Raw genomic sequence first — 72089 nt, forward strand, 5'->3', positions numbered from 1 at the left:
TCCACTTGGGGATGTTGCTGGCTCCAGTGTTCAGGCTGTGAGGTTGATACAGTGGGTAGAGGAATGGTCTCAGAGTCAAGGTGGACCTGGGTTCAATTTCTGCCTCTGACCCATGTTGGCTATGTGAGCTGGGGCTGGTTGCTTACCTCTACACGCTCTGGGCAGCATTCTAAGACCATAAATTACAGAACAGTTTCTGACTGGCATCGGTTCCTAGTCTAAGAATCCCCTTCTACTAATGAAATCACAGGTCTCAAACAAAAGAGCAGTCATAGTTAGCCTTGATATGGTGCTTTAAGATTTGCAAAGCAGTTCACCAATATTATCTCAGTTGATCTTTTCACCAATCCTCTGAGATAGGTGCTACTGCTATCCCCACTTTACAGATAATCTAAATGACTTGACTGGGGCCTCAGTGTTCGAATTCAAGTGTTTGTGTCTGAGAGTCTAGCACTTTACCCGCCTAGGTGCCAGGTACTATTACTGCCAGAAACAATGACCACTTATTGTCCTGGTTCTTGTCATTGTATGGAAGCGCTTCTCAGAGGGCACAGCTTCACACTAGTTGGCATATTTTGGTCACTGGAGAAGCCTTTTGCACAGACTAGCTTTTTCTGTCTTTTCACTATGTCCTGAATAGCAATATTGTATGGTAGAGAGGACAATGGACTAGAGAAAGAAGGCCCAGATTTGAGTCATGGTCCTGCCATGGGCTTGCTACGAACCTCAGACAAATCACATAAACCAGGCCACAGCTTCTTCATCTGTAAAATGAGAGGGTTGGCCTAGACGATTTCTATGGGGGAGCCATTTTGGGAACATGGTAAAGCTTCTGGATTCTGGGAAAGGGATGTCCTTGACTTGGGGATGAAATTTGGTTTGCATCGAATCTTTGGAATGGCCTGAGTCACACTTTTACTCACCAGAGATGCAAAAAACATACAGAGCTCTATGTCTAATGAGCTCTTAAAGAAAATCAGATGAAAGACAGAGAAACAGAGACGGAATAGAGATTCAGACAGAGAGATGGAGTCAGAAACAGATAGAGAGAGACAGAGAAAGAGAAAGACAGAGACGCACAGAGAAGCTAGCAGAGAAGCGAAAAGGCTGAAAATTGGTTTATTCAATAGACAACAGAGCTGGCTCACTGTTTTTTGGCTTCAGGTCTGTAGTCACAGTGGCCGTAGATATTCAATAGATACTAAACAGACTGTTCATTTTGGATTGGGCTTCCAAGATCACATAGTCCTCAGAGAGGGGAGGTGAATTGTTTATGCAAGTTAGTAGCAGGTATGGCGATAGAACCCAGGTCTCCTGACTCTCAACTCTGAGCTCATCTCACTGCACCAGATTTCTAGACTTATCGGCTAGGATCTCAGAGAGCAAAGAACAATTTATGGCATTTTTAGTGCCAAAGGTTGGACCTTCCAATGAAGTTTGAAGATGGATGCTTCTAAAGAAAGATTAGAAAAGGTTTTTAAGGGACCTCCAAGGTCACAGGTATTGACCACTAGCTAGACCCCTGCCAGGATATTTTTTTGGGGGAAGGATAGTCCATGTACCCTGTCATTCACATATTGCTTCCTCTATAAGAATGTAAACTTCCTGAGGGCAGGGGATGTTTTTTGTCTTTCTTTGTATTTTCAGTGCTTAGCACAGTGACAGGAACATAGTGAGCACCTAATAAATGTATTGACTAACTGAAAATGAGGATTTTCCTAGTGATAATTCCATCTCTTGTGCCCAGCAGAATGCAGGGTTGTGGGCATCGGACCAAGCACACCGGTGATCTCTGGAACCAGCTAATTTCTAAGAGCAGTCCTTTCTTATCAAGTTCCCCTCCTATCTCTTCATTGGTATGTTTGTAAATATTCTCTGGGACCCAAAAGGGGAAAATGCAAAGGAGTATAAAATATTGACCCAGAGAAGATTATAGCTAGAGTGGACATCAGAGATGATCTCATACTCTTCATTTTTCATAAGAGGAAACTGAGGACCAGCGTAAACGCCAAGAAGAGGCGTTCAATAGGTAACCTCATTTCAAGCATGGTAAAGTGGTTGAAATGCTAGGCTGGCAACCAGGAGACCCATGTTCTGACCCTGATTTATCTAAAAACTAACTGTGCTATCTTAAGGGGAAAAAAGTACAACAAATATTTACTAAACACATTCTGTCTGGGCATTGGGCTAGGTATTAAGGGAAATATGAAGTTATATGAGACTGTCCCTGTCTTCAAAGAACTTACAGGCTAGCAGCAAGATAAAATACTAGATAACTATATAGTAAGCCTTATGTGACAAATGCCTCCAAGAGTCAGAACAAGGTGTCATTTGGAGTTTGAGGGAGAAGATCCTTAAAGGCCAAGGCAGGGGCAGAAGGATCAGATACGTTTTCCTGAGACAAAGTAACATTTGATTAGGAATTTAAAGGATGGGCAAAAATTCAACAAATGGGAGAGAAGAGGAATGGCATTCCAGATGGAAGGAACAGCCAGCGTAAGAACGTGGAAGTGGGAAAGCAGAGGATACGTCTTGGGGCCTGAGAGGTCATTTGATGGTCTTATAAGCATTTAGAACTTACCTACTATGTCTGAGGAACTGTGTTAGGTGCTAGAAATAAGACCAAAAGGAAACAATTCCTGTTCTCAAGGAACTTGTATTCTATTGCTGGGAAATAATATACAACCAAAGAAGTATTTTCAAAATATATAAATATATAGGTGATATATGCATATATATTCATCTTTGTCCTTAGTGTATATATATAATATATATTCATCCTTAGTCCTTTTAAATATGTGTATATATACATATATCTATGTGTGTATATGTATATATACATATATACATATACATATATATATATAATTTTTTTCATATGGACTATGTGTGCCTGATCTTTCTGAACCTTTATGAACTCATATTTGTCTGATAAGCCACAGTCTGACACACTGTACCTTGACTCCAACATAGTTATGTCATTTTAGTCCTCTTTGAGAAAGAAGGGACAACAACCAATCAAGCATATGTGTGTAAACACATATACATATACACATACATACATATACATATATGCATATATGTGTGTATGTGTACATATATATGTAATATGAAATACAAAGTAATTTTTGTGGGGAAGGTAGGGAAGGCATTAACAAATGGAGAGACCAGGATAGACCTCTTGTATGATATGGCATCTGAACTGAACCTTGAAGGAAGCTAGGCATCCTGCCAGCTAGAGTCAAAGAAAAGAACACGGTCAAGGCAAAGGAGGCAACCTGTACTAAGACATGGGACTGAGACACAGAATGTTTTGTAAGGGGAACATCAAGGAAGTCAGCTTGGCTGAAACATGCATTGCCTGAAAGGGAATGATGTGCAATAATCCTGGGAGGGTAGGTTGGAGCCAGATTTTTTATACCAAACAAGAAGCTCATATTTTATCTCAGAGCAAGAGGGAATCATTGGAACTTTTCTGAGTATGGGAGTGACATGGGTGGGCTTGTGCTTTAGGAATATGCATTTGGCATTGGAGAGAGAGAGAGGCTGGAAACAAAAAGATGACAAGAGTTGGAAACCTTGGCCAGACTGTAGAGCATTTGGAGGGGACCAATGTGAGAAAAAGCTGGATAAGGGCATTAGGTTGTGAAAGTAGAGAAATTGTAAGTTTACTTGGTAAGTAACAGGGAGTCTCAGAAAGCTTTTGAGTGCAGTGACATCACCAGATTAGTGCAACAGAAAGATTTTAAAGATCCCTTTCAATTCCGATATTCTTGGTTTATTTCCTGAGGTCCCTTCCAGTACTAACATTTGCTAGCTCCAGGCCAACAAGAGAGGGAGGAGCTTGGTGTGGCTAGAGGTTGGAAGGAGGAATTTGGTGGCCATTTAGCTCTCCCCTAAGTCTACACCAGGATAGGCTATAGAATTTGCCCTCAGTTTCTTCAGTCTGGATCTCAATCCTGTGGTTTAGGTCTATCTGCTGCCTTGCTCCAAACTCCTATCTCTGGAAAAAGAGGGAGACGTTTTCCCCAGCTCATTAGTGATTAGTTCATGGACATGTTTTTAGAGTGCCTGTAATCAAGGAATTTACAGTCATGTTGAGTAAATTGGTGAGACTTTCCTCCCTCTCCTGGCTCTAATTCTGACTCTCTGGACTTAGCTACTATGCTTCAGCTACTTTCTCACCCTGGAAGTTCCCTCTTTCCCAATGGCTTTCTCACTCTGGAAGGTCCTACCACCTCTGCAACTCCCTCTCCCCATTAATGAGTTCATTTCAGAACCTCCATTTTGAGGAAGGGCCCAGGCTAGCAGCCAACCTCCATTCCTCTCCCGTCTCTGCCTCTGCCTTGGTGGACTTTGCCATCATGCCTTCGTGGGGGTACCTTTCCCCCTTCCCACCTTTTAGCTCTCTATTATGTGCTGTCTTCCCCCATCTCAGTTCCTTGAGAGGAGGTGCCCGTCATTTTTTGTTCTTGTACTTGTAGCCCCACTTGTCACTGAAGTGATTAATAACTTTGTTGATTTTTTGAGATAATTAGAGACCAGTGCATGATCAAATGAGATAATGTATGCAAAGTACTTTGCAAACCTTAAAGTGCCAAATAAGAGGGAACTTTTATTATTAATACAATGCTTGAGTGGTACAGATTACATATATAGTTGCATAAAATATATAAACAGATACTAATCTAGGCTGGCATCACCTAGAGCAAGAATAGCTCGCATTTCCATAAAAAGTGCCCATTAAACTTGCCAGAGTTCTTGCCTTATAACACTCCACTGAGGCAGGTGGGATAAACATTATTATCTCATTTTACTGCTGAGTGAACTGAGGCTTCAAGAGTTCTAATGACTTGACTAAGGATTGTAGGATCGTTGATTTAGAGATGGAAGGGACCCTAGAGGGTATTTATTCCTACCCCATAATTTTATAGATGAGAAAATTAAGGCCTAAGGAGATTAAGTGATTTGCCCTCACTTTGTAGAGGTAAAGTAACCACCAGAGACAGAATTTGAACTCAGGTCCTCTGAGAGCTGATGCCATTTTGACTGTATCATGATACAGCTAATAAAGTGGGATTTGAATTCAGCTCTCTCCTGACTGAAAATTCAGTTTTCTTTTAATCACATCAAGAGGGTAGCGGCTTCTTTGATCAACTTTTTTCAGTTGTGCCTTATTCTTTATGACTCCATTTGGGGTTTTCTTGGCAAAGATACTAGCGTGGTCTGCCATTTCCTTCTCCAGCTCATTTTACAGCTGAGGCAACTGAGGCAAAGTTAAGTGACTTGCCCAGGGTCACACAGCTAGTAAGTGTCTAAGGTCATATTTGAATTCAGAAAGATGAGTTTTCCTGACTCTGGGGCCAGGCCTTCTATCCACTGCACCACCTAGCTTCCCCAAGCTGCTTCTAGGAATAGGTAGAAACCTATTGGTGTGATTTAAGGGTCATGGGAAAGGCCCCTCTTCTCTTAAATATCTCTTCTACATAGCTAAACATTCTCAATTTTCTTTTGTGGTAGGCCTGATTCCCACCAATTAGGGATTCATCTAGTTTAGCTTGCTTTTAAAGTGAAGATTCCTCTGGGAGGACAATCAGTAATTCACACCTCATTGTGAATTAGTGTAATCATTGCTTTCCTGCTAATAGCTGAGGGAAGACCCGGCAGAACCCAGAGAGGACTAAACAAGTCTCTTGGGAGAATGGAAGTTTTGATGGGGAGCAGGTTGGGCAGAGAATGAAGAAAGAGAACCCAAGGGGCAGGTACTTTTGAAGCATGGGACAGTGAGGAAAGTGCTTGCTGCATTGGAGGACTTTGGGGTGGTGACATTTGAGGAGGTGATAAGGAAGGAAAGGGGGCACCAGGAGGTAGAAAGACTATCAAAGCCACCTTATCCTACCGTGCCATTTTGTATGGGGCTTTTCTTGGTGCTAAGTGTGTCAAAGAAGGAGGGGTACCCTGTGGACCGGAGTAGTGAAGGCAGCTACATGAAGGGACTTGGGATGGAGGCTGAAAGATGAAGAGGGGATTTCTAGTCTCTCAAGAATGCGGAAGGAAATCTTAAAAAATGAGCACAAGGAATAGCATCTTGTGGAAAAGAATATTAATTAGTTCTATTACCCAGGGCAAGGACCTTTCCTTATCAGAACCTTAATTTTCTCATCTTTAAAGTTGAGAGCATTGGAATGGGTAATCCATTAGATTCTTTCCAGGGCTGACATTGCATGGTTGATTCTATCATCGGCACTTCTGGGAAGGAGGAATGAATACTCCACTGGGGACAGATGTATGACTACCATCATCGGTACCAACAATGAACAATGACTACCTGCTGTTAGGAGGAGTGTCATGGCCCAAGGCCACCAATAGCCTCCTATCACCTATGTTTGAAACTATTGCTATGCTGGGGGCTGGAAGATTTGTCATTTTCTGTGTAATATGGTGAGAATGAAGACATTGAAGGAGCTTACTCTTCCTAATGACCTTCCACGGGGAACCCAAGTTAGCTTTCAAAGCTGCCATGTCCCTCACCCACCCTGGTAATGATTCGAGTCTGTAACTCTGGGAGCCGAACTGCCTCCACCCCCACCCCTACCCAATAGTGATGTTGAACAAGAATTCTGAAAAGAGGTTGATGAGTAATTGTTGGCAGAGAAGGCCCAGTCTTAGGGTGAACATGTGGTTGAAGGACAGCTCTTGTGTGTTTTTAATCACTTCAGGAACTGTTCTTGCCAAGGATGTAATGCCAGGAATGCCCTCCAGAGACTGTCAGACCCTGGAGGATAAATGCTGATGACATCCTGAAGACAGGACATTTTCCTGATCATTATTCCCCTAGGGGATAGCCTGAAGTAATACCAATTATCTCACTCTTCTAATAACCTGAGAGGGTCCTCGAGTTAACTCCTTCCTGGCTTGTCTCCCACTAATCTGCTTGCGAATTCTGGACTCAGTTGTAGGCCTTTTCCATTACATGGAGGGCCTTGGGTAGGAACCCTCTAAGACAGTTGGGTACTGGGTGTCTGAACAGGGTTCTCTCAAGGCCTCTCTGGGCATTGTTTTCTGCCTTCCAGTAGCACAGAGGAGACCTTGGATAATCAGGGACTGATGTGAACTCTGGTAAGGCGGTCTCAGAGGAGAAAACCTATTTTGAGTCAGTGACACTAATCAGAAATGCACAGCTCAGACACTCTCATGTCCTACTTACAATCTGTTCCTTGGGTATCCCGGGCCCCCACGTGCTCAAGCTCGCTTTTCTCTCTGTCTCTCTCTGTCCTTCTGTCTTTAGCTGTATGTCTCCCTCCCCCTCTAACTTCCCCTATCTCTTTCTGTCCCTCTCTTTCTCTTCCTCTTCCTCTCTCTCTGTGTCTCTCTTTTTCTCTCTTACTCATCCCATCCTCCACCTATACTTACAAGAATTTGTTTCTTGCAGGCTCTGTCTGAACCCCCATGTGCTCAGGCTCTCTCTCTGTCTCTGTCTCCCCCCTTCCCTAATGCCCCTTGCTCAAGTCCCATCAACATTAAAATCTTTTTTAGGGAGCACATGGAAATCCCATAATCCTTACCTCTCCTCAAAGTTCTGGATTAGGGTTTATACTTCAAGTCCATAACTGTATGGAGAAGAGAAGGAACCCTTAAATTATTGTTGCTACTGTTTAGCTGGCAATGGGAGACTCAGAATATCTCAGGTACTGGATTTATTTTTTGGAGGGTTGGAAGGTTATGAATCACGAACACCACAATCCATGAAGAATCTCTGGTGAAACAAAGGATTTATATTATATAGAAAGTGTAATTAAGAATCTTATAGAATAAGTAGTGAATCTACACTGGTTGAGGAGGCACCCATATAACTGAGAGCGCAGATCCCTTCAGAGGTCCAAGCATCCATTCATGGGAGAAGAGAAAAAGAAGGCTACGTGCCCTTGGATCAGGGCTAGGAGGTGCCAGGGAACAGATGGAGGTTTTCCTAGCATCTGGGGATGCTTTTGGTACTATTAGTGGGAATGGGAGAAGGAAGAATGGCAGTCTGGTGCCCTGGACCCTGTATCTTGTGCCCTGTCATCCTAGGACTTTGGCCAGTGTGCTCAGTGGAGGCTGTTCTCTCTTGGCTGGCTGCCTAAGATGCTGGCAGTCAGAGTATTGTAAAGGCCCAGAATGGCTGGTGAGGCTATTCCCAGGAAGGCATTTTCCAGATGGCCCTGAGTCATCTCTCCAGTTGGCTCTTTGTTTGCATCTTGCTTGGCTTCCCTCTGGTATCCTTGCTGTCCTCATACTTGGCTTCCCCCCCCATAGCCCCAGAAGGCATTTTGAATAGGCCTTTTATCTCCTCTGGCTCTCTTGTTTGCCTGTGGAGATCTCCTTTTTGGGTCTGCTTGGACCTGGCTGACCTAAATTGGAGCTAGAATTCCATGCTTCCCGAGAGGGTCTGGACTAATCTCTTGCCAGTGGGGACAAGTATATTGGATCTCGAATCAATCCTTGCTTTTTCCTTTGGTTGGGAAGCTCAACAAAGGAGAGCCCATATGTACGTGTGCATGCATGTACACATACAGACACAGTATAATTGGCACAGAAACAACTAAATCAATGACCCAACGACGAGTCTCAGTGAATTGCTGAGCCTTGAACAATTTCTAGCCCGACTGATGAAGACCCCAAATAATTTCCATTCTAATCTATGTTGCTTGACTTCTAAGAAGGTAATTGCTCCTGTGGTGACGGGCGTTCTTTCTGCATGCAATTTATGACTGTGGTTAGGCTTCCTGAAAAGTATGAAATAAAAAAAGCCCTTGAATTATTGCTCATCAATTTTCCCTTGAGGTCCTGTGCAACTGGTATCCATCTCCAGAAAGAGCATGGGTGGCTTCTGTTGTTCTGGGGAGCTGGCTTGGGGGGAGGTTGGAAGGAGACAGCCAAGGAGACTTGAGTCAGGGCTTCTGCCTTATGAGGTAATCTCTGAGCAATACTGATCCCAGCAAAGAATGGCAAGGGCTACAGCCCCTTGCATCTGGAAAGCAAGGGGCACAGATCTGAACTTAGAGGTCCTGGGTTCAAATTTTGGCTCTGCTACTTAAGAGAAAGACCTTGGAACAAATCACTTAACTGACTTCCTTGGCATCTTCATTGATGAAATGGGAGGATTAGACTAAATGCTACTGGGGGTCTCTTCTAGCTTTAATGCTATGATCCTGAGTGAGGAAGAGGTTTGTCAGCTAACAGTTGGTTAAGTCTAGACTTGTAAACTCAGTAGGCTAGAATTCAGGCTCAAGGAGGTATCTTTGATGCTTAAATTGAAACAAAAACAAAAACAAAGCTCTGTTCTAACAGATGTGGATCCCCTTTCCCATCAGGGTCATAGGATCATAACATCAGATAATTAGGGTATAATTATCAGAAAATTAGACCTGGAAGGACATAGATTCAACTCCCTTTATTTTATAGATGAGGAAACAGTTTCAGAGAGGTAAAAAAAACTTTCTCAGAATCATAACTAGTAAATATCTGTGGCAGCATTTGAACCCAGTTATTCTTACTTGCAGACCAGTGACCTAATCCTTACAGCACACTGCCAGTCCCATCATGTTCTAGATACACAGGCTGTACTCTGATCCACGGAATCACGGAACTTCAGATACCCTTTCTTTCAACCTATAGTTGATCAAAGTCTCCTTTATGTTATAGTGGCTCATTCTATCTATCTATCTTGCCTATCTATCTACCTATCATCTATCTATCATCTATCATCTATCTATCATCTACCTACAGATATTTCTATATCTATATAAAGATATATCATGTATTATATATAATGGCATATATAATTTTGTCATATATATGTATATATACGTACACACATATAATTTAAAGGTTTGCAAAATGCATTCTTTAACTTGATACAATAACCTTGTGGGGTAGAGCTATAATTTGTTCCCTTTTGCAAAGGAGGAAACCAAGGCTGAGAGAGATTGAGTAATGTAACTAGGGCCTCACACCTGAGGCAGAATTCAAATACAGTTAGTTTAGTAAACATGCATTTATTAAGTACAACTATGTGTCAGGCGCTGTTCCAGGCTCTGGGAATATGAAGAAAGGCATTCTGAAATCCTGCTTTCAAGAAGCACACAGCCTAATCAGGGAGGACAACATGAAAACAGCTATATACAAAGAAGAGATGTACAGGATATATTGGAGACAGTCAACAGAGGAAAGCACTAGGATTGAGGGGTGGGGGGAGGATCTGAAGAGACTTCTTGTAGAAGGTGGGATTTTAGCTGGGACTTGAAGGAAGCCAGGGAAGCCAGGTGGTAGAGATGAGGAGGGGGAGCACTCCAGGCATGGTGGACGGTCATGAAAATGCCTAGAGCCAAGAGATGGAGTGTCTTGTTTGAGGAACACAAAGGAGGCCAGTGTCACTGGATTGATCACAGAGTATTTTGGGGGTAGGGTGGGCGGTGGAGTAAGATGTAAGACAATTTAAAAGGTAGGAGGGGACAAGGTTCTGAAGGGTTTTGAAAACCAAACAGAAGATTTTGTATTTAATCTTCGAGGTAATAAGGAGTCACTGGATTCTACTGAATGGAGGTATGTGTATGTGTGTGTGTGTGTGTGTGTGTGTGTGTGTGTATGTGTGTATGTGTGACATGTATGTGACATGGTCAGACCTGTGCTTTAGGAAGGTCCCTTTGACAGCTAAATGGAGAATGGACTTGAATAAGGAGAGGCTTGAGGCAGAGACCCACCAGCACGCTATTGCAATATCCAAGCATTAGTGGATAATAGGGTATGGTGACAGATTGGATATGGGGGTGAGAAAGAGTGAGGAGTTGAGGATGACCCCTGGGTTTGGAGCCTAGATAACTGGGAGGATGGTGGTGCCTTCAACAGTTATAAGGAAGTTAGGAAGAAAGGAAGGTTTCGGGGGAAAGATAATAAGTTCAGTTTTGTACAAGCTGAGTTTAAGATGTCTCCTGGACATCTACGTTGTGATGTCCAATAGAGATGCAAGTCTAGAGGTTAAGAGAGAGGTTGTGTTTGGACAAATAGATCTGAGAGGCATCAGCATAGAGAAGATAATTCAATCCATGGGAGTTAATGAGATCACCCAGGGAAATAGCACAGAGGGAGAAGAGAAAGCAGCCCTGTACAAAGCTCTGGGGAACACACATCATTATCAGGTGTGACTTGAATGAAGATTGAGGAAAGGAGACTTGTAAGGGCTTCCTTACTCCGTGTGCAGCACAGAAGCCAACAAGGGGTCATCTAGCTTTTAATCGCAGACCTCTAGTGAGGAGGCAGCTATGCTGTACAGTGGATAGAGCACCAGCCCCGGAGTCAGAAGGACCTCAGTTCAATTCTACCCTCAGATACCAGCTGTGTGACCCTGGACAAGTCACTTAACTCTATTAGCTCTCACTTCTCATCTGCAAAAAATGAGCTGGAGAAGAAAATAGCAAATTACTCCAGTGTCTTTTCCAAGAAAACCCCAAATGGGGTCATAGAAAGTCAGACATGACTAAAATGACTGAACGATAAGTGAGGGGGTACTGACTACCTTTAAATCTTCCTTCATGACATCCAGGTCTTGCTTCTGGTTCTGTCCTCCAGGGTCAGATCTAATCCCTCTATCACATAATTATAGATTATTTTCAGTGTGATTGTCTCATCCGTGTTTGGAGAAGTCTGAAGTAACCTGTAAGGTACTCTTGGAAATAAGCCTTTTCCCTTATTCATGGCCACTCATGAGGAGTTGTTGCTTCTAGTCAGATTAGGGGAGACCACATGGCAGGACAGGCCTCAGGACTAGACCTTAAGGAACCCCAGGGAAGTACTGCACCATAGCTATTTATATTGAAGAAAGAGAGAAATATTTATGCGCAATAACGCAGCTTACAACAGCTAATCTACTTTATTAATCATGATTAAACAAATCCAATAATACCCAACTACTCTTGACTCCCTTTGAGTTGCTTCCAAGAGTTGGTCTCTTCTTTGGGTCTTTCTTGGACCATATACTTTAGAATTTCCATTCACATTGAAGCTAATGAAAGACTTGAGAGTCTTTTTTTTTGCTACCAAACTAAAACATTTTTGTACAAAATGAAAAGTTTGTCAAGCATGAGCAAAATCATTTTTCCCCTTATAAGACTAAGGGAAGATGTTTTAGGGTTAAGATCAGCAAGGACAAATACACTTTTAGGATTGGGTCACGAGTAGCAATAGGACAAGAGGAGTCAAGACATTGGGGTATCTAATTGGGGTGGGGCAGATAGGTATTTTTGTAAGATTTCACAGACAAACATCAGTTGATATGGGGGACTTATGGGTCCTATGAGTCCAGTGGGTGAAATAGAAAACAGTCTAGTCCAGAGATTATAGTAATATACAGGTTGAAGTAGGTGAACTGGGATTGGTGTCCAGAAATCCAGAATGGTCAGTAGGGCATTGGCAGTACCAGAAGCCAAACGTATAGGCAGGAGTGAAGTACAAAGACAAGAACTGGAAGAAACCTTGGAGATAATTTAGATCATGAAATTTTAGACTATTTGGTATTGTGGATCCCTTTGGCAGTCTGGTTAGGCACCCTTCTCAGAAGAATATTTTTAAATGCCTAAAATAAAATCCATAAAATTATAAAGGAATCCAATTATATTGAATTATTTTAAAAATCAAGTTCAGGGACCACTTGAAGTCTATCCATGAAACTCTTGGGATCTCTAGACCCTAGTTTACATACCCTCATTTTATAGATGAGGAAACCAAGATTGAAAGAAGTAAAGTAAAAAGTCCACGGTTATACAGATGGTAAATAGCAGAGCTGAGATTTGAACTCAGATCTCCTCAACTTCAAATACAGTGTTTTCCTTTATGCTACCCTGAATCATACTGCATTCAGTATTTAGAAATCTAAACTGAGCCAAAATCAAAGGCTTAGTACGTAGATGGGGGTCTAGGTTCAGTATTCAAATCAGACATAAGGGTCCAGGAAAAGAGACTAGGGGCAGAGAGGGCCTGGTGCAGTGGGAAGGTCCACATGGCAGCACCATCAAGTAATGACCATCAATCTGGGGACAGGAGCCACCTTTCCTCTGCTCTGGTTTTAAGCAGCTTTCTCACCAAGGGTGGATATAAGCTAGCTTATATTTACTGTTTTCCATTGTGGGACATGATCCATAGGTGCCGGTGGCTTCTTACAGGACAGGAAGAGGGTCAGGGTCTTCTGGAAAAGACTCACAGTTCTAAGTCAGGTCCTTCCACATCACCTCCCTTGGTGCTGCTGTCAGGAACAGAACACTGGATCATGGGTCAGACACAATGTAGCAAAGCCTAGGTTCTTATGCTCTTAGGAAGAAAGCTTGACTGTAAGAAGTGGAACTTTGAGAAAAGACAATCAATCTGTCATCCTTAATCACATTCTTCAGGCATCACATCAAGCAACTGAGTTGCTTCTGGAATGCTAAAGTTTATCCACGGGCCAGGGGAGCAGCAAACCCTCCACATGTATATTTCAGTATCTTTCCTTGAACACTAAAAGAGACATCTCTCTTCTTTCCAGGTGACTTGGTTTCATAGATTATATGGAAATCTATTATCATCATTTCTGTTTTCCTGTGGGAGTTTCAAGGGATGTTTCCAATAAGAATAGTCATTCTTCTTTGCTGTTTACAGAAATGGATGTGTCGAGTGATGAAGTAGCTGGCCTAAGGTCATACTGTTAAGCCAGTACTAGGGCAGAGAACAGAACCCAAGAGCATTTTCTGTTTCTTGCTAGAGACTGGACTGCATCCCTCCATTTCCCTTCCTGTGAAAAGAATCTTCCAGATTCCAGTGCAAAGCCTGGAATTACCTATAGACAGAATTGTTTATAGGGTATGTTTTAGGGGCTTTGGGAAACCTAGCAAAAAATAGAACCTCAAACGTCCCCCCCTGCAACTCAATAATGTTAATGAACTCGGCCAGTGATGCCATGGGTGCAGAGGCACTCTTTTCTTTGTCTCTGCACATTTTCCTTAGCTTACCTTCATTCTTGAAACATTCCCCGCATCTCTGACTCCTGGCTTCCTTAGACTCCTTCAAGTCTCAGCTTGAGTCTTACCTTCTCCAAGAATCCTTTCCCAGTCCTCCTTAATCTGAGAGACTTCCCCCCAAGGCTAAATCTCTGAGTTATCCTCTATATAAATTGTTTCACCTAGTTGTTTGCATTTTATTTCTCCCATTAGACTGTGGCTTTTTTTTGAGAGCAGGGACTGGGTTTTTTTTTTTTTTGCCTTTCTTTGTATCCTCATCATTTAACACAGTGCCTAGCTCATAGTGGGTTGTTGTTGTTTGTCTTTTGATCTCAAGAGGACCAATGACATCAGGAGGGTGATGTCCAGACTTGCAAGTGAATTGGATTTAAATGAGGCAGGGCTGTGCCAAGTCATCAGCCTCAATCTCTCCTCTAGGGTCATCTGAGTCCAGCGGCAAGATGTAGGTCAGAGGACTGGAGATGACCCTGGATGCAATGGGAGACCTTGGCCTTTTTAAGCTAAGCTGTTTCCCAGGTCTCAGTTTATCTGAGGCAACACCTATTCAGCGGCTTAAGGTAAGAAATAAGGTGAAATATGGTCTAGTTTGCCTACTCAAAAAAAAAAAATCAAACTGGGAGGGAAAGACCCTCAGGGTTTCTGGCCAGAACAGAAACAATTGCTATTTACACTCACTCTGACCCTCAAAACCCAAACAATGACCAAGTGAGGCTTGGGCTGGGACCTATTATTGGCCAATCAGAGAGAGCCAGAGTGATGGTCAAGGAACTCCATTTGAATCCTAGGGGGCTTCACCAAAGCCTGGTTTTCCAGAACTCTATTTCAAAAAGTCATAAATAAAACTTTGTGAGACAGAAGAGTTAATTGTCCCATTTTTTTTAAAGATTGAGCAAATAAGTAAGGAAGAGAAAAAGAATTTAGCCCCTAAACCCCAAGATATCTTGTGAGGTTTCAACAATCAAAATTTATATTCCTTTGTGCAGAGCACTAACATATAAGGGCATGATTCCCCATGTGGACAGAGAAGAAGGAAGAAAGGAAGGAAAGAAGGAGGGAAGGAAGGAAGGAAGGAAAGAAAGAAGGAGCATTGACCAACTGGAACTGACCAGTTGGGTCGCCAGTGGAGCACTACTACTAGTCACAGGTTATTGTTTGTTTTCTGTTCTTGAAGTAGGTGGTTAATAAGTGTTTATTGACTTATTGATCGATTGATTATTAATGGGAATTGGAAGCAAGCTTAGCTGATAAGCAATACTAGGCTGGATCTACTTTCACAACAACATGGTCACTTGTTCTCTGAATCTCTAGATTTATATATGTAAATGCCTCTATCTCTATCTCTATCTAACACAGCTAGGTGGTGCAGTGGATAGAATATCAGGACACCAGGAAGACCTTCGTTCAAATTATACTTGACAAGTCACTTAACCTTGGTCTGCCTTACTTTACTTATTTGTAAAATGGGGATGATAATAGCATTTGCCTCCTAGGGTTGTTTGTGAGGATCAAATGAAATAATTTTTATAAAGCAGTTTGTAAACCTTAAAATGCTACAGAAATGCTAACTATTCTTATATGTGTGTATAAAGCCTCCTTCTAACTATTAATGCCCTAACTTCCTATCTAGGTTGTGTTAATTTCTATTTATTTTGTATTCCTATATTTATGTATGTACTTGCTGTTTCCTCCAATGGAATATAAGTTCTTTGAGATTAGGGATTGTTTCATTCTTTGTATTTGTATCTTCAGTGTCTAGAACACAGTAGGCACTTAATGTTTGTTGACTGATCAATATGTGAAGCCTCTTGGACATTCTCCCTGGAGAATTCTGGCCGGCTTTCTCCCAACCCTATCTATTCTCTGGGTATCTTGTAGTACCTTCTCTCAGGTGTCTCTAAACTTCAATTCCAGTCAAAATTGTGAAATCTTGGGAGAGGGTCTTAGGACCCCTTACTCCATCTGAACTGCTTGGTGGAAGGTACTTTGACTAAATCACCCAGTGAAGTAACCTCCCCTCCCTTCCAAGGTAAAATGGAGTTCAGAGTCCTTCTCAAGATTGGTGTAGCCATGGGGGATTGAGGTCACCATTTCAATCAATAAATCAATAAATATTTTTTGAGCACCTACTATGTGTCAGGCATGTGCTGAGCACTGGGGATATGAAAAGAGGCAAAAACCTAAAAGAGCTTATAAGCTAATAGTTGCCTAGTGTCTGGTTTCCTTCCCTTCTTCTGACCCCTGGGACCATTGACACTCCCTGGGAATTTGCACTTGAAAAACAGGCCCCGGAATTGTGGGCATTGCAACCCTTGTGAAGCCTGTGGTTGCTGGCTGACCTTCAGCTGCATAGCTCAGGACTTTCACGGCTCTCTATTGCCATGTCTCGCTGCCCTTGGCCCCAAGTTCAGTCATGTCTCTGGAGTTCTGGTGTTAAGCATGTCTATTAATTCTATTAGCTGGTTGTTACAGAGGGGGCAGGGGGAGTACTAAGTGGTCTTAAAACTCCTTAATTAAACACTGTCTCCCAGCCCAATATGGCTTTTAACCTGTGGAATTCATCCATATATTCAAGTAGGGGTTTCATGCTCCACCTAGTACTTAACATTGGTGCTGGCACACCTGTGGTTTATGTAGTTAACTAAATACTGAATGGGCTTTTTCCTCAAAGTTTTGGTGGGTCTCTGATAATAGGCTTCTCTCCTATACTAAGGGCACTGACCAGGCAAGGCAAACTCTCCCAACCTTCCAAAGGCTATTTGTGTCTGATTAGTTGAAAATGTGCAGGGGTACATACTAAACACCAGCAGCCACCACCCCAGGAGGAGGACATGGTCCAGTGAAAAGAGTGCTGGATTTTGGAGTCCAAAGACCTGCATTCAAATCTTGCCTCTATCATAGATAAGCTGTGTGATCTTGATCAAGTCACTTCATTTATCTAACCCTTATTTTTTTTATCTGTAAATGAGAGTGTTAAATTAGATGACCTCTAATATCCCTTCTCACTCTAAATCCGTGACCCTGTAATCATTCCAGGGGCAGCCGGTGGCTCAGTGGACAGAGTTGGACCTTGAGTCAGGAAGACCTGAGTTCAAATCCAGCCTCAGACACTTCCTAGCTGTGTGACCCTAGGCAAGTCACTTAACCTCTGATTGCTTTATAAAATGGATCCATTGGAGAAGGAAATGGCAAACCACTCCAGTATCTTTGCCAAGAAAATCCCAAATGGGGTCTGGAAGGGTTGTACATGACTGAAATGACCAAACAACAGCAATGATCATTCCAATATCACTGAAAAAAATGACTTGGAGCAACTAGTATGGGTGAGTCAATTAGCCTCACTGTCACTGAGCAGCCTTGCTGACCGATAGATAATTCTTATGTGAGTGTTAGGGGCTCTGACTGCTCCTGTGAACTCTGCACCTCCTCCACTTCCCCATTCAAGGTGACATGGGAAAGACAGCCACCTTCATGGCTTTGCTAATGTAACTGTTTGGTTGCCCAGTCACATCGCCCGTATAAAGCTGCCCTTCTCTGTGAAAAGGCATTAGGAGTAAGTTTAATTAATGCCAAGAAGTACGATGGAATGATGAGCATTGTATTTGAACTCAAAGCACCTTGTTTAAATTGTGAAGCCCAGCTGTCCTATGTATTACCTGTGGATTCCTGGGCAAGTCACTTCACAATCTCGGGACTTCGGATATCTGTATTTAAGGTGAGTGGGGTGGATGGGCAATTTTTAAAGTTCTTGGCAGCTCTAAATCCTATGATCCCTCCATATGATTCAGGTAATAGTGTTGGACTGGAATTGCTGATACAGTATCATCATCATCCTTGCAATGCAGCCTTGCATTTCTCATTGCATGAGGGTGTAATAAAGGTTTACTCCTCTCCTTCCTCTTCCTCCTTCTCTTCCTCTTCCTCTTCCTCCTTCTTCTTTTTCTCATTCTTGTTCTTCTCCTCCTCCTCCTCTTCCTCCTCCTTCCTCTCCTCCTCCTCCTCTTCTTCTTCTTCTTCTCTTCCTCCTCCTCTTCTTTCTTCTCCTTCTTCTTCTTCTCCTCTTCTTCCTCCTTCTTCTAATTTTTCTCTCCCTTCTCTTTCTTCTTCCTCTTGCTCCTCCTCCTCTTCTTCTCCTCCTCCTCTTTCTACCTTTTCTCTCCCCTCTCTTTCTCCTCTTCCTCCTCCTCCTCCTCCTCCTCCTCTTCTTCTTCTTCTCTTCCTCCTCCTCCTCTTCTTCCTCCTCCCCTTCCTCCTTCTCCTTCCTCTTATCTTTCTCCTCCTTTTCCTCTTTCTCCTACTTTTTCTCTCTTTTCTCTTTCTCCTCCTCCTCCTTCTTCTTTTTCTCCTCCTCCTCCTCTTCTTCCTCCTCTTCTTTCTCCTGCTCCTTTTCCTCTTCCTTCTCCTCTTTCTCCTCTTACTCTTCCTCCTCTTTCTTCTTTTCCTCATCCCTCACCCCTTCCCTGTCCTCCTTCCTCTCCTCACTTTTCTCCTTCTCCTCCTCCTATAGTGGAGGAACGAGGAAGGCCAAAGAAGAAATAGGACCACTACTTGGAATAGGTAAATCTTTATGACATGATAGAAAGAAGGCAGAGCTGGTCAACCTCTCACATGCTTCTATTTTCTTTGTTGAGGGGAATTATTTTTGGACTAGAAAAGAGAGAATAAAAAAAGCAGTAAATTGGGAGCTGAAACCCTAGGTGGCACAGTGGAGTCAGGAAGACTCGTATTAGAATCTAGCTTCACACAGATACTAGTTTTGTGACCCTGGGCAAGTCATTTGACCTCTGCCTCTCTCATTCTCCTCCTTTATAAAATGTCCCCTATAATATAAACGTGCCATCTGGCAACCTACCAATGGAACAGCTAGCTACCCTTGAGAAGTTTGAGTCACCTGGCCCATATAAAGTAGGTCTAGTAGTGTAGTATGATGGAAGTGCTCTGAACTTAGAGTCCCAGGACCTGAGTTCATATCCTGGCTCTCAGTCTTGCTACTTCGATGATCCTGGACATGGCACAACCTCCCTGTTTTCTCATCTATAAAATGAGGTGGGGGAGACCAGACTAGATCACTTTCTAAGGCCCCCTTCAGCTCTAAAGCTATGTACCTCCTTCTGGGCTGACAGAATCAACATTTCTGAGCCCCTGTCAGTTACCTTTGAAATGGAGCAGGTACTACGGGATTGGAGGAGGGCAAATGTTCCAGTTTTCAAGAGAAGGAAAAGAATGGGTTTTGTAGATGAGAGATCAGTGCACTTGACTTCAAACCCTGTCAAAATTATGGAACATGTTATTAAAATGATGGCTCATGAACATCTAGAAGAGGAAGCGGTGATCATAATGCCAGCATGGCTTCAACAAAACAGGCAGTGTTATCCTCACCTTATTTCCTATTTTGACAGATTTACTTAAATGCACAGATCAGGGTAATGCTGTGGATAAAATGTTCCCAGATTTTTAACAGAGCATTTAATCAAGTTGCTCATTCTTTCCTTTAGATGAAATGGAGAGATGTGGGACTGGCTGATTGGACAGACCCAAAGAATAGTCACTAATGGCTCAATGAAGCTAGGTTGCACAGTGGATAGAATGCTAGACTGGGTGTCTAGAAGGCCTGAGTTCAAATTCCAGATCAGAAACTGGCTGTGTGACCCTAGACAAGTCGCTTAACCTTTTTTGGCCTCAGTGTTCTTATCTGTAAGATGGAGATAATAACAGAACATACCTCCAGGGTTGTTGTGAGGATAAAATAAAGCAGTATTTATAAAGCAGTTTACAAATTTTAAAACACTAGCTACAGGCTAGCTCTTAATGTCAACTTGGAAGGGGGTCTTCAGAGGAGTGCCCTGGGGAATCTGCGCTTGCTCCTAATTCCATTGAATATTCTTAGCAATCATTCAGATTAACCAGAACCCAAATATAGAGACAGAAGTTTTAGTTAATAGGATAAAAACTGGAAGAAACTCCAGAGACTATCTAGCCCAGTGCTTTGTTTTATAAATGAGGAAACTGAAGCCCAGAAAAATGAAATGACCTTGTCCAAGGTCACCCACATAGTAAGCAGCAGAACTAAGCTTCATACTCAGGTTCTCTCACTCCAAATCTAGTGCTATTTCTATTACATAACGTTTCCATTAGCATGCCCCCTTGCAAATCATGTGCTTGGCAAATCTGCAGATGATGGAAAGTTGAGAAAAACTAGCATATTGCATGTCAGAGTCAAGATGTCAAAAGATCTTACCAGGCTAGAATGTTGGAGTTCTGGGCCAGGCCTAACTCAGTCCACTCCAATTACTCAGGCTTGGGATTCAAACACAATGAAAAACTTGTGGAACATAAAATGTAATTTAAAAAACCCCCAACAACTTTAAAAGGATATGATTTCTCATTAATAATCAGAATAAAGCTACTTTTCCATGTCTCTGCATGACAAAAGCAACAGCAGTAGGATCAGAAGCACAGCTCAGAAAGTTACGACTGTAGAACTGTGTGAATTCTGAGAAGCCCCCAGAGCACCAACTTCCCACAGCCTGCACTTTTTTGCTTCAAATAACAAGAAAATCAAAACAACAATTAATGTCTTTACCCACAATCCAGCCAAAACCAAAGGATGGCTTCTCTGCCACCTTAAAGGAAAACCAGCCTAGCCTACATAAAACAGGTGCTGCTCACCACATCTAGGCTTCATCAGATAGGACGAAATGTAATATACGTAATTGTAAAGACTTACACTTGAGTTTAAAAACTCAATGTCATATGTGAGATTTGAAGGGCTTTGTGACCCCCAAACTCAACATGAATCAACAGTGTAATATGGTGAGCAAGACAGCTAAGGTATCCTTTTTGCTGTTGTTCTGTCTTTTAGCTGTGTCTGACTCTTCATAACCCCTTGCCATTTCCTCCTCTAGTAGAATAAGGCAAACAGAGATTAAGTGACTTTCAGGGTCCCACAGCTAGAAAGTACATGAGGCTGGATTTGAACTCACATCCTCCTGACTCCAGGCCCAGGGCCCTATTCACTACTAAACTATCTAGCTGCCTCAGGGTATCTTTAGGCTGTATTTAAAAAAGGGTGATCGAATGCAAAGTCCTTCTCTACTCTGTCCTGGTCAAAATATATGTGAGAGAGAGAGAATTGTGTTCAGTGTGGGGCACCCAATCTTAGGAATGATGTTAAGAAGGCAGAGAATACACAGAGAAGCCAGACCATGATGATGAAGGACCTTGAGTTTGCGCCAGATGATGATCAGTTAAAAGAAGTAGAGATATTTAACCCAGAGAAAAGAAGATTGTTTTCAAGTATGAGAGGGAATTTCATAGGAATTCGATTTCCATTTCTTAGCCCCTGTAGGGCAGAATTAGCAGCGATGCTGTTGCTGAGAAAAGGAGTCAGCGTGGTGGCTCGGTGAACCTGCAGTCAGGAAGGCCTGGCTTCAAGATCAAGGGATTGATTAACTTTAGTTCTCCCGTTAGATGGGATTGTAGGGGTATGCTACCCTGCTTGGCAGGGTTTATGGCTGGGTTGGACTAGAGCATTTCTGAAGTCACCTGATTCAACCAGATTGAATCAGAAGACTAATTCCCTAGACAACGTCATTGACAAGTTGGCATCCAAACTCTGCTTGAAAATCTCCCATCAGGGTGAAATCACTGCTTCCTAAGGGATTTCTTTCTACTTTTGAACAACTCAAATGGTTAGGCTCTTTTTCCTTATACTGAGCTGAAATCTCTCTTTGTAACTTCTATCTCTTCTCCAGGCTAAACATCCCTGGTTCCTTGTATGATACTGTTCTCAACTCTCTTAAATGTGGCTCCTAGGATTGAGTATAGTACTCTGGATGTGGTCTATTCAGCAAGTAAGTGTCTAAAGTCAAACTTGAATTCAGGTCTCACTGATACCAAGCCAAGTACTCTCTATATATATTGTGCCACCTAGCTTCCATGGGACCGGGGCAGCTCCTTCCAAGGTTGTGTATTCAGAGATAAAAGCCTAGAAAAACTGATGAGAGGAGACACAGAGGGATGCCAAAGCAATATAAGGGGCTTTTAGGGAGGGATGCTTGAGATAGTCTTAGGACTGGAGCCAAAGGTGCAAGCTTGGTAAACTCAAAGTCTCTTCTTTGCTGAGATTCTATGATTTCATTCACCCTTATCTCACAGGAAAGGTCTCTTTTGTGGGAGCCGGATCAAGCGATAGTTGGGAAAGCGCTTTGAAAAATACATAATGCCACATACATGCGAGGTAGTCTCTCGTTACATCATTATTGTTTTTTTCTGTTGTTTTTCAGTCATATCTGACTTTCTGTGACCCCTTTAGGGGGTTTTCTTGGCAGAGATGCTGGAGTGGTTTTTCATTCCTTCTCCAGCTCATTTACAGATGAGGAAACTGAGGCACACAGGGTGAAGTGACTTGGGTCATATATCTAGTAAGTGTCTGAGGCCAGAGATGTCCTCAGGAAGATGAGCCTTTCTGACTCCAGGCCTGGCATTATATCCACTGAGCCACCTAGCACATTTTGTGAGATGTCGATGAGGTGTAGTGTAGAAACACAGTATATATTCATAAATATATATGTAGTTATGCCTACATAAAAATTTAGGAGAGGGACTATGGCACTGTGGCATATGAAAAGAGACTGGTCTTGGAGCCAGAAAGACCTGAGTTCAAGTCCAGCCTCTGACACGTATTATCCGTGTAACCTGAGGAAAGTCACCAAACCTCAGTGCCCCAGGCAGCTCTCTAAGACTCTAAGTTGCAGAAAATCTATTAATCTATATTATAGAAGTAATCTCTTCATATGGGAGTTCTCTGTGACATTAAAATTACGGGTCCAATCCTACCCATATGTACAAGTTGTCTTCCCCATTAAAAAGTAATCTTCTTTCAGGTAGGTACTGTTTTATCTTTGCCTTTTATCCCAAGCTCTTAGCACAGAACCTGGCCCAAGTTCAGATTCTGCCTCAGATATTTACTAGTTGTGTGACCATGGGCAAGTACCTTAAGTTCTCCCTTTCAGTGTTCCTCCTCTCTCACAAAAACATCTGCTTCCCAAGCTTATTGTGAGACTCAAATGAGATAATATGTAAAACAGTTTACAAAACTTAAAAGCACCATGTAAATTCTTCTTCTCCTTTTCCTTCTCCTTTTCCTCCTCCTCTTTCTTCTTCTTCTTCTCCTCCTCCTTCTGCTTTTCCTCTTTCTCCTTCTTCTTCTCTTTCTCCTCCTCTCCTTCTCCTCCTCTTCCTCCTTCTCCTTCTCCTCCTCCTCCTCCTCCTCCTTCACCACAAAGTGACAGATTGGTTGATCATAGCAGCAAGTTTCTTGTTTGTAGATTTCCAACAGCACATTGCTCAAATGTAACGTTAGAGAGGTGATTGAATAACCCTAGGTCTTGGTCAAAGAGCCAAAAATTTTTATGAAAGGATATATAATTGGAGTTAGTCTGTTTGAATAATAATATGGAACCCATCTAACATTAGCACACAGAGACTGAAAATGGAGGATTTAATTACAATCCCCTGCTAAAGGATTTAGCATAATGTTTATTATTAATAAAGGCACTGAAGATGTTCATTATTCATATTTGCTGTTTTATACTCTGGTATGTCCTAACATGGTAGAAAATGGAGCCTAGAAAAAATTCATTGATCTTAGAACTCAGCTCACCCATTCCTCTGAGGTAGGAAATCAGCCTGAAGAAGGCCTGGTGGGGGGTGGGGGAGGTCATTCCAGTGTAGCTGATTATAATTCCCCAAGGGAGGTGAGGCCTATGTGGAGAGGCAACACAGGGTTGTCATGGAGAAAGAGCTTCAGAATCCTCAAAGCCCTATATTAACATGAACTGCTAATATTTTTGCGTCTTCGAGGAAATGGCTTGCAACACAATATACCACCATACACTGGGGAGGGAGACATTGTTTTATAGACTGGTTTTCCTCTTCTGCATCTTTTTCTCACCTTCCCTGCTTTTCTCACTGGGGGACTAGCAATTGTTTTTTGCCTCCTTTGGGAAGTTTTCAATCTCATACCTAAAATCTCTCCCCAAAGAAGACTGCTTTTGGAAACTTTTTGCATTGCTTTGATGGAGAGATGGACGGGAGGCAATTAACCCTAGTTTCCTGATTAACCATGTGGTTCTCCTCATTCTACTTCTCAGCACTTTTGTAATTCCTGGAGGACTTATCCATTATGGCTGTCCTTGGCTAGAACTATGTTCCAGGTGGGAGTGTATCAGTCAGCTCTTCAGTCTGTCCCATAAAAGCCGCTTTGTTGTGAGTGAAGGCCTGACTGAGGACCAGGAAAGTCTTGTCCCAGGCTGACCCCCATCTCTGCCCCATTTACTGAATAGTACCTTCTGTTCTAAGGGAGGTGTTAAAAGCCTACAGTGTTGTGTACTGGGAAAAAACCCTGGACCTAACCTTAGAGGATCTGGATTTAATTCTCAGCTCTCCTACTTAGTGCCTGTGTGACCTTGAGTGGCTCATTTAACCTCTCCTGGCCTCAGTTTCCTCATCTGTAAAATGGTGGGTGGTTGGACTAGATGGCTCTTAAGGTCCCTTACAATATTCTATCTATGACCCTATATATACATACATATATATTTAATTTTTAGTCAATTAACACATATTTATTAATAGCTTATTCTACGCTAGTTCCTGTGTTAGGTGCTAGGGATACAAAGAACTAAACAAAGTCCCTGTCTTCAAGGATCTTGCATTCTATTATCTCCGTGGCAGGAAATTTTCTATTATATGTGAGGTGGTCCATTGGGTGACCTAGTCTAGAAAGTCAATTAATTAGGAGATAGGAAATCCACCTTCTCATTTCCTTTTCAGTTGTATCCCCTATCCCCCTCTTAGTCACCTACCCCATTTGGGGTTTTCTTGGTAGAGATCCTAAAGTGGTTTGCCATTTCCTTCTCCAGCTCATTTTACAGATGAGGAAACTGAGGCAAACAGGGTGAAGTGATTTGCCAGGGTCACACAGCAAGTAAGCATCTGAGGCCGAATTTGAACCGAGGAAGATGAGTCTTCCTGACTCCAGGCCCAGGACTCTGTGCACTATGGCACCACCTAGCTGCCCTCTCACTTCCTCGCTTCTCTTCAATTTCTGTGACTGTGAAATTTGGACAGGACTTGCTCCACCCACCTCCTAAGATCTCTATGACCAAAGCACTTTGTGAACCTTAAAATATGCCACAACCATGAATGATGATTATTTCCTCACAGGACCCGCATTTTCTATCAGAAGCTCTGCTTGGCTTTGACTGTACGAACAACATGCCACACCCCATGCTGGGTAGCCCCAGGTAGCCTTTTCCCCTTTTCAGCTTCCTTGTGTGTTGCCCAATCAGACTGTAAGCTCCTTGAGGGAAGAGACAGTCTCTTTGTCTTATACTTATCCCCAGCCACAAAGCCTGGCAACATAGTAAGTACTTAATAAATCTTTATATGAATTTGATTTGACTGTTTTGGGGAATCCATTTTGGGGATCTAAAAACTATTGAATAATAGTGTTAGACTGTGGTGATGGCCAGCATTAATATCTCTGGTTTGGACATCTGTGCATTCTTTAATTGAATCCCTTTCTTTTGCTCCCTCAGCTTGACCCCTGCTCTATCCAGTCATGGTGTTCCCATGGATCTGATAAACTGTGTTGGAACCCTGAGAAGAAGGGCATCTGGGTAGGGTTGGAAAAGCTGAATGAATGAGGCCTGCAGGCTGGTTGTACTGGACAGAAGAACCATCTTTCCCCAGGATCTTTTCCCCCTTAATCAGAATCGAACAACAGAGGAGCAGCTGCAAAAATATCCCCAGGACCTCTCTATTAGGGCTATTTGCGACCCAATTCTGGAGACCCCACATAGCCTAACATTTCTATCCAGCCACACCAAGGTCTTTTCTAACCCCAGCAGCCTGTACCCTGGGGAGATTCCCCGCTGCACAACCAGAAGATGCCAACCTGCCCTCCAAATAAATCAATAAGTGGACAGATGAGCCAACTCTGGCATTAGAATATTTGCAAAGAGTGGATCTCAAGACAATGGACACATGGAATAATCTGTTTCGGCACTGGGTGAATGTGTTCCCACGAAAGGGCCATCACCGGTGTCAAAAACAGTTAGCGTCATCCCGCTCAAGTATCTATTTCTCGTTAGCTTCCCAACATTGAACAGTAAACACATTTCACTGTTTTGCAATGTTCTCCAAAAAATATTCTGACAGCTCCTTTAGCGTCTCTCTCTGTCTCTCTCTCTGTCTCTGTCTCTCTGTCTCTGTCTCTGTCTCTCTACATCTCTCTCTTCTTGGTCTCTTCCTCCTTTTCCAAAACTTTTCACATTCAAGACCCCAAGGATCCTGCTGAGATCAGGAAAGGGAGAGGAGGAAAATTCTGTCAGAAATTTCTTTCTCCTGTTCTCCTTTCTCCTTGCTTCAGCTAAAAATACTGATTTCTCCACCATGCCTTGTCATCTTCCCTGTAATTAAAAGTCCTGCCATTTTCTTACCTGCCACATCTCTTAGCCCAGGGTGGAACTTTGTGAACAGGTGGAAGAAGGCACGGTTCCCCACAGGTTATGAGGAAGCAGCATGAATCGAGGGGGGCAGGGGGCACTAGAAGTTAATTTTCAGCAAAAGGCCTGGCTGTTTTCCCCCACTCCCTTCAATCAAATTGAAGCATTGTTGATGGACATTACAAATACGATTGCTTCATTCATTTAGACTGATGTTCAAGGCTCTCCTTGATATCTTCTTTCTCTTCCTATGGCTATAGGAAGGGCAGCATGGACCTTAGCAACTGCTGGAAGAGTGCTTGAGCAGCAGGGTTTTGGGGTTCCATTCTTATAGGGTTTTAGTGGGGATGGACCACCTATCACATACCACCTTGGGGCTAGCTCATCAGCTTATCAATAGCATCTCAAAGTTATCAGCTTCAGCTTAGGGTTCCTTTATAATGTTTCCCTGGTTTTACCGCTCTTGCAGACTCAGGGGTTATTACTGGGGCCACCTTGGCTTCTCTTAATTTCACACATAGTTTCTGGATTAGGAGGTGGTTTTTTGGCAAGTGGCTTCTATGATCTGCTTTATACTTTTAGTTCCTATTTTACACAGGCTATTTGTCTACCTACTTACTGTACTAACCACTGGGATGGTTGGGGACCATAACCAGATGTAATTTCAACCCAGGGGACAAACAATAAAAGACATGGAGACTGGTCATATAACGTCATAGGTCAGCATGGCTGACTCCAGTGGTTTTCTAGTCTCTAAAAAGGTAAAAAGCCTCAAGATCATCAGCCAGCTTTTCAGGCCCTCTATAATTTGGCTTCTAAGTGGCTTAGTGGATAGTGTGGTGTCTGGAGCTAGATTTGAACTCAGGTCTTCCTGATGCCAGGCCTAGCACTCTAGCCACCACACCAGCTGCCCCTGTCAGTGACCCAGGAGCAAAATCTTCCTCTCTGGGCAGTTATCCACTGACAAGATTAGCATGGGATCAGATTTAAGACAGGCTCTTCTTTAAGTAGCACAGCCAGAGGGAAGCAGGGAGGTGGGGAGAAAGCACAGCATTATAGACAATTAAGGTTATTCTCAGGGGAATAGTTCCAATTACCTGGAAGAAGATCTGAATTCAAATCCAGCCCCAGACACTTACTAGCTGCATGACCCTGGGCAAGTCACTTAACACTGTTTGCCTCAGTCTCCTCAACTGTAAATTGGAACTAACAATAGTACCTACCTCTGATGGTTGTTGTGAGGATCAAATGAGATAATATTTGTAAATCACTTAGCACAGTGCCTATTACATGGTAGGTGCTTAATAAATGCTTACTCCTTTCCCTCATCTAACCTTCACAGTCTTAGCTCACACTACTACTACCTACTAAGGACCTTCTATCCCAGTCGTGCAGGTACTCTTATAGTCCTCTGAGATAGGCCTTGCTTGTTCTTGCCTCCCCATCTTTGGTCATTTTGTTCTCTCCCACTCCCTTTTGCCTCTCATTTCAACCTTTCAGTAAACATTTATTAATTGCTTACTGTATGCCAGGCACTGTGCTAAGTGCTGGGGACACAAATATGAAAAAAGATAGTCTTTTTCCTCAGGGAGCTAATAATCTAAGTGCGGAGGGCACACAAAAGAAAGCTGAAAAAGGTGGGAGAGCCACCCAGCCCAGGGGCATTATGGAGAAACCAAAGAAGACCAAAGTGAGGGCAGCCAGGTGCCAAATGAGGTGACATCTGAAGGTGCTTCTGGTCTATCAAAGCCCAGCCCAAGTCTTGTCTCCAAAAAGTCATTCCCTAGTCCCTCGATCTCACTCATCTTTATAGTCTCAAACTTCCCACAGCCTATATTCCCTGTTCTACTTATTTACTGAAGTAGCTCACACCATCTCATATCTCCTTAGTTCCTTCTTCTGGGTTGCTCTGATCCTTTCCTTCCTCCTTCCACCCCTAACTATACCGTGAACTCCTTAAAGGCAGAGCCAATCCTCGGTATCTGTATAGCACAACAATGGGTCCTCAATAAATACTTCTTGAATGAAACAATGAGCAGATGTGAACGAACAGGGCTGTCATGATGGGTACTGGCTAACCATTCTGTTGGGGTATCCAAGGAAAGCAGGTATCAGATGTTCCCATAGGAACACAATGAATGAACACGGTCTCTAATTGGGGTGTGGGAGGGTTGGTCAGCAACCTCCCTGTCCTCCTCTCCTTTTTTTAATTTTCTACTTCTACCACTTAAAGATAGATCACCTTTTGATTAATTAATTAACCTAGATTAAAACTTGAGTTGGATATTTATCTGTCCAACCCCCCTCATAAATGGAACACTGAAGAGAAGTATCTACCTGGCATGGTGAAGAGACCCCCAGACCTGGAGTCAAGAAGACTGAGTTCAAATGCAATCTCAGGCACTTACTAGCTGTGTGACCCTGGGCAAGTCACTTAATTCCTGCCCTACCTTAATTTCCTTATCTGTAAAATGGGGAGGATAATGTAATACCTACTTTGTAGGGCTGTCATGAGGATACAAAGAAGTAACATTTGTAAAGCACTTTGAAAATCTTAAAGGAATATATAAACATTTGCTAAGATGACATTGATGACGATAATAGTGGTGATGATGATGATGATGATGATGATGGTGATGATGGTGATGATGATGGTGATGATGATGGTAATGATGGTGATGATGGTGATGATGATGATGGTAATGATGGTGATGATGATGGTGATGGTGATGATGGTGATGATGATGGTGATGGTGATGATGGTGATGCTGATGATGGTGATGATGATGATGATGATGGTGATAGTGATGATGGTGATGGTGATGATGGTGATGATGATGATGGTGATGATGGTGATGATGATGGTGATGATGGTGATGGTGATGGTGGTGATGATGGTGATGGTGGTGATGGTGGTGATGATGGTGATGGTGATGATGGTGATGATGATGGTGATAGTGATGATGGTGATGATGGTGATGGCGATGATGATGATGATAGTGATGATGGTGATAATGATGGTGATGATGGTGATGGTGATGATGATGATGATGGTGATAGTGATGATGGTGATAGTGATGATGGTGATGATGGTGATGATGATGATGGTGATGATGGTGATGATGATGGTGATGATGGTGATGGTGATGATGATGATGATGGTGATGATGATGATGGTGATGATGATGATGATGATGATATTTTATGTATGGCATAAAGCTATGGGTAAGATTAACTTTACCCAAGTAATGGTCAAGGAGAATATGAGGAAATGATATGAAGGCATCTGAAAGGTCTCTTTGCCTCTTAATTTTTTCTCTACTGATACTACTAATATATTCTACATTAGGTTAAAGTTTTGAAATTAAAATGCCAAAGCTGGGCTGGGGTGGTGATGGTGGTTATAAGGAATCATCAGGAATTAGTTTATCATATTAATTTCACTTCTTTAACAAGGTCTTTGGCAATGGGACACAAAGTGGATGAAGTGTCCGTGGGAAGATCTGGAATGCTGGGCACTGTCCAGGAATGACTCTGTAATCGGAGGCTTAGGGAAGCTATGGGGTACCATGATATGGTAAAATATTGTTTGTCTTTTGTTTTCAAAGAAGACGGATGACATCACATGTGATGTCTTGACTTGGGAGTGAATTGGATGTAAGTGAGGCAGAGTTGCACAAAGTCATCAGCCTCACTCTCTCTTCCAGAGTCATCAAAGTCCAGTGTCAGGACAAAAGGAATGACTGGTGATGGCTCAGGATGCAGTGGATGACCTTGGCATCTTCCATGTCTGACCAAGCTCTAAGCTCTCCACAGCACCTGCTTCATCTGCCTTCATGACTATTGGAACAAATTATTCTCATCTGGTCATTGCACCAGGGAAAGTCTTTGTATTCTTGGTTTACACATCCCCCTAACTCACCAATGGGTTGAGGCCTCTCAGTTACCCTCAACCTAGTTTAGCCCTGTCTGCTGAGATGGTTTACTGGGGTGTGGCAGTTGTGCATGCTACAGTATCTTGGAGCCACAGGTGAGAGTTGAGTACCAGGCAGACGCCAAAGGTGGATGAGCAGCCCTGAAAAGGGTTCAGCAAGCCCTCACACCAGAGGTGCTAGTCCTCTCTGAATACCCCATAAACCCCTGGGTATAGCTAGGTGGCCCAGTGGATACGGCATTGGGCATGGAGTCAGAAAGATCTGGGTTCAAATCTAGCATCTGATACAAACTGGTTGGGTGACCTTGGGCAAGTCACTTAACCTCTTTTTAAAATTTTAACTTGGGGTAAGAAAGCTGAGGGCTGGGAGTAGCTTTTGAAAGGCTTCATCAAATGCTCTCCAAATACTTACTTTGTGCAAAGGGTATGAATGGAGGACATTGGATTATTAAGTTCTATCTCCTCTGCTCTTTCTTTTTAGGCTACCTACCCTAGTTGTTCTCTCTTCTTTCTCCCTTTCTTTCACTTGCTCCCTTCAACCCAGGCCACAGCTCTGAATTTATTTTCTCTTTTCTGTGTCTTTCTATGAATTTCTCTCTTTTCATTCTCCCCATGTTTCCATCTTTCACCCATATTTTCTCATTTCCTATCTCTCTGACAAATCTTCATACTAACAATGCAATTACTTTATAAGTCTTCACTTAAAAAAAAGAAAATCCCAGAGGTTTATCATCTAATTGAACTTTTAGGGAAATAATTATTCAAATCATGAAGATTAACTAATGAAGTTGTTCTCTGGGATTAGGCTCTTTATGAGTTGCAGATGATGATAATATGATGTAATAAGAATACTATATCTGGGCTCTGGGGACCTGGTTTCAAATCCTCCCTCTGACACTACCTACGTGACCACTTAAATTCTCTGGGCCTCAGTTTCTTTCTTTGTAAAGGGAGAGGGTAAGACTACATGAACTTTCAGGTCCCTAATGGCCTTAAATCCTTTGATCATCACTCTTGCTGAAACCAGGGCTACATGAGAAACACTTGAGATGTTTCATAGGCACCACTGGGTTGTCAGTGAAAGTCAGCCTGAGACTCAACTCTGAGAAATTGTGCTCTAGGAGTAGAATGATGGTTAGTGGGATGTCAGCACTCGACAGAGACTGGTTAGCAGACCAATATCTGGTTGGCAGACCAACATCTGGCAAATGCGCAGGTGTGAAAAACTAACCTCACAATAACCCTTGGGGAGTTCCAAAGCATCCTTCTGATTGTAGTTCCCCAGACCCCAACTAAAACCCATTGTATTCTGATGTTTTGGGATACTTTTCTATTTAATGAATGACAACCCACATTCCTGCTTGTTGGGAGGCACTTCTGACCCCTTTCCTTTCCACACAGTGCTATGGACATATTTCTTGCTAAGCCACGGCTGCTTTGACTTCTTTCCTCCATACTGCTTCACTGTGTTTCTCTCCCTATTACCAAGGATCAATTTCTTTACCTAGAATACTTGTCAAGCTACTTTCCTGGGATGGCCATTATAGAGGAGGCTTGAGTTTAGGGGGGTCTGTAAAAGATCAGATCCAAACTGCAGATGAGAGCCTGTGCAAGTAGGGATTGGTTCACTTTTTTTGTACTTGTATGCCCATTGCTTGGCACAGTGCTAGGCACACAGTAGATGCTCAATAAATAAATATTGATTGATTGATTTGCCTTTGGACCCATAGACTTGGCTACTGCCTGGGGTAATCTTTTACTAGGGTTGTTCAGACCATTGTTTGGGGAGGTCAACAGTTCTTCAAACCAGTTCAGCTCTCCTTGGAAACAGGAGAAGCATCTCTCATCTTCTCACCACAAATCAATTATTTAATCCAAAGAGAATCAAAATAACTTTTTATGAGTCTAAACTCAGACACTATAGCTGTGAACGGGTCAGGGCCCGTGCAATATCTAGGTCAGACATTAAGCAGGGAGCAAAAAAAATCAAATAAAACAAAGAATAATTTGATACCATGGGAAGTGCTGGATTTAGAGTTAGGGGACTTGGGTTCAAATCCTGGCCTTGTCACTTTCAATTTATGTGACCTTGGACAAATTCTCTTTATCTCTTTGGGCCTCATTTTTCTCATCTGTAAAATAAGGGGTTGGAAATCTTTAAGGTCCCTTCCAAGACTAAATCTCTTATAATCCTATGACTTACTACCTGTGTGATGTTGGGTAAATCCCTGGGTCTCCAGTCCTTAACTGTAGGATATTGGACCAGACAACTATGATCCTATGAGTTAGAACATGAGGTTAACAGTATTAGTTATTCTTGGAGAGTTCTATTATCTCTTTTAGGTATCTCCACATGTGTTCTCTGGTCTTCTTTTTCTCTCCCCTTTTTCCCCTCCCATTGACTATTCCCAAGAACTCCCTGTTTTCCTCATATCAATAGCTTAGGAATTTATCTGCTCCCCCCTGCGTTCCTTCCCCGACCTTGTTGTCAGTTTTGAAATTTCCATCCCTTTTTAGCTATGTATTATTTCATGAGGTTTTGACCTCTCCACTTCTCTATTCCTGTGGTGCTAGTCTCTTATGGGCAGGAGTGTGCTGTTGACATATTTAACAACCACCTTTCCAGGAAAAATATATCTATGATGTACTTTTAAGATTAATCTGAATTATTAACATTTCCTCCATCATTTTCTTAAGTCTAGAAAGCAACAAAGCAACAAATCAAACTCAGAGTTTTAGTTGTTTGCCAATTTCTGAGGTGTAAATGTTCACACTCAAAATTTAACAATCAGCTCCTGAGAGCTTAATTGAGCTGACTCAAGCATACCCCCGTTATGGGTCTTTGTCAAAAGCCTAACATGAAGAGGGCAATCATATTCAGGAACCAGCAACAAAACCACAGTAATCAAGTTCTTTAAAGGCTGCCAGGTGAGCTCAGCATCAGGGTTATGAGGCACATGGCGTTTCAAAGGACAGTGGTGAGTTTACTGTGATTTCAAAGTTTTTGAGAGAAGAGCCTGAAAAACCACACACAGTCACACATACTGGTGAAATTATAGCTTCCCTCAGGCAGAGGGGTTTTGTAGATACTAAATTGCTGAAACACATCAACCCTGGGATTGCTTCATTGCACTCTAATGGTGGCTGTAAGCTTCTAGCGCACTCACTGTTGTCGTATAATAAATGCTCACAGACATACGTTTTCCTTCTCTGGGCTCCAGTCTCTGCCACTTGCTGCTTCTCAATTCACTTGCTCTCCAAACCTTTTCCCAGCTGCTTTTGTGATGCCAAACTGGGTCCCAGAAGCCAGAATTCATGTCTTGCAGGAAGGGTAGAATTCTTATTCCCAGGATGAAGGGCCATTGAAGGGGAGGAGGGATAAGGGAGGTTCTCATTTGTATTTGGGAATATCACGTCAGGGCCAAGGGATGATAGCAGAAACAAGGAGGTAAGATGAGGGTAACAAGTAGTCTTGGGAGTAGAGGGTGGAAGAGAGGACCTGGAGTCATAAGAGGGGCATATTGTCCCTTTTTCCCGAAGGTAAGCTATATTCTATGCCCCTCTGAAATTTTCAAGAAAGATATCACTTAAGGCCCTCTAGGCAGATAGGTGATAATTAAACTCAAAGGTGTCTAGGAAATGAGGGTCTGATGATTAATTCTAGATATGAATAACTCTTATGTCCAGGTCTTTACAACTGAAATTTTTCTCGTTGCTGGAAAATTCAAGTCTCTTTTATCTTTTGTCCTCTGTTACCACCCTGCCACTGAAGGCTGTTATTAAGTTGTCCTTCAGCCTTCTCAGTTCCAGGCCAGCTCCTTTAATTGTTTCTCACAGGAAGGGAAGGTGATGTTACACAGAATGTGACAGGGAAGAGATTGGGCTCCAAGAGAAGAAAAGAAGGAACTCCCAGGGGATTTGACCTCTTCCAGTGTGGTCCTGTCAGAAGCTTTGATTAAGTGGGGACTCAGGTCCTAAAGTTGCCTATTTTGTCACCTGCTGGATGAAACTGGGATCCTTCTTTGCTGTAAAGGATTAAAAGAAGGTCAACCACTGCAGCCCAGGCCATTGCCAGTTATTCTGACTTTCGACTTTGATGACTCTGGAAGAGAGAGTGAGGCTGACGATTTGCACAACTGTGCCTTGCTTAAATCCAATTCATGAGCAAGTCAAGGGATCACTCACTTGTGACATCATTGGTTGTCTTTGAAAAGGGAGGATGAACAGCATCAACAAAGGGTTACAAGAGAAAAGATTCTGTGATCTTCCTATCCTATCCCATCCCATTTCATCCCATTTGATTACAAAACACGTATCAAATACCATTATGTGTGAGACATTGAGTTAGATGGGGAAAAAATGAAAGAAAAAGCCTCCACTGCCCTCAAGGAACTTGAAATCAATTTTGCGGATACACCCCCCCCACCCCAATAAGTGAATAGAAGAAAATGTAAAGAGGGAGAGAACACTGGACAGGGGCTTACTGAGTTGAACCTTGAAGGAAGCTGGGGATTCTAAGAAGTGGACATGAGGAAGGACAGCATTGCAGGTGTGGGGAATGATCTTCTCAAATCTGCATCACTGAGTCTTCTTGGCTTTTCCTCTATTCTCAAAGGCTTCTTGTTGGTAGTACTATCTTTTGTTTTGTTTAATGGGCTTCAGTGCACAAAGATGGTTTGGGTTCACAACCAAATTTTCCTATGGTGGGAGGGAATTGTCATGGGGCAGAATTTAGGTCATCCATCCAGTTTCTAGTTTCCTGTAGGTCAAATCCATTCAGTTTAGATTTAAAAGTGCTTTCCCTAGCTTATCTGAGTTCAGAGGGGTGAGGGTGGGGAGGGGGAGAGGGAGAATCCATACTCATCCACAGCTGGGTGCAGAATCCATGCCCTGGGGCATGAAGAATCTAGCCAAAAATAGAAAAGAAAGAGAAGGATTGATACCCTTTAATGCCCCAGGGGTCTTTGGCTGGGAGAAGAGAACATGAAAGGAGTGACCTCAAGGTCAAGTGTTTGGAGAAAGAGGCTTTGAGAAATTCTGTGGTTGGGGTAGTTCTTAAGAGAGGGGGTCCACACTGCTTCCTTTGTTTGTAGCTCAGATTGTGCAAGACTATGAAGGAGGTGGCCCATGCATGGTGAGCTCTGCCTCAGGCACAAAAGGGCAAGGGAGGGAGGCAAAGCTGCTCCTGGGGTCCCTCCCTGTCATTCAGACTGGGTGGCTTGGATTCAGAGTTACCATATCATGCTCTAAAGACTGTCCTTAGTAGAGACAGATGAAATAAAGAGACATCCCAATTTTGAGCTTGGGAAGGGATTGTGAAGGTCAATGGTTGCTTCTGGGATCAAAAGGATTTCAAGAAATAGTATATAGTTCCCTGAGTCTCCTCTTGTCTCTCTAACCACCTTCCTTCTTGAACTCTTTCATTGGTTTCTTCCTCATCTTCTTCCCATTCTCTCAATGTAGAGATTCATCAGGAAGCTGTCTCTGGTTCTCTTCTCTCCTCAGTTTTCACATCCACACTGTCATTCTCTCCCATGGCTTCAACTGTCATTTATTTGCTGATAACTCCAAAATCCAAGTCTCTAGGCTTGGCCTCAGAAGAGCTCCAGATACACATTTTTAATCCCTTCATCTTTCTGGATGTCTCACTGACATCTCAAATTCACCAAGTTTAAAACTGATCCCATGACCATTCCCCTAAAGCAGGGGTTCTTAACTTTTTTAATGTCATACGTATCTCTGGTAGACTGGAGTCCCCCTTCTAAGTAATCTGAAAAAATTCATAATTAGAGCAAATGCTAAATTTCAGTTGGAAGTTAGTGAAAATAAAGATGTAATTTCTTTTTTCCAGCCAAGTTCACAGAAACTCTGAAATCTATCCATACACCTCTTGAAGTGCTTATAAAGCCCTGCTCGAAACATATTCCTAACATTCACTCGGTCATCCATGTTAGAAACTTTGGGGTAATCGTTGACTTTTTCCAAGCCTTTATTTCTCATATCTAATGAACTACCAAATCTGGTTCATTTTTCATCTTTGGCACCTGCCCCTTCCTTTGTGCTTCTAGTCAGTCAATCAATCAACAAACGTTTATTAAATATTTACTCTTATTTACTTTGTTTATTTGCTAAATGCTGAGGATATAAAGGTAAAAATGTCTTACTGAATTTACTTTCTAATGGAGAAGACAGGCAAGCTGGTAAGTTATATACATATTACACACACACCACATACACACAGGCACACACACAAACACATATAAACACAAGGTGGTTATGGGAGGGAGGGCTAGCCTAGCAGCTGGGAGGCACTTGAGCTAAGTCCTGATGAAAACCATGGATTCCAAGAAGCAGAAGTAAGGAGGAAGGTGAGGAAGGAAGACATTATATTCATGAGAGACTCAATGCAAAAGCATGGTGATGGGAGATGCAGTGCCATATGTGTGGAATATGACTGAATCCCAGAGTGTGGGGAGAGTATTGTGCAGGAAGACTGGAAAGGTAGGAAGGGGTCAGGCTGTAAAAGGCTTCCATTACAAACAGAGTTTATATTTGATCCTTAGGTAATAGGGAGTCACTGGAATTTGTTGAAACTTGACTTGATTGGATCTGCGCTTTTGAAAAAAAATTTGTGGCTCTGTGGAGGATGGATTGGAGGAAAGAGGCTTGACATAGTGAGAATAAATGGGAAGCTATTGAAATTGTCCAGGCTAGGGGTGACATGGGCCTGATTTAGGGTGGTAGCTCAGTGAGTGGGAAGGAGATGACATATGTGGGAGATGTTTTGGAGACTTAAATGACAAGATTTGGCAACTTATTGAATATGTGGAGTGAGTGAGAGTGAATTGTTGGTGATGCACCAAGGTTGTGAACCCGGGTTATGGACGGTGGTGCCCTCAACAGTAAGGGAGGCTCAGAAGAGGGGTGAGTTTGGGAGAAATGATTGTGAATTTTGTGTTGGACATGTTGACTTTGAGATGCCACTGGGACATCTACTTTGAAATATCTACCAGGTAATTGGTGAAGCAGAATGGACCTTAGCATGATAATTAGGGCTGGTTATACAGGTCTGGTGGTCATCTATACAGAGAAGATCATTGAAACCATGAGAGCTGTTAAGATCACCAAGTAACTATAGAGAGAAAAGAGAAGAGCGTCCGGGACAGGACTTTGGGGCATGCCTATAGTTAGAGAGCACGATATGGATGAAGAATTAGCAAAGGAGACTAAGGAGGAATGGTCAGATAGGTAGAAGGCAAACCAGTAGAAAGTTTCATAGTATCCTAGAGGGGAGAGTATTCAGGAAGAGAGGGTGGTCAGTGTTGTCAAAACCTACAGATAGGTCAAAGAGGATGAGAATGGAAAAAGGGCCAGTAGACTTGGCAATTAGACCACTTTTCAGAGAACAATTCAGCTGAGAAGCCATATACTTGCTAGACTATTATGAGACCCTATGAACAGGCTTATCCTATTTCCATTCCATATTTAATACAAGGATTTTGTTTTTCTTTCTTTCAACTAATGAGAGGAATTAGGGGAGACTAGTGATACAAAAAAAGAAAAGCAAGAAAAAAGTCATTGAAGCATTTTTTAAAAATGCACAGAAGATAACAGAAGGACGATTGATAGTCAACAAAGGCACATTGGCTCTGGCCAGAGCTAAGCAATAGTGGGAAAGCCTGTTGGGACCCAAGTGGAAGGAAAAATAGTGAACAAAGGGAGAAGAGAAGGGAGACTACATTCCGAGTGTCTACATGTGGATGTTTCTGCAACATCTCAAATTCATCTTGTCTAAAACTGAACACATCACCCACCCCCTCCACCCCCAGTCTGTTCCTCCCCCTTCATATTTCCAATATCAGTGGGTTCATGATTTTCATGGTGCGGGTTCTACTTCCCCTTCTGCAGATCTCAACCCTCGCATGCCCTAGCGGACAGGGCCAAAAAATTCATTGTCTATCACCTATCTGGTGATTAGTCCACCAAACTTAGAAAGTCCGGTCTTTAGACAAAAGATTGGAAGTTCATCACCAGGACCACTCTCAAAGCTTGTTAGAACTTGCCAGAGCTTGTGCTCTCCTGTTATAACCTTCAAGAATCAAAGTGACCTCCGCTACATGATGAACTATCAGAGTCAGACTTTAAGGGAGATCCTTCCCCTAACTTCTTTACTTCTCTTGATGGTTCCATTACTCTCCCTGGCACTCAGGTTGGAAACCTGAGAGTCTATCACTTTTGATTTTTCCCTCTTTCTCCTCTCTTACATAAATTCAATTGCCAAGTCCTGTCAATTCTGCCATAGCAAAATCTCTTGCATCTGTCCCCTCTTTTCCACTCCTATGATAACCATCAGAGTTCAGGCCCTCATTGCCTCACTTCAGGATTATTTTAACAGCCTCCTAGCTGATCTGTTTCCAGTCTTTTCCTTCTTTCAATCTCCCCTTCCCAATACTATCCCAATAATTTTTCTAATGCTGTACTCTGATCACATAGCTTCTCTATTCAAAAATTTTCAGTGGTCCTCACTCTCTACTGAGTTATGGTGGAATTCATTATCCTGTTATTCAACACCATCCACAGTCTGGCTCCAACCTAATTTCTTCTTCAAGTACTCTAGCCAAACTAGATTACTTTCTACATGTTTTTTAAAGTTAATTATATTTAATTTTTTTAAAAAATTCTCAATTTAGCATAAAATGAATGTTTCCATATATGAAGCAAAACAAAAAAGAGGATTGCTCATGCTGACAAAAATCTGTTTGTTTCTTTCTTCAGGTACACAATGAATTATTTTCAACGCTGTCTGGCTTGCCTGCAGTTCCTACTGACCCTCCTGTTCTCTTTTGTGGATTTAAAAATGCTTCATGGCCTTCTTCTTCTTCTTCTTCTTCTTCTTCTTCTTCTTCTTCTTCTTCTTCTTCTTCTTCTTCTTCTTCTTCTTCTTCTTCTTCTTCTTCTTCTTCTTCTTCTCCTCCACCTCCTCTTTCTCCTCCTCCTTCTTCTCCTCTTCTTCCTCTTAGCTACCAACTTCCTTCCTCACTGCACTCTTCCAAATCAAAGAAAGACAACCAAAGCACTTGTTTCAATTATGCAGCATTGAACAAACCATTAAGCTGCGAGCTCCTTAAAAGCTGGGACAATTTTTTGGCCTTTCTTGGTATCCTCCAGCACTTAGCACAGTGCCTGGAACATGGTAGGCCCTTAATAAATACTGATCAACAAGGTCCTATGCTTTGGTCTTGTCTGAAAATGCATACCTCTTCTCTAGGTGGGTAACTTACTTGATTCACCAATCCTCTGTGACTGTTTTATGGATCAGAAGTCCTAATTCTTTCTTTATTCATCTTCCATACTTTATAAAAGATTTTGGTAGATTTTGTTTTTACACATCAGTAACTTTCTACTTCTCCCACAACTTCAATTTCTGATTTCGTCCCAAAACAAACAAACAAGTAAATAAAGGAAAACAGTTAAGCAAAACTGTCTGATATGGTGATTGTGTCTGACAGAGCAAGTAGCATTTTGTACTTGTAGTTCACCATTTCTTAACAGAGTAAAAAGAGGTATGCTTTAACATCAGTCATTGAGAGCCAGCGCTGGTCATTGTACTCGATCTGAATTCTGTTATCTTCATTCACATCACCACAGCCACTGTGTATCTCATTTTCCTCATTCTGCTTCCTTTGATTCGCCTCACTTCCAATATGCTTCTTGAAATTCCTCATACTTGTTTCTTTCTGCTCTATAATATCCCATTACATGCATAGACCGCAATTTGTTTAGTCAGTTCATATCTATGGGCATAGATGCATACTTTTCCCCAGAATTCCACTTCTACAAAAAGTGCTACTATAAGTATTTTGGTATTCTTCCTTTATTCTTATGCTGCCCTGGCCACATCTCTGTGACTTCATGTAAATAGCTCTCATCCTTGGCTTTGATGTTCTCTCTCCACATCACTTGCTCATCAGGTTCTTCCCTTTCTTTTTCCCCACTTAATAATATTTTATTTTTTTCAAATTACATGTAAAGATAGCTTTCAACATTCACTTTTATAAGATTTTTTTCTCCCTCCCACCTTACTAAGATGGCATGCAATCTGATACAGGCTATATATGTATGGTCATATTAAACATATTTCCACATTAGTCATGCTGTGAAAGGAGAATCATAACAAAAGGGAAAAGCTATGAGAAAGAAAAAAAAGGAAAATAGTGCGCTTTGATTTTCATTCAGACTCCATAGTTCTTTCTCTGGATGTGGATAGCATTTTCCATCATGAGTCCTTTGGAATTGTTTTAGGTCCTTTGCATTGCCGAGAAGGGCTAAGTCTATCAAAATCAGTCATCACACACTGTGGCTGTTACGGTGTACAACGATCTCCTGGTTATGCTCACTTCACTCAGCATCAATTCATATAAGTCTTTCCAGGTTTTTCTGAAGTCTGCCAGTACGTCATTTCTTATTGCACAATAGTATTCCGTTACATTCATATACTACAAGTTGTTCACCCATTCCCCAACTGATGGGCATCCCCTCAATTTCCAGTTCTTGGCCACCACAGAAAGAGCTGTTATACATATTTTTGTTCGTGTGGATCCTTTTCCCATTTTTATGATCTCTTTGGGATACAGCCCTACTAGTGGTATTGCTGGACCAAAGGGTATGCACAGTTTTATAGCCCTTTGGACATAGTTCCAAACTGTTCTTCAGAACAGTTCAAAGCTCCACCAACAATGCATTAGTGTTCCAATTTTCCCACATCTTCTCCAGCATTTATAATTTTCCTGTTTTGTTATGTTGGCCAGTCTGATAGGTATGAGTAGTACTTCAGAGTTGTCTTAATTTGCATTTCTCTAATCAATAGTGATTTAGAGCATTTTTCATATGACTATAGGTAGCTGTAATTTCTTCATTTGAAAACTGCCTGTTCATAGTCTTTGACCACTTATCAATTGGGGGATGACTTGTATTCTTATAATTTGATTCAGTTTTCTATCTATTTTAGAAACGAGGCTAATAGTGGATGTAAAAAAAATATTTCCCAGCTTTCTGCTTTCCTTCTAATCTTGGTTGTATTGGCTTTGCTTATGCAAAACCTTTTTAACTTAATATTATCACAACTCCATTTTCCATTTCATAATGTTCTCTCTCTCTTGTTTGGTCATAAATTTTTCTCATCTCCATATATATGACAGGTAAATTATTCCTTGCTCTCCTAGTTTGCTTATCGTATCAGTCTTTATATCCAAATCATGTACCCATTTTGACTTTATCTTGGTATAGGGTGCAAGGTGTTGGTCTATGCCTAGTGTTTGTCATACTATTTTCCAGTTTTTCCAGCAATTTTGGTAAATGTTGAGTTCTTATCTCAGTAGCTGGAGAAGGAGAAGTAGAAGGCCATTGAAGCATTTTTTAATCTGCAAAAGAGAGCAGGAAGGTCAGTAGGAACTGCAGTAGATTACTCAGTCATTGACTACTGTGTCTTGGGTACCTAACCTATTCCATTTATCTACCACTCTATTTCTTAGCTAGTGCCAAGTAGTTTTGATGATTACCACTTTATAATGCAGTTCCTTCTCTTTCTTTAATGGCTATCATAGTGATTACCTCTTCCATGAAGCCTTGTCTCATCTCCCTTTCCTCAAGTGGAATTGGTATCTCTCTCCTCAGTTTCTCAGAGCACTTTCCATTGACCTCTTTGCATTTATCTCCCTCTTCTTGTGTCACAGTTATTTGTGCATACATCTTGCCACCCCAGTCCACACTTATTAGACTATAAGCTGTTTGAAGGCAGGGCCTTGGTATCCTTTACGCAGTGCTTTACATAGAGCATATACTTAATAAATCTTATTGAAATTGCTATGAATTGAGGGGAAAGATTATATTCCTTAATGACTAGGAATGAGGTTTCTTCTGAGAAAGTTAGGGAACTGTTGCATATGAACTGGGAAAGGTGTGAAGAAGCAATTAAAGCAAACTGAAAGCCTGTAGGAATTTGAGCTCAAAACGGGGTATGGGGGTGGGGGGGCATCAGTACAACAAGTACACATAATATATTCCAAACACAATGTTAAGTGATGAGGTTACACAAAGGTAAAAAAGATAGTGCCTACACACAAGCTCACATTCTAAGTGGGAGACAACATGTGAATAAATACGTACATATAAGACACACATGAGAGAGTTGGGGGAGCCGAGGGAGAGGGGAAGAGAGAGAGAGAGACATGCACACACACACACACACACACACACACACACACACAGAGAAAGAGAGAGAGAGAGAGAGAGAGAGAGAGAGAGAGAGAGAGAGAGAGAGAGAGAGAGAGAGAGATGGAAGTTAATCTCCCAGAAGGAAGGGCCTGCTGAAGAACTCAGAGGGAAGGGACCAGGGAAAACATTTTGCAGAAGGTTGGATTTGACTTGAGTCTTATAACAAGACAGAAAAGCCAGGAGGCAGAGGTGAAGAGGGACAGGGTTCCAGGCATATAGGACAACCAGCACAAAGGCACAGGGTCAGGAGATTATGTTTTGTAGGTGGACCTGCACGTAGGCCTAAGTAACTGCACCAGAGCATGTAGAGGGAAGTAAGAAGACTGGAAAGGTAGGAAGGGCCCAAGTCATGAAGGGCTTTAAATACCAAACAGAGGGCTTTACATGTGATACTGGAGGTAACAGGGAACCACTGGAGTTTATTGAATGGGGAAGGGAGACTGACATGGTCAGTTTTGAGCTTTAGGAACATCCCTTTGCCAGCTGAATGGAGGATGGATTGGAGTGCAGAGAAACCTGAGGCAAGGAGACCTTAGAAGGCTATTGCACCAGTTCAGCTGATAGATCTCTGCTGGGGTGTGGACCATGTGAGTAGGGAGAAAGGGAGCCTATGTAAGAGATGCTGTGGAGGCAGAATTGTCTAGATTTGACAACAGACTGATACATGGTATGAATGAGAGTGAGGATCTGAGGATGCTGCCGAGATTGTAAGCTTGGGTGACTGGCAGGATGGTGGTGTCTTCTAAGTAATCAAAACATTGGGAAGAGAGGAGGGTTTGGGGGTTAAAGATAATGAATTCCATTTGGGATAAGGTGCCTTTGAGATGCCTACAGAACAGCTGATGTGAGATGTCCAAAAGGTAGTTGGTTAGATGTAAGACTGGAGCTCAGAACGGAGACAAAGGCTGGATATAAGCAGCATGGAAGTAAGTGAAGAACACAGGCTTATTAGACAACCAAAGAAAGAAGGGCCTGGATCAGGAAAGACTGGATAGCAGCTGCCTTCCTGCTCTATCAATATGCCTCTTATTCATGGATGATATCCTCAATTGAATACAACTATGCTGTTGGGGAGAAGCTGCTGCATTGGGATGTTTTAGTATGTCTGTGAGGGGAGTGATTAGAAAGAAAACATACACTATAGAGATCAGAAACCAATGCGTATTTTTAACTCTTATAGGGACTGCCCATGTTAGGATGTATTTCACCTACTTGGGGTTCTACCTAATAGCTCCTGCCTGAATGGCACTCCTGCATTCTCTTACAGAGAGGATACTTACAGGGGTGGGCTAGGAATGGTTAACCTAGTTGATTATGTTACATGGGCTCCGGGGATCAAAATAGCCATCTATCAGGTTCTAGAAGAAGGAATTAATAAGTTACTTTAAAGCAAAACATGAAGATGATAACAATATAATGAAACTGCCTATAGCATATCTGAAGAAAAAATGACTTTACATCTGCCCATCCTATGAATGCAGTCTAAGTTGTATGTTCCCTGGAGATCCAGCTTGGTGAAAACCATGACTCGTCCTGAGTTGGTCTAGGTCTTGGATAAAGAGTAATGACTATTGGTTCCATATTGTTATTGCAGTGGGGGTCTGGTAACCACAGCAAAACCAGAGTTGTCCTGCTTATCTCTCGAGATACCACGTTTGGTGGTCTTAGGACAGAATGAGTGCTCTAATATCTGCTGGGTCTCCTGGAGGACACCCTCAAAGTCTCCTCATAGCAGGCTGTTCCATAAAATGGATAAAATCAGCCAGCTGTAAAAATAACCCAGCCTAAGAGATGGTTTGTAAATGGGTTGAGACTAAGGTGTCTCTCCAGCCTAATCAAGGAGACTGGAATGTAACTAATGTTAAGATAAGCTGTGATGCAATTAATTATAACATGTCTAAGGTAATGTTGTCAAGACAAAAGGCTGGCATTCTGCATATTGCCTAGGAAAAAGAATGCCAGAGAAATGGCCAGTGTTTCTCCAGCACTCTTCTGGGGAGATCTGGCTGTCATTGCCCTGGCCCCACACAAGGCAGTATCCTTGGGACAAGGGAACTGGCTCAGGTTTCACAGTCAGCGCTATAACCATTCACTGAATGGGAGGTATGGTCATTACATAGACAGTGAAACAACAGCATTACAGACTGACAAAATACCCATGAAACCCAGATATTACATTCCCCCTACTACCATTCCCAGAAGGTAGGCTGGTCAGCAGAGCCCACAGATGCTGATGGGAAGAACAGGTGCAGGAAGACTTAGACCCACCCAGCTATACAGTTGTTCAGACATACATCTGGCTCCTTGACTGATTCCCTGTTTACACTTTGCCTGAAACCACAGAATTGGTTATGCCAGCCAACTAGTCTATACCAGCAATGTTCAAACGTATCCCCTTAAGAACCCTGGGATATGCAGCCCAGGGCAGAAATATCAATGTACTCATTCACCCTACCCTAAGCTGTAATATGGAGGTGAGCATTCTGGAACCCTAGTTGGCAGATTTCAACAGTAGAGATAAGTTAATAACATTCTTTTTCTTTTTTTCTTTTAATTTCCATTTTGAACTTAATAAACACCAAATAAAACGAACATTTCCATATATAAAGTAGAACAAATAAAGATTACGTCTGAAATCATTAATTACTATTTTGAACAACTTTCATTTCCTTTTAAGGACTTAATAAATTCAACCTGTAACTTTCAAAAACATCTTGCTAGAGTGTGTTTCCTTCGGACTTCCTCTCTATTCTCTTCTGTGCATTAAAAAAAAATCTGTCAATGACTCATTTTTCTTATTTCTTTTTTGGTTTGATTAACTCTAGTCCCCCACTCTCCTCCCCTAACTCCTCCTCTTACCTCATTGAAAACAACCCCTCCCAAACCAAAAACAAAACCACTGTAATGAATGTGTATTAGTCAAGCAAAAAAAAAAAGATTCCCACATTGATTGTGAATGACATTATTAATTAAGATTATCTAACCTCCTCTACTCTGATTCAGCTCACCAAGCTACCTTCTCATATTGATTTAGTTTTTCAAGTAGACCTTCCTCCTGGGAAGAGAAAATGCTTTGTAGTTGACATGAACATTCTGGGTTTCTTGACACCCAAAGTCAATTAATATATTGGTATCTGGTTTACACATCTCTTCTTGGTTTGATTAGTATGAATCAGGCCCTTGGGACCCAGTTATAGTGAGTGAACTGATAAAATCAAGTTCCTTTGATTTGAGGCCTGGTTTTTGAGCCTACCCAGGGTGACCTTTGCCTACATGCAGATATCTTATAAGGCTCAGCTTAAGCATCTGGTCAATTTCTTCCTTTTAATCGACATGTTAATAGAAATCAAAAGGATACCTGATTCCAATATCCCTATTTATCAGGGGATGAGGACGAAGAAGCACTCTGGCTAGACAAGAATGGTCCCCTTTCCATAAAGTTGACCTTAACACCATGGAATGACTTGAGAGAAGGGAAGCCACCAGACAGATGCTCTAGTAGAATCTTTGTGACACATCAGTGATCATCAGTGGTCCAGTCTTTGAGGAGGCTCCCTGTGATCTTCCAGGAAGGATAGAAGTTAGAAGGAAGCTGGAGACCCCAAAGGCACAGACAGAGATGAGCAATGTCTGGAGGAGTTGCTGTTGCCCTACCACAGAGAGTTTTCACTTATGTGACTCAGAGTACATGCCAGGAATTCTTGTGTCCACTCCCATCCCCCCTAAACCCAGTGATCCAGAAACCCCCTTAGATGAGTGGAAAGTGGAATCCTTGGCTGACCACCCAGAAATCTTTTTCCAAATAGACTGCCTCAGAGTCTAAAATCTACCACATTAAAGATTTGATTTTTCTAGTTAAGAATTAGTAGTTAGGGAGATATCCTAGGGAGGTAATATACTGATTGGCCATCAGCCATTTATATGTTAATATGAATTAATTTTTGAGGAAGTGCAGCATAGTGGATGGATGGTACCTTTGGAGTCAGGATGACTCCAAAGTCCTGCCTCTGATACGTACTGGCTATGATCCAGGCTATGACCATGATCCAGGCACATAGCTCTCTAACTGCAAGTTACTGGTATTTACTGAGCTGCATTCATGGAATGCTTCCACTGTGGGAGTTCTCTAGCTTGATTAAATCACAGGTGTGGGCAAACAAAAAAATGGATTACTTTATTAGATTAGTAGTGGGCTCCTTCAAAAATAGAGAGCAGAGAAGAGGCTACAAGTCAGATCTCTTCTGATGGGGAGGAGGGTAAGGCATGAGTGAAGAGTGGAATACACCTTGGAAAGGATAGGAAGGGGTGGGGAGGCCTAGAATACAGTCACAGAACCACAGAACTGCAAAGTTGGGAAGGCCTTCAGAGGTCATGGAATCTGACTGGTACTTAGGCAGGCTTTTATCTTCTTATATCTCCAGTAAAGACGGAAGGCTGACAGTTACAGAGAACTCTCTATCTCTTAACATAGACCTTTTCTTTTCTTTTTAAAATTGTTTATTTTTTCATATTAGTCATATTGTGAAAGAAAACACAGACAAAAACAACCCTAACTGCATTGAGAGTCCATCAGTTCTTTCTCTGGAGGGGGATAGCATTTTTCATCACAAGTCCTTGGGAATGGTCTTGGATCATTATATTGCTGAGAATAGCTAAGTCATTCACAGTTGATCTCATTACAACATTGCTGTTACTGTGTACATTATTCTCCTGGTTCTGCTCACTCCACCTTGCATCAGTTCATGTAAGTCTTTTTGGGTTTTTCTTAAAATATCCTGCTCATCATTTCTTATAGTATAATGCTACTCTATCAAAGCAGCCCTTTTCAATTTAGGATACCTCTAATTATTAGAAAATGGGGAAGGAACAAGAATTTACTAAGCACCTACTATTTCCTTGGCACCGTGCTAAGTGCCTTACAAATATTATCTTATATGGTCCTCACAACAGCCTTGTGAGGTAGATGCTAAGGTTAGTGAGCATTTCCTTATGTTCCACCAAAGTCTTCCTCTTTGTCACTCTGTAACTGCTTCTAGCTACGCTCTCTGAGGGTCAAGCAGAACCTCTGTACCACTTCTTCCCTTCTACATGACAGCTCCTTAACTACTTAAAGGATGATAGAATTCTAAGACTAGACAAACTGACAAGATCATCTTGTCCAACCCTCCCATTTTACAAATAAGGAAAGTTTAAGTCCTACGGAGTCAAGCCCATATTCATGCAGACAGGTGAAAGGAACAGGTTTCAAACCTAGGTCTTTTGATTCTAGTCTGGGGCTTGATCCATTAGATGTGGCTACCAAAAATCTTTTGGACCATCTCATGATCCTCTTATGATGAATACCAATGTTCTCCCCATCCTGGTTTGTCCTCCTTTGGACACACTCCAGTTCCATCATTTTCCTTCATAAAATGCGATGGGTGCCTAGAACTGAACACCATATGTAGATGTGGTCTGACCAGAGCAGAAGACAGTGAGGCTACCAACTTCCTCTTGCTGGACAGACATGATGCATCTCTGAATGTAGCCTATACCTTCTGTTACAATTCTATAATACCTGGGCAGTGTATGAAAGAGGATGGAAGAGAGCAGGTCATGATTTAGAGGGTAGATAGCATTTCTGAAGAGGTTAGGGAAGGCATAAGTATTTGTTAAGTGCCTGCTATGTGCCAGGCACTTAGCTGAGTTTTTACAAATATTATCTCATCTGATACTCACAATACCCCTAGGAGGAAGGTTTTCTTATTAGCCCTGATTTATAGTTGAGGAAACTGAGTCAGAGAGACGTTAGGTGACTTGTCCAAGATCATACAGCTGGTAAGTGTCTGAGGCTGCATATGAACTCACATGTTTCTGATTCCAGTCCCTTAGCTCTATCTACTGTGCTGTGTAGCAGACAGATAGGCTATACTCATTTTATAGTCTCAACCTGAATGGTGAGGAGCAGAGAGTGGGAGTTAACTACAGGAAAGTGATTCTATGCATCATTTCTTGTCTTTCTTTCTTTCTTTCTTTCTTTCTTTCTTTCTTTCTTTCTTTCTTTCTTCTTTCTTCCCTTCTTCTTTCTTTCCTCCTTCCTTCCTCCCTTCTTTCATTCCTCCCTTCCTCCCTTCTTTCATTCCTCCCTTCCTCCCTTCTTTCCTTCTTTCCTTCCTTCCTTCCTTCTTCCTTTCTTTCTCTTTTGAGGCATTTGGGGTCAGGTGACCTGGCCAGGGCACACAACTAGTGAGTGTCTGAAGCCAGATTTGAATTCAGGTCCTCCTGACTCCAGGGATGGTGCCCTATCCAATTAACCATCTAGCTTCCCTATGCATCATTTCTAAGGAAGCTGGCAGAGACTGACATTTTCTTTCCCCATCAAACTTTGCAAATTGTAAATTGTTTTTCCCATCTTCACTGAATTTTCTGATCATCAGAGAAAGGGGGCAGTGGATCTTCAACAGAGATGGACCTGGACTTTGGGTTCAGGACAGGCAACACCTGAGGAACTTCAATCTTGTTGGAAGGCCTACAGCAAAACTTGTCCTGAGACACAGGTGTCCCCTACCCTCCATATCTTTAATATCCCGGAGCTAATTTTAAGAAGGTTTCACTGTACAAGTAATAAAACAAGGCTGGATATTTACCTGGGCCTTTTCTTCTAGTATTCGTCTAGTTTTGTAAATACTGAGTGTTATTGGCCTCATTGTGGCAATGAAAAAAATGAAACTCCACTTGTCTTTCTCTCCGCTCCCCCGCCCCACACTTATGAAATAGTGGAAAGAAAATTAGACAGAGTCAGGTCTGAATTCTAGTTCAGGATTTGCCGTGTGACCACTTTACCTACATGAGCCTCATTTTCTTAAAAAAATTCTGCAAAATGGGTATAATGATAATATGTGCACTATTTACCTCAGGGATGGGTGGTTGTAAGAAAATCAATTTATAAAATGTAGAGTGTTATAGGAATGGGAATTCCTATTATTACTACCATCATTGCTACTCATCTGTAAAGTGTGTGTGTTTGGAGGAGAGTGAGTGGGGAGAATGGGACACACTTCCCGTGCTAAAGTTCTTGGATGCTCTGACCGACTCAGAACTCACCCCATGCCCTCTGCCCCAAGCCTTAAGGACAAAGGCCAGCTCCCTGGCCAGGCTCAAACCCAGATGTCCTCTTGTTTACGGATTCTTCTTGAAACAAAAGCCTTGCTCACAGCTCCAGATGATGGACTGACGAAATCAGAAATGGCTGTGGGGGCCTGCAGCTATATTTCATGAATGGTTCCTTTAGTGGCAGAAGGCAGCAAAGGAATGCAAGGGCCTGGAGACAGCCCAGCTGCTGGACAGAAGAGAAGAGGCTGATGGTTTGGGACCTTTGGAGCCCTGGACTTGAAGAATGAAAGGTCATTCAGAATAATCTTTTTGTGTGTCTTTTAGGGAGCCTCGGATTTTAAATGGGGGTGAGTCACTTTGTCTTCCTTGCATTTTGCCAATGAAAATCTCCTGCAAGGGAATTCTAATAGTGTAAATAATTGCCTAATTGTAGCCCTGCTCTGTGGCAGGCTTTGCCAGCTTGTTGCTGGTTGTTTTTATTTCCTCCCTCTCTATGTACCTGTTTGCTGTTCGCTGCACAGTGTTCAATAAAATGTAGCAGAAAAAACATGACCAGGGAAGATCATTTCCAGGAAAGGAGAAGAAAATTCTCATTGACTCAGTCCCTTCTACTCACTAACACTTACAGGAAGAATGATTTGCAACAACGTTCTCCTGAGCTGGGATACTGATCCAGCTAATTAGTTAACCCCAGACCCCTGGGCAAAACTCACTGAGAGCCCTTTGCTCTCAAACACCTTCTTTCACCACCCCCCCACAAAAACTCCCCCCTCTACCCCAGGCTTGGGTTGTTAACCTCCTGTGGCCCACCTATGTGGCTACAATGTGCTCCCCGCTGCCTGACGCTCCCCAACTGCTGTTTGACAAGTCAAGGTTACCTTGAAAACACTGTAAGGGGTAGGGTGGGGTGGGGTGGTTTGTGGGCCTGGGTGGGGAAACCTATCCATCTCTCTGTTTATGAGTCACCGATGTGATGTCATCTGAATCTGAAACCTATTTCCATTAATTCTGTCTGTGAAAGCACATAAAATACTGGCTGAAAATTAAACAAACGCGGGCGGCAGCACCAGCCTAATATGCCGAGACTGCAAGTGGAATGTCCTGTTAGTGGAACAACCAGACACAGAGAGTGATGGCTTTTTGCTGTAGTTAATTAGGTTGACCTTCGGTAGGGGATATGCAGGCTGCATAGATCTGAAGAGAACAGGAGACCTTCGCCTCTCTCCCTCCTTGCTTGAAGACATGGCAAGACTTAACACAATTAGTTGTAATTATGACCCTGCTCTGCCTTTATCTAATATGTTCCATCTGGGTGAGGTTTCTTCTTCTCTCTCTTCGTTGATATACTGCACCCCCCCCCCCACTTTGACAAAGCTCCAGATCTCAGAGCTCCACCAGCTATGGGGCCTTTGGAAATTAAGCGATGAAGAATCTCTGTGTAACTGACTGCTTATCTCCTACTCTTCGCTCTGATCTGGCCGTTTGGGTTACCCCACCTCCTCACTCCCCACGAGTGGCTTCTCTGAGGCCCTGGACAATTCTATCCACCCCTTCTCCTTGAAACTCTTCTCTCTAGGTTTTCCTGGGCCTCCTCCTACCTGTCTGACTGCTCCCTCTTTGCTGGATCTTGATCTAGGTCATGTATGGGTGTTTTCCAAGGCTCTCTCTTGGACTTTCTTCTCTTCTTCCTCTATACTATTTCACTTGGTGATGTCATCAGTTCCTGTGGATTCAACTGTCATCTCTATGCAGATGATTCTCAAATCTATTCATCTAGCCCTTGCCTATCTACTGGCTTTTAGTCTCCCATCTTAAATGGCCCATTGGATGTCTCAAACTAGATGTCTCATAGATGTTTTAAACTCAAGTCCAAAACTGAACTCACTGTCTTTCCCCTGAAACCTTTTCTCTTCCTCCTTCCCTATTAATGTTGAGGGTGCCATCATCCTAGATTTGCAACATAGGTATCATCCTTAACTCCTGACTCTATAACAACAGCTAGCATCTTTATAGCATTTTAAGGATTGCACAATGTTTTACATGTTGTCTCATTCGATCCTCCCATAGCCAATCAGTTTCCAAAGTCCTGTCTCTCATGCATGGCCCTTTCTTTCTTCCTACACTGCTACCACTCTGGTCCAGGCCCTCATCCTCTCACACCTAGACTATTGCAATAGCCTGCTGGCTGGTCTTCCTGCTACACATCACTCCCTCCTCCAGCCCATCTTCATTCAGCTGTCCAATTGATCTTCCTAAAGCACAGATCTTACTATGTCATATCCCTATTTAGTAAATTCCAATGGCTCCCTATTAATTCCAGGATCAAATATAAAATCCTCTCTTTTACTTTTAAAGCCGTTCATAACCTGGTCCCTTCCTACTTTTCCAGTTTACTTATATCTTACTCCCCTTCTTTGTTCTCTGTGATTCAGTGACACCAGTCTCCTTGCTCTTCCCCATAAAGGACACTCCATCCTCCTGACTCTGGGCCTTTTCACTGGAAGTCTCCCATGCCTGGAACTGTTTCCGTCCTCATCTTTACCTCCTAGATTCCTTCAAGTCTCAGCTAAAGTTCCACCTCCTACGAAAACGTCTTTCCCGGTCCTCCTTAATCTTAGTGCTTTCCCTCTGAGACTACTCCCTGTCTCTATCTTGTTTGTATGTAGCTGCTTCCATTTTGTATCTCCCCCCACCCCAATAAACTGTGAACTCCTTGAGAATAGGATGTTTTTTACCTTTCTTTTTATCCCTAGCACATAGTGCATGGTCTGGCATATAGTAGATACTAATAAATTCAGTCCTTCCAACCTGTTCCCTTTGAGCACTTCATTGTGAGCCCTTCTGATATGGAATATGAAATAGTTCCATTTTACTGAACTAGCCATCACATTGTGTGAGACAGAACCTGAGGCTTGGTACCCAAGTGCTTGACTTCCTTTGGATAGTGTCCAAGATACAACCGCCTCATCTTGAATTATGCAAAAGGGCCAGGGAATTTCTAATATTAAATGCCTTATGGGGTAATTAGCTGGTGCTCAGAATAGAATAAGACCTTGTCCCTGATGGGCTGTTTGGAATAGCAAAGATGAAGAGGCTATAAAGGAGTATATTAGAGAGTAGGTAGAGCGTCGGTGGTCAGTCAGTACCTACCTTTCTCTACATCACCCCACACTGAGTCTTCCAATCATGCTTATCTCCTTGTCTTCACTTCTGAGCTCAGGCCTGCCCCTGTTTGGTCCTAGGTGTGAAGTCTTAAGAAGTCCACATCTCAAAGAGAAAGCTCAATTCTCTCTGCTGGTACCCTGTGACTGTCAATAAAATCTCTTGCTTAGACCCTGACATCTTGTCACCCATACCCTTTTTCTTTGTCCCCCAGACACCAAGGCTGGCTTCTCAACTTCTTGTTGCTCATCTTCCTAGACTTGAGACTTTACCTGCCTGCCTTGTCTTATTATCTCTCTAGACTTTGCCTGCCTGGACCTCTCCTGGGCTTTCCAGACTTTCTAATTAATCTGGACTAATTAATCAATCCACCTGACTTAGGGCAACTGCCAGCATCCCTTTCTGGCCACCCTTGCCATGCTGCCCCCAAGTCCTAGCATGACAAGGGGAAGGAAAAGTGAATAATAATAATTTATATGGCATCTAATATGTGCAGCACTTTACAAATATTATCTCATTTAATCCTTGCAATATCCCTGGTGCAGTTATCATATCCATTATAAAGATGAGGAAACTGAGACCAGCAGAGGTAAAATGTCTTGCCCAGGGTCACACAGCTAGTAAGTATCTAAGACTGGATTTGAACTCAGGTCTTCCTGACTCCAGCCTAAGTGTATTATCCACTGTGCCACCAGCCGCAGATCAGGGACTTAAGTTACATGTAAATACCTAGCGCATCATATAAAATGTTGTCATTCAATACCAATCAGGCACGTGTTCGTTCCATCGGTGGTCTTCATCCAATCACAAGTATAGCCTCCTCTCCCATTAAGCTGGACCAGCATATTAGCTATCTTATTTCTCCAAAGGAAACCTCATCCCTGGATCTAACTGGTTTGAGAAGCCTGGCAAATCTACAAGGACGTGTTGTAACTTCTGGTCTCTACACATCCTTAGGCTGGTTGGCCTGTGGACCCATTTCTAGGCTGGTGGTTGATCTAGGCTGAGTACTTCTGTCCCCATCCCCTAATGAGTCAGGTTCTGTAAGTAACCTCCATGTTCTTGGTACCTCTTGGTACCTCCTTCAGAACTACAATATGAGGCGGGGAAGGGGTGTTTTCTAGAATAAGCCTTCTACTTGTCCAGGTTGAGGTTCCCCTTAAGCAAGTCTGTTGTGGTACACACACACACACACACACACACACACACACACACACACACACACACATACGCATGAGCACCAGGGACATGCCCCCTTGATCTTGGGCCTCTGCAGCAACTACTCCAACCTTGTCACAAAAACAAAGTCGTCATGCTTTCTAGTGGGAGGCAGACAGGCACTTTAAATAGGTGTTCTCAGTGCTCCTAACACTAACAAATTGGCTCTTAAGTGTCTGCAGAAATTTCAACACCGTGGCCTAGGGTACTGCATCTTCCACATACATATACTATCAACGGTGGGTCCCCTGAGGCTCTCTAGTAATCACCTATATGTTTCTATGTTGGTTCTTTGCCACTTTTGTATGTTGTCTGTGGCATGTTCTAGACAGATATCAAAGGCTTCTTCTCCAGGTAATTGTACCTATTCCCCTGAGAATAAGCTTAATTGTCTATAATACTGTCCCTTCTCCCCATCTCCTCACTTCCTTCAGGCTGTGCTGCTTAAAGAGCCTGTCCTACATCTGATCCCATGCTCATCTTGTCAGTGGATAACTGCCCAAAGAGGAAGATTTTGCTTCTGGGTCACTGATGGGGGGGCAGCTGGCGCAGTGGCTAGAATATGGGGCCTAGCGTCAGGAAGACCTGCGTTTAAATCCAGCCTCAGACACTTAGTAGATGTGTGATCCTGGGCAACTCGCTTAACCATGTTTGCCTCAGTTTCCTCATCTGTCAAATGAGCTGGAGAAGGAAATGGCAAACCACTCCAATACCTCTGCAAGAATATCCCAAACAGGGTCAGTAAGAGTTAGGCACAATTGAAACAACTGAACACCAACACTGACTATCAGGGAAGGTGAGAGCAATGGATTCCTGGCTGCTCAGGAGGGTGACCCTCTCTTCAACAGGCCTTTTACATTTTACTCAGCCTATCTTGCTCTCACCACAAGAACTTCAATCTGAGGAATTTGTTATTTCATTTCCAAATCTCTCCTCTATCAATTATCTTGTTAGGGATCTGAGTATACCCTATAGTTCCAGGAAACTCATGGAACTATACCATCTTTCTTCTTGCACGTTTAGCCCAGTTTTTTTAGTTCTGCTCATAGAGTCCATAGCATGACATAACCCCCCTTCAATATCTTTGTCACACAAGGCAGTGGGTCCTTCCTCCTCCTCTCCCCAAATCAATAGTCTAGTCTTACCACTAATTGGAGATCTCCCAGACTGGAGTAGCAATAGCATTCATTCATTCCAACAAATATGTACCCAATCTCTCTTGTACTGTTATATATGAATCAAATATGACTGGATTGTTAGCAATTTTTTGACTAAATACAAGGCTACTAAAATCAGCAGCCTAGACTCAAAACAATCAAAAAGTGATAAAGAACACACTCAAGGCTAATAATGTATAATCATTTTACACTTGAGACTGGAATAAGTCTAAATCTTCCAAGAGCCCCCGAATGTTGCCCATGTGCCATACTATACTAGTCTCTCACATATGTGGTATACGTTTTCTAGTAAGCGTATGTGCATGGTTAAACCCCAGTGTGAAACCGATAAGCCAATTTAGGACAAAATGCTTAGTTAATATTCTACTAATATAAAGTGAGACAAAAAATTGAGGATATTATGAATAAAAACATAGAATTAGAAAAGAAAACAAAAGAACTAGAAACATTCTCAGCAATATTTCCCAAATGAATTCATTCTCATTCATTCTTCAATATGGTCTAAAAAAGAAAGCTCTATTGAACTCCAGGATTCTACCCATCGATAGTGGAAAACTACAATATATTGGCAGATTGGAGTACATGCTCCATGCAGCTTGTGGTCTGTAATTCTTTGAAGCCTCTTCATGCCACTTCCCAATCATAGCAGTGAGATGACTTGGCTCTCTCGATGTCTCCCCATACCCTGCTTCCTGCTTTCCTTGACTGTCAGCCTGCCCATCTAGCCAGTTCTCCTCTTTATCTCTAGTTGGCTCCATGTCTCAGGACCCCTTGCTTTTCTCCCTCTTCTGTTTTTCCTCTATGTCCACCCCATAACGACATCCCCTTACTGCTGGCACAGTTTCTTAGGGGAATTCCAGATCTTGGCTTCCTACTATCAGGTTTAAACTTTGGTTCCTGGGGTCTCACAGGAAACGTAGTTTCTAATTGCACGGGCTTGAGTTTATTGAGTAACATATAAGGAAATTTTGTTTTTTCCCCACATCTGACCCCTGTTTCAGTTGATTTTATATAACACTCTGCAAAAGCCTCATGGCAGGAGTGAATCTTGAGAAAAGATATAAATGAAGAAGTTTGTTCAATAGTTCCAGGGAGGAGGGTACAAAGCACATGGTTGGGAAAACTATATACAATCTTGGCTAGCCATTCAACTTGACTAATAAAAGTCTATACTCACCGCTATGGATGACACATGTGATTATGTGAGGTTACCTAGACCTTAGGACAATACAGAAAAATGAAATCTCCAAACCTGACTCTGACATTAATTTTAACTTAGTGACTCCAACAGCTTTGTCTTCCCCTTAGAAGACAAGTGGCAAAACTGTGTCAAGTTACATAGAGGTGTGTGGTTCAGATTATGGAAAATAGGAAGTAGTCCCAATGTTTGGACCACATGTAGAGTATGGAGTCCCATTCTGGGTGTCCTTTTTAGAAGGAGCATTGTCATATTGGAACATATTCAGGGGAGAGTGACCAGCAGAAGAGTAAAGGGACTCAAACTTTGATACTTTAATAGATCTATGGCCACATCTGTGATGGTACTTTCTTCACTGGTCCAGATTGCAATGCCATGCAATTTTCTCAACTTGCATGATTCTCATTTGTGTTCCCTTCCTTCCTTCCTTCCTTCTTATTTTTCTTTCAGAAAGAAACAGAGAGATAGAGACAGATGCAGAGACAGAGAGACACAGATAAATACACAGAGAGACAAAGAATGAGAGACAGAGACAGAGACAAAAGAGAGATAGAGACGGAAAGACAGTCAGAAGAACTGTGTTTGGGTTCTCTCAGAAGAGAAGCTCTGCTGCTCTACAGAAAAAAGGGCAAAAGAGAGATAGTGCCTTTAAGCCAACTCTCTCTTATACACTTAGACTCCTTTGGCTTACTAGTTTTCCTCATTGTCAGTTGTGAGGCATAGTCAGAAAACCATTATATTTGGAGTCGGATGACTAGGGTTCAGATGACCTCTTGGGCTTTCCATTGACCTTCTTTGAAGCTCAGTTTCCTCATCTGTAAAACTGAGGCAGTTTATATGACTTCTAATGTCCCTTCTAGTTCTTGATCCTGTGATCCTCTGTGACTGCTTATATGCCTTCCCTTCTATGCCATGGGTTGATGTATGTTAGATAACCTTATTTTTGTATTCTTTGGGAATAGGGACATTTTGGGAGAGAAGAAGTATCCTTTAATTGTATGGTGCTAATTCCTCTCAACCCTTCTCACATATAGTGGGGGCATGGTAGAACTTAGTTAACAAAGGGATAACATAATGCTCCAGAGGAAGCACCAAAAGCTGCTATCTCTGTTATCCTATTTCACCTTGTAGAGGAAACAGTAACCTAGCAGGAAGTCCAGAAGGGAATGCAGGCTTTGAAACTGAAAGGAAGTGACCATCTGGATGGCTTCTGGATGGTTAAGAGCTTTGATGTAATGCTTTCCACCACTGCATGGGCACTGAGAATAAGGACAATAACAGTCAATATTTATACAGGGCTTTTATGTTTGCAAAGCTCTTTGGATCCTTGCAACAACCCTGTGGCTCTGTGTAGTGACACATGCCTGGAAGTCCCAACTACCTAGGGAAACTGAGGCTGATGGATCTTTTGAGCTCAGGAATTCTGAGCTACAGAAGGGCTAAAGTTGTTTTGGGTGTTCGCATTAAATCCGGCATCAAGATGGTGAGTCCCAGGAGTGGGAGAGCCACCAGACTGCCTATTGAGAGGTGAACTGGTCCATGATGGAAACAGAGCAGGTCAAAACTCTCAAGCTGTGGGAGTGGGCCTGTGAGCGGCCACTGTACTTTCAGCTTGGGCAAGATAGGGAAAGCCAGTCTCAAAAAAAGAGAAGACAAAAACTGCAATAATAATAAATAATAAATCTGTGGATAAAGTCGGTACTATAGGCTTTATTCTCATTTCAAAGATGAAGAAACTGTGTTCCAAAGAAATAAAATGATTTGGATATAGTCACAATTAGTAGGGATTGGAAGTTGAATTGAGACTTAAGACTTTCTGGCTCCAGGTCTGGTATTCTTTCCACTGCACTTTCTGAAAATTATCCCAGATGTTAGCCTTAGGAGCACAGGTGAATATGCCCGCTAGGTAAAAATAGGCTTGGTAATGTGATCTAGGAAACTGAATAATATCCACAGGAGGAAGAGGGCTGGATGAAGGGGAGGACTTCCTGGGCCTGATGTTATAGGGGCAAAAGAGACAATTACAAGGTCAGTAAAGGCAAGATATTTATGAAGCCCAGGAGAAGAGTTTTTGGGACCAGGTAGGAATGTGATAATTCTTATTTAAGAAAAGGACTTACAGAAGATGAAAGTATGGTGTAGACAGTAGAAAGTGTAGTGTAGACAGGGCCAGAGGGGCCCACACCAAGAAACAGGACTTGGGGCTCTGAGAGGTACTGAAATTCAATTCCACTTAATTCCACTCAATTAAATATTTATTGAGAGCTTACTCTTTGCAAGGTACTATGCACTGAGCCACCTAGGAAATAGGAAATAGTATGCAGGCCTTGTCTTCAATGAGCTAATAGCTGAACAGAGACATGGTGGCTTGTCGATGGTGATATTAATCAAAGAATCAATCAATTAACTAATGAATATTTATCTTTTTATCTCACTTTGATTGATACATCTACCCACTTCTCCCTATCTCCCTCCCTCCCTCTGTCTGTCTGTCTGTCTGTCTCTCTCTCTCTCTCTTCTCTCTCTCTCTCTCTCTCTTTCTCTCTCTCTCCCTCCCCTTTCATAGAGCATAAATACAAAGTTAACAAATACAGATTAGTTAAAGAAAAATGCTTATAAAATCTAAGTATAAGGAGATTTTTGATTCTGTGACCTTGCTCAACAGAAAAATAGAGAACAATACACTATCAGCATTAGAGAGAAACTCAGAAGTCATCTAGTCCAATGGTTTCTTCAATGAGAATTCCCTCTCCAGCATTCCTGACAAATGCTCATTCAACTTGTGTCTGATGACCTCTAGTGATATGGAGTTCCTCAGGCAGCCCATTCAACTTGAGGACAGCTCCAATTATTATCAAGTTTTTCCTTATATCCAGCCCAGATATGTTTCTTTCTAACCTCCACCCATTTCTCTGTGTGTCCAGTTTTATCATTTGGGACCAAGCAAAACAAATCTAATTTCTCTTCCCCATGATAGTCCTTCAAGTACTCGAAAAGAGCTATTATATGACCTCCTAAATCTTCTCCTCCCCAGGATAATTATCTTTACCAATTCTTTTATAGTGTGGTCTCTAGTTTCTTCCTTCCCCATCTGTTATGTCCTCTTCTGGACACATTCCAGCTTGTTCATGTTCTTCCTAAAATATGGTACCCAGAATTGAACGCAATATTCTAGACGTGGTCTGACCAGGGCAAAAGATGAAGGGACTATCTTCTCCTTTGGATCTAGAAACAAGGTAAGACATGCTTTTCACAAGACGTAACTATATATCTGCTCTAAGGATGTGTTTCGAAAAGAAAAAAACCCCTGAAATTTCCGAATGTAATATTAGTGAAAAGTTTCACGTATCATATTGATTGAACTATATGATGTGGGAAAACCCTACCTGTGGGCATACTCAGCAATAGTAACTGTTCAAAATAAAAACATCTCACAGATGTTCTTGTTAACGTGAGCCAGTCTTTGGCTTTCTCTTGCCTCAGTGTTCTGAATAATGAAAGGAATGAGCTAGGCAAGCCTCTCCATGATAAGATATGGGCATATACATGTGTAAGGCAGAGTGGAATATGATCACTATCCAGAGAGTGCTGGAGAGAAAGGGGTGGTGAGAGGAGGGAGAAATCACAGCTGTTTGGGAGAATGCAGGAAAAGGCTTTGTGGAAAAGGTGGAACTTACTGTGGGCTTTGACTGAGGGTTAGCATTTTGGAGAGAAAGTTAGGATTGGAACCCAGGTTCTGTGACTCAAGACTCAGCACTAATTCCATGGCACCATTCATACTACCTCTTTTAAAGAGTGAGATTTGTGGCTCCTTTAAGGTTCACTGGTCTTGTTTATGGGTTGTGGGAATAAACTGGATTGTGAGAATAAACTGGGTAAGAGACTAAGTCAGTCACCATTACTCAGATGACCATCTATGCTAAAGAAATAAACTCTAGGTTGGGTTCTATAACATCTGTCTGACTAGTTTCCTTTCAACCAATTCTGTCCTTCATCCTGAAGAGATGAACAGTGAGAAGATGGCATAATGCCAAGGTAGTTGTGGTTTTGTTTAGGAGAAAGTTTTTTTTGTTGTTGGGGGAAGTTTTTCCCCTAACTTGAATCACTAAGAAGAGGGAATGGAACTGGCCTGGTGGTCAGGTGTAGTGGTGGCAGCAACTGGAGCATCTCTAAAATTCAGGGAAATTAGTTGAGGAAGACAGAGAATGAGAACTTAAGGACAGAGTTGGATCATCTCTGGAAGTGTGAAGTTTTGTCCTCCTTGGGCAATTTTATAAATTTTCTATGAGGTCATACACTGATTTGAAGAAAAAATAAAGAACCTCAGCTAGTAGTGAAAAGGGCCAGGTTAGAAGACCTTCTGGTCTGACCACATGCTCAGATCATTATAGTTGTCTTGGTCTTCAGTGCTGATTTCCCTCTCCAACTTCTAACCAATTCTCCCCACTTATTTGTCCCTTGGGTTCCTTGAAACTATTGGGGAAAATGGTAAAAGAATGGGGATGTGTATAAAGAACACCCTCGTGCCCCAGGAGAGACACAGGGATTAATTAGCTGGTTCCCACATGATGTTCTCAAAATGAGAAATGTCTGGGATTATTATCTATCAAATGTACACATATAAATATGCTCCTGTTCTCATTATCGATGTGTGTGTTGCAAACTTGCTCAGCAGAGTGTGGCCTGTTTGCTAGTTTTAATTACAAATATCAATAAAATTGGACGATATTTATGGGCATGGAGCTTTCAGATCAGGAGGAAGGAAGCTAATTGCGTAAGACAGCTCTGTGATTGAACTCCAAGGGAGGCATGGGCTCCTGCTATCCAAGCCCAATGATGAGACAGCAACAGTCGCCTTGTGTTAATTAAATGTGATGAAGTGAATATTAACTCGTAAAAAGACTCGGAGGCAAAGAATAGAGTTTTATTAGGTGATCGAGGGTGAGGTGAAGAGGGGCAGGAGGCAGGGGCTAATGTTATTCTTATGCTCTATTAAAGCCCTCCTCCGGATTCCTTTATTTCAATGTATAGGTCATTTCAGCTCGCATTCAGCACAGACTCTGAAGGTCCCATCAAGTTGGGCAGGCTGTGATTACTGACTTAGCAATGGTCTATCTAGGATTGTCTACCCACATTGGATGTTTTGATGAGAAGCCTTCAACGCCATGGTGCTGGCAAACAAGAAAGTAAGTGTCTGACTCCAAATCCGAACTAAGGTTTTGCTGACTCTGGGCTCAGTGCTCTATCCACTGCACCATTGAACTGACTTTGGAAAGGACTTTAGCCAACAGAGATTCATCTACATCTGGAGTATTGTGTTCAGTTCCTGGAGATTCATTTCAGAAGAGATATTTTCAAGCTGAGAGCATTCATAGGAGGGAGGGATAGGATGGAAAGGGACTAGAAACTGTCTTATGAGGATCAGGTAAAGGCATTTGGGAAACTAGAGATCATTTGTTGTGGTTGAGTCATTTCAGTCCTGTTCAACTCTTCCTGACTCTGTTTGGGGTTTCCTTGACAAAGATCCTGGAGTGGTTAGCCATTTCTTTGTCTAGCTCATTTTACAGATGAGGAAATAGGGTTAAGTGACTTGCCCAGGCTCACATAGTTAGTGTCTAAAGCCGGTTTAGAACTCAGTTCTCCTCTCCCTGACTCTAGGCTGGGCACTCTATCCATTCTATACCACCTAGATGCCCTAAGAGGTTATCGCATTAGTTCATATTTTATAGAACTTTATAATTTTAAAATTTCAGAAAATATTTTTTAAATGTATTTATTTATTTATTTTTAGTTTTCAACATTTACTTTTCTAAGATTTTGAGTCCTAAATTTTTCCCCGCCCCCTCCCCTCTGCCCTTCCCAAGATGGCATGTAATCTGATATAGGCTATACACATACAATCATATAAACATTAGTCACGTTGTAAAGAAGAATCAGAACCAAAGGGAAAAAACACAAGAAAGAAAAAACAAAAAAAAAGAGAGAGAGAAAATACATGCTTTGATCTGCATTCAAACTCCGTAGTTCTTTCTCTGAATGTGGTTAGCATTTTCCATCACGAATCTTTTGGAATTGTCTTAGATCCTTGCATTGCCGAGAAGAGCTAAGTCTATCAAAGTCATTGCACGTGCGGCTGTTACTGCGTACAATGTTCTCCTGGTTCTGCTCACTTTACTCAGCATCAGTTCATGTAAGTCCTTCCAAGTTTTTATGAAATCTGCCTGCTCCTCACTTCTTATAGCATAATAGCATTTCAATACATTCATATACCACAACTTGTTCAGCCATTCCCCAATTGATGGGCATCCCATAAATTTCCTATTCTTGGCCACCACAAAAAGAGCTGCTATAAATATGTGGGAACTTTCCCCTTTTTTTGATCTCTTTGGGATACAGCCCTAGAAGTAGTATTGCTGGGTCAAAGGGTATGCACAGTTTTATTGCCCTTTGGACATAGAACTTCATAGTTTTCAAAGAACTTTCTCACAGCAGCCCTTTGAGGAAGGCAGTGCAAATATTAATATCCGTACTTTATAGATGAGGAAACTTTTCTTTGTAGAAGCTAAGTGACATGTCTGGCTAGAGCATTTAATAAATACTTGCCCCCTTCCCTCTCACCCCCTGCCCATGGGTCAACAGTTAGTCACTAATAGAGTTTAGGTTTGAATACAGCTTTTCAGACTCCAAGGTTCTTTCTACTGCTTCTGGCTTTTATTTTTATTTCATTTTTGAACATAGCTTAGGTCTGTCTTCTGTTTGGCCCTGGAGGATGGCACTAAGGCTAGATTTGAGCTCAATACAACCAAGAGCTTCTAAAAATTAAAGCTATTCTACCAAGGAATTGGATATCTGAGACTGGAACAGGGGTGAAGGAAAGGGCAAGTGGAGTGAGCTCCTTATTGCCAGAGGTGTTCAAGAGGACAGTTAAAGGAGAGCATATCCTCATGCAGTAAAAAGAACATTAAATGTGGAGCATGATCTGGGTTCAAATCCTGGCTTTATTACTTACCATGAGAACTCCGACAAATCAATTAACCCTCTCCAGAGCTTAGATTTCTTATCTGAAAAATGAGGGTAGTAGATGACGATGGTTTCAAACATACATGCCACCTCTGATAGATGATGATCACTCATTGGGATATTACAGATGTGGTTCTTACTCTAGTGCACATTGGTTCAAGTAATTTTTGGCCTAGGTTAACTTTGAAAGTCTTGTCTCCGTGTCAGGCCTTCTGCTATTGGGCCATGATCTGCATTTCTTTCCTACTGGAACTTGGGATTCTGCCCCTGAGTCAACCAGCTTTGATGGGTGACCTCTTCCCTTTCCTCGTTGGGACCTGGTTCTCCATGACACTTTCCTGTAGTCTCTTCCCCATAAATCCCCATTTCCCTCCTTCCAACATCTCTTCTTATATTGTCATCCTCTACTAGAATGTAGGCTTCTTGACAGTAGGAGCTGTCCTGCTGGCCTGTATTTATATCTCCATTGTTTAGCACAGTGCCTGTGATATAACAAACATTTAATAAATTATCTACCCTCTACTTAACTATCTATTTCGGAAATCACAGTGAGGCCTTAAGGACTCAAAACAGCTTAATTAGATTTTTGGACTGTGATTTTATTGGCATTGGAGATTTCCAATAAAGAAACTTCCTCTAACAAGGAGGTACGTGTTCTGCAATCTATAGTCTTCACAAGTCTCTTGGGGCACTAAGAGTTAAGTGATTTGCTCAAGGTCATACAGCCAGTATGTTTCGCAGATGAGATTTGAACCCAAATATTCTTGACTTTGAGACCAGCCCTCTACCCATGATGCTACACTGTCACTCAATGTGTTTATCTTTATCAAAGGATATTTGCATTTTTGAAAGAATACATTTTTAGATATAGCTTTCTAGATTTGAAAGAATGAATCTTTTTTGATGAAATTTCAGGAAGGTTGAGGAGTAGGAGAGGAAGATGAGCTGAGACCATGTGTGACTATAAAGTAATAAAATGGGCTTTTATCAGATTTTATCAGATATCTAAATGAGGATCTTCCTTCACAGTAGTGCCTTTGGGGGAAGCTGGTTCTAGTGACTTTGCCCCTGAAAATATTGACACTACCTTTCCGAAATTCTTTTAAGAAAATCAGACTATTCCTTTATGGTCACACTGTATTTGGGACTACAAACGTCACTATCCAAATGTCACTGGACACCTACTTTGGCTCCAAAAGACTTGGGGGTTGCTTCCAAAGACCAAATTCAGCCTCAGATACTCCAATCTGACCACCCCTGAGGGAATTCAAAAGAATGTGCCATAATGTCTGAAGGTAATTCCCAATTTCATACTAGAGTGGTCTATGCCCTTGTCTTAACTCCTCAAGTAGCTTGCCATTGACTTGAGGACAGAGATTGCACCTTATTCATCTTGGTACATATTCAGAACTTAAGAAATGGTACCTAGGTGAATAGACAAACGAATGAATGAATGTAGCATTGAGTAGTGATAGCAACACTAGAATCGACATATAGCCTCCCAGGTTTACCCCATTTGAAAGGGACAGTGTTGTCTGGATATGGTAGCCCGGGCCTGTAATCCCTGTTCTAGGGAGGGCTGAAGCTGGTGAATCTCTTCAGGTCAGGAATTCTAAGTTTTAGTGGGCTAAGCTTATCAGGTGTTCACACTGCTTCTGGAATCAATATGGTGAGTTCTGGGGAGCAGTGGAGGAGCAGGCAGGAAACACCAGGCTTATTGAAAAGGGGAGAATTGGTCTAGGTCACAGATAGAACAGGTCAACATTCCTATACTGAGAAATACTGGGACTGGGTCTGTGATTGAATATTGTACTTCCAGCTTGGCCAAGATAGGAAGATTCAGTACACAACAATGAAAAAGATAATTATTCATTTAGGTGGCTTTGGTATATTTATTTAAACAACCCCCCACCAAGACTTAGGGCAGCTAGGTGATGCGGTGAATAGAGCGCTGGTCCTGAAGTCAGGAAGAGCTGAGTTCAAATCCAGCCTCAGACACTTACTAGCTGTATGACCCTAGGCAAGTCACTTAACCCTGCTTGCCTCAGTTTCCTCATCTGTAAAATGAGCTGGAGAAGGAAACGGCAAACTACTCCAGTGTCTTTGCCAAGAAAACCCCAGATGGACGTGACTGAAACGACTGAACTACAACAACCACCAAGACTTGGCTTCTCACGCTTTTTTGAGGAGTGGGTAGGCATTACCCAGGACTCTGGAATCACAGTGAGTAGACAATGTCCTCAAAATAAAGCCTTTGGGCAGGCCTATTTCATGCATCCAATTTAATGTGGCATAGTTGAAAGAATATTGCATGTGGAGTCAGAAGACCCTGTTTGGAGTCAACTCTTCCATTGACCAGCTGTGTGACCTTGAGAAAATCCCTTATTCTCCCTGAAATTCATTTTCTGTCAACTGTAAAATGAGGGTTTTGGACTGAAGTGCCTCCTATCTCTAGCTCTAAGGGCCTATGATCTCTCCCAGCTTGAAATTGCATTATCTGATTTCCCTATGATCATACCTTCACAAAACCAGTTTTGTTCGATGGGATACCAAAGCCTCATTTCTCTGACTTTCCTTAGCTTATGGCGAACAACCATTAAACCTCTTCCCCCTCTTTTACTACCTAGAACGGGTCTTTCCTCTTCTCCCAGACTCCCTCCCCACTACCCTTATCCCCCGCTGATCTACTCTCATTTGTCATCTTTATTAGCTTTTAATCTCCCATCAATTCAGCACTGGGATTTAAAAATGGGATTAAGGAGGAAGTTTAATTGGATGGTCCTCAATGGCCCTCTGAACATCAGATTCAATAAAAGTTTATGAAAAGATAAAATCGCAAAGGGTTTTATAGCCCTGGACAGAACAAGAGACTTGTGTAAGGAACAAGGTAACTGTTTTTCAACCTCATATAATCCATGTTTCAACTTGATTAAATGAGGAAGTTAGTTTTCCATCTCTCCCTCTCCCTTTCTCTTTCCTCGGGTAACATTATCCTTTTCTGCCTGGTGTAAGCAAGAAGCTGCTTTCTTTGAGGCTTTCTCTCCCTCCCTCTTTGATTCCCTTTGACAGGAAGACTAATGAAACCTGGGTGCACCAGAAAATAACATTTATTTCCCATGGAAATATGCTGAACCACCACTGAAGGTAGATGGGGTGATACCCTGGCTGGAAGAAAGGCAGGTTTGTGGAGGGGTGGCTGTGACGGAGGAGGCAGGGGAAAGGACAGTTCAACCCCCAAACTATGGAATGGAGAGCTTCAGACCCAGAAGGGACTTCAGAGATTATTAGGAGGCGAAGCACACTTCTGTTGAGGGGAACTCACTAACAAACAGTTCTCTCATTTGGCACTCTGATTGTCCAGAAGTTGTCCCTTTATTGGTCTAAAATCTACCTCATTTTGACTTTTACTCATGGATCCCAGGGCTGTCCTCTATGGCCCACGCCTGTTCCCTCTTCTACATAGCATATCTTAAAATATCAGAACATAAAGATTACTTCTCTATTTTAATCTTCTTGACCAAAGTGGTGCAGGATATTAGAAACAAGACAGGAACCCAGTGCTCTTTTCTGTAAACGACTGCCTCCTTTTTCCTTCCACTGGTGCTTATATAACACCTTCAAGTTCCCCAAATTGGAAGTCATTTCAATGTCCCTAAAAACAAATGACGCCCAGTACCAAAATGAACAGTACATACAATATGCCTGGTGTGCTCAGATCAGTGCAGAGGGCGGCAGGGCCATCTCTCCTTTGTTCTGGGAGTTTTCTATTAATGCAGCCTAAGGTCTTGTTGAGAGGCAAGGTAGATTAAGGCAGGGATTCTTAACCCTTCTTGTGTCAGGGATGGGTGAATCCTGGTCATCTCATCTCTGAATAACATTTTAAAAGGCATAAAATAAAATATATAAGATTACTAAGGAAACCAATTATGTGAATAATAATAGCTGGTATTTATACAGTGCTTTAAGATCTGCAAAACATTTTGCAAATATTAACCAGTTTGATCCTTTACAACATTCTTGGGAGGTAGATGTGTTTTTTTTAAAAAATTATCCCCATTTTACAGATGATGAAAATGAGGCAGGCAGAGGCAAAGGGATCTGTCCAATGTCACACAGCTACTAAACATTCGAGTCCATATCTGCTCTATTCACTGCACCACCTGGCTACTGAATACAGCTATAAAAATATGAAACAAACAAACAGACAAATTCACAGACCCCAGGGCAAGACCCCTTGGCACAGTGGATGGACAATGCATCTTGAAGCCCGCAAAGATCTGAGTTTGAGTGCTGTCTTTCACACAGACTTTACCTTGCTCCAGACCAGAGGTGTCAAACATGCACCCCACAGATGGAACGTGGCCTATGACATTCCTGAGTGCTGCTTGAATCAGATTAAAATGTAACTGGGAAACATTTAACAATTTTTTTAAAAAATGCAACAAAACATAAATAATATTACATTTTGAAACTAACTCCATACATGGCCTGCACAGATCCTTCTGTATGGATTAATGACTCCCATTTCCTTTTGAGTTTGAGCCTACCAATCTAGAAAACTCTCCAGGATTATAAGCTGCTGAGAAGGTGCTGACCTGCACTGGTAAAGGATTACCAATTAATTGGCAAATTAATTAATTTAATTAATTAAAATTAAGCTTATCTGGGAGTTTTCTGCACTGATGAAATCACAGGTACAGAACGTTTCCCTGAGATCTTAGCTTTTAGAGCTGCCATGCTTCTCTACTCAAATACATTAAATTTGATATGCCCTTAAACTCTAGATCTTTTTTTTTACCATGAGCTGTCATCCATCTCTCTCTCTCTCTCTCTCTCTCTCTCTCTCTCTCTCTCTCTCTCTTTCCCTCTCACTCTATTCTTCCTTTTCTTCCCTGTCTCTCCCTTCATCTCTCTCTCTCCCTTCCTCACACTTTCTCGCTCTCTTTTCCTCCCTCCCTCCCCTCTCTCATGTTTTTCTCCCTTCTCTCTTTCTCATCTCTCTCCCCTTCTCTTCTCTCTCTTCTTCCTTCTCTTCTTCCTCTCTCCCTTCATCTCTCTCTCCCTCCCTCTCTCTTTCTCTCTTTTCCTCCCTCCCTCTCCTTTCTCATTTTTCTTTCCCTTCTCTCTTTCTTGTTTCTCTCCCCTTCTCTTTTTCTATCCTCTCTCTCTCTGCTTATCTCTCTCTCTCTCTCTCTCTCTCTCTCTCTCTCTCTCTCTCTCTCTCTCTCATTCTCTCTGGCAGTGTCACTCCATCTCTGTCTCTTTCTCCCATGCTCAATAATTCTGTCTTCCAGAGAGAGAAACTTCCAGAGACAGAAGGGGAGCAAGAAAGGGTCTCACAGTTCATTATCATTTCCAATAGAATAATAACATGTGCATGCCAATGAAAGCTTATCATTAGCAACAGGATCATAAACAGGGCATTGATTTTTAAGATCTTATAGATGGAAAGAGATCAAAGAAAGAGCAAAAGGACCCAAATCTACAAATATATTCACAACAGCTCTTCTTGTAGTAGCAAAGAACTTGAAGCTAGAGGGATGGTTATCAATTGGGAAACAAATCATAGTATGTGAACGTAATGGAATGCTATTGTGCTGTAAGAAATGACAAAAAGGATGGTTTTAGAGAAACCTGGGAAGACTCAACATGAATTGTAATACAGAGAAGTAAGCAGAATTAGGAGAACAATTGATACAGTAACAATAAAAAAACAATTTTGGAAGCCTTAAGTACTCTGATCAACCCAATGATCCAACAGGATTCTAGAGGGCCAGTGAAGAGCCCTGCAATCCATCTTGTGATAGAGGGATGAGGGGCTTGAGATGCAGAATGAGACATATTTTTGGACATCGTTAATATAGGAAAACACAGCTTGGTGGCACAATAGATAGAGAATCAGGTTTGGAGTCAGGAAGACCTGATTTCAAATTTGGCCTTAGACACGTACTAGCTGTGTGACCCTGGGCAAGTTACTTAACCCTGCTTGCCTCAGTTTCCTCATCTGTGAAATGGGCTGGAGAAGGAAATGGTAGACCATTCCAGTATTTTTGCCAAGAAAAATCCAAATGGGGTCACAAAGAGTTGGACAGCACTGCAATGATGTGAACAACAGAACAACAACAAATCTGGGAAAACAGGGTTTGATTTTTTTTCTTTTTCAGGGGTGCAAGGAAGGGAGAAAAAAACCCTATTTTTGTTAATTGAAAAAAAATTAAAGAAAAAGATGCGTAAAATAAATATCTTAGGGAGAGAGCTTCCCCGTTTTGCCTGACCCCTGGAAGTGGGTCAGGGCCCTGAGAAAGGCCCGGGGAATAGGAATAGTGCCTTTTTCATTCTACCTTCTTAGCAGAAATGTGGCTAAGAAGGGCAATGAGAGTGCTTAGCTAGCTTTTTTGTCTTACCTTCTTCCCTGATGGGGGCAGGGTTTTCCACCTAGGGAGGTGAAAGCTTGACACTACCCTGCTTTAAGACAGGCAATGAGAAAAGTGATTAGGAGCTATTAGAGCCTCAAGCAGAGGTTACTGAGTGGTAAATGAGATTTTTATCTAAGCTTAGTTTATCCCACTCTTCTTTTCCTCTTGCCCCTCCTCTTTATAAGGGTGAGCTATAGAACGTCCAGGCCCAGGTATTTTGATTTTGTAGGTCCAGTCTGAACATGTACTTTTTTTTAAAAATACCTTTCCCTAGGGAAGGCTGGGCTGGTTAAATTTAGTGTTCTGGGAAATCCAAATCCTTTGATTTATTCCGGGACTGTGAATCTAAATGTCACCCTCGTTGCACAATTACTAACACATCTTGCTGACAGGAGTTGTTCATATGCTTCTTGGATGTGTTTGGTGGGAGGAGGGGAAGAGAAAAGGAAAAGAAGGGTAGTCTTAGGAAGGGAAGAGTAGGAAGACATTTGACATTTTCCTAATCCCTGAGAAATAAGGGATAAAGGGCATTATATTTGAAGTCAGATGACCTAGGTTTGAATGAGTGAGTGAAATAGCATTTCTTAAACACTTTCTAGGTGCCAAGCACTGTGTAAAGTAATGAGGTCACAGCTATAAAAGCAAGAGAACCTTTGTCCTCAAGGAGTCTGCATACTAATAGGAAACAACCCATTTGGAGGAGTGGTACCCAGAGAGGAGTGCTTCGGTTAGGAAAGTTGCAAAATGTGGAATGCAGCCACTGGGGAGTAGATTGAATCAATCAGGCAGTCCGCCAGTCAATGAATATTTATGTGCCAGATCCAATGTTAAGGCCAGAAATACAAAGAAAGGCAACAACACTGTCCTGACCAAGGAACCCACATTCTAATGGGAGAGACAAACATGTAAATAACCAGGTAATAGAAGACATATTCAGAGTAGGCTGAAGGCTGTTATGGAGGGAAAGCAAAGGTTGGGGTGGGAGGTAGAGAATGACATTAAGAAAGGCTTCTTGCTTAAGTTGGGATTTGAACTGAGGAAAGCAAGTCAAGACATCACTCTAAGGGGTCCCTGTCTTCATCATCTTCTTCATCATCATCATCAACAGCAAGAAGTCACTGATTCCAAGAGTCAGAGAGGAGTAAGAGCATTCCAGGCATGGAGAACGGCCATTTTGAAGACAGAGAGTTGGAAGATGGAATCCTATGTGAAGAAAAGCAAACAGGCCAGTGTTAGATGGATCATTAAGTATGTGGAGGGGGGTAAAGTACAAGAGGACTAGAAAAGTAAGGAGGGGCTAGATTGTGAAGGTTTAACTGTCAAACAGATGACTTTCTATTTGTTGCTGTAGTTAATGAGGAGCCACGATACTAATTTATTGAACAGGGGAGGGATGCGACATGGTCAGACCCATGCTTTAGGAAAATCCCTTTGGCAGCTCTGTGGAGAATGGGTTGGAATGAGGAAAGACTTGAGATAGGAAGACCAGATAGAAGGATCCTGCAGCTAGGCATGGTGGTGCATGCCTTTAACCCCTGTTGCTGGGGAGTCTGAGGATGGTGGATTACTTGAGCTCTGAATTTCTGGGCTGCAGTAGATCTAAAGCAGATTGGGTATTTGCAGCAAGTCTAGCATTAATTTGGTAAGTCCCTTAGGGAGCTTTGAAAAAGGGATGAATAGGCCTGGGATGAAAAAAATCAAATGGGTTAAAACTTCTCCGCCAATCAGCAGTGGAATGGGACCCAACACAATGTGGCTGCTGCCTTTCAATCTTGGTGAGATAGAGAGATGGTCTCAAAAAATTGCTATTTCAATAGACCTGGTGAGAGTTGATGAGAATCTGTACTAGGTTATTAAAAAAGGCCATGTACATGAGAAATATTGTGAAGGTAAAAAATGACAAGGTTTGACAACACACTGGATATATGGAATGGATGAGAGTAAGAAGTGGAGGATGTCACTGAGGTTTTGAGCCTGAATGCCTGGCAGGATGGTGATGCTCTCAACAACAATAATAAAGCTGGGAAGAGTACTTCTTTTTGGAGAGGGACTGATAATGATTTCT

The sequence above is a fragment of the Trichosurus vulpecula genome, chromosome 3 (genome assembly GCF_011100635.1).
Source record: "Trichosurus vulpecula isolate mTriVul1 chromosome 3, mTriVul1.pri, whole genome shotgun sequence".
Taxonomy (NCBI): Eukaryota; Metazoa; Chordata; class Mammalia; order Diprotodontia; family Phalangeridae; genus Trichosurus; species Trichosurus vulpecula.